At 39.0% G+C, this 62,692-nt stretch overlaps 1 protein-coding gene across 1 annotated transcript; it reads left to right on the top strand.

Moving 5' to 3' along the window:
* The first annotated feature begins 5,921 nt into the window (after positions 1 to 5,921).
* On the top strand, positions 5,922 to 59,498 carry AKAIN1 (A-kinase anchor inhibitor 1). Its single transcript, XM_017543869.2, has 2 exons — positions 5,922 to 6,094; positions 57,429 to 59,498. The coding sequence occupies exons 1-2, from the start codon at positions 6,079 to 6,081 to the stop codon at positions 57,620 to 57,622; spliced, it is 210 nt and encodes a 69-aa protein (XP_017399358.1). The 5' UTR covers positions 5,922 to 6,078; the 3' UTR covers positions 57,623 to 59,498.
* Positions 59,499 to 62,692: the final 3,194 nt, after the last annotated feature.

Here is a 62,692-nt window from a genome sequence, read left to right as displayed (position 1 = left end):
CTTTGGTCTTCCAAAGTGCTGGGATTACAGGCATGAGCCACCATGCCTGGCCTTCTCCTATTTTTTAAAATATTCTCTTCTGAGTATCTCAGTATATATCTTTTCTGTCTTTTCTATATTTCTCCCTTATGTATGCTCTTCCTTCTTTTTGTTTCCTGCCTCTTTTCATTCTCCTTTGCTTATTCCTTTTCCATCTTTAAACTTCTCTCTTCACTTCTTTTCTTTACATTATTCTCTTTTAATTTTTCCCATTGTTTCTTCTTAAATTGACTTAGTGTGGAAGCTATAAATAAACATAGATTTATAGATTCAGAGTTTATTGGATAAAGTTTTATAATGTCTATTCATAATTTTGAATGTGAGTTGAAAGTTAAGTTAGTTGAATGCTTTATGCTCCTTATAAACTAACCATATAGGTTTTATTTTAAATGTTGTCTTCAACTAATTTTCCATCTCCTGTCATATAGTAAAATAAGTAACATCATTTGGTGATTTGGGAAAAACCTTGCAACAAAAATGAGCACAGGTACATAGTTCTTTTGTAGTGAAAAAGGTCTTCAAAGGCATAGTTTTCAAGAAAATATTCATTTTTCATAAACATAATATAAAATATTAACTATTATACTGAAATTTTTTCAATAAGAAAGTTTTGCTGATGTTTTCCTTTCAGAAAATATAGCTCTTTTATATTCTCTCTTTAAAGCATCCAGCAGGACTCAAAAACTGCTTCATAAAATGCAAACCTACATTGTCCTATACTCTTCAAGCCTGCAATATGCATTAGCATTTTCTACTTTTTAATGTAGTAAGTTATTTTTATTTCCCATTCCTCTGTATCTTACCTTCTATCTTTGTTTTGATTTTCTGTTCATGCCATTTCTCTCTATATATGTATTTTTACCTCACTTTTTTAGGTCTTTATAGATTCAATAGCACAAAGATTAGTTTTTCTATGTCTTCTTCCTTATTTAGTTTTTCTATTTCTATCTCTCTCTATACCACATTCTGTCATTCCTGTTTTTATATTTATGTTTTACTTCACTTCTGTGTCCTCCTTAGGTCCAATTCAACATCTTTTAGCAGCTTTTAGAAAAGGAAAATAGTTATTTTCCATCATTTTATTTCTGTAATCATTGAAATCTATAAGCCAAGAAATTTTGGAAACAATTTTAGCTTAATGCCTTAAAATGAAAATGCCTTTTTTAAAACCAATTTCAACTGTCCTTAGAGATGCTAAAATTTATTTTTAAATGTAATGGATTAAATGATCTATTTAAAATAAGGACAGAGTGGAAAGAATCAGGGAATGGCTGGAGTCAAGGTATGCTACAAATAACTGGGGCAGTGGGAATGTTTCAGAATGGGTTTTCAATGTTTTTTATTTGCTTAAGCTCTAAAGAGAAAGTAGAATAAATGAATATTAGAGTAAATGGATAGAAATTTGGGGAAATCTGAGAGTTGTAGCTCTAATCTGCCTATGGTGATTTCTTTAGGGTCTCCAATTTAATGTTTATATATCATGTGAATTTTTCATTCTATCTTATAATGTATCCATGCTCACTTTTTAATTTAAAATATTCCCAAATCTCCTAGTAAAATCATTGGTTCTACAAGAGACTTTTTCCTCCTGTGCCTTCTTATTCATTCAGTACTCTGTTAAATATCTCAAGAAGTGGTGCCCCAGTTTGATAAGCTCAGCACTGTAGCAAAAAAGTTGGGGTATCTGGTGGAGCTTGTTTACTGTCTTGCTTCCTATCACTATTCCCAAAAGTGACTAGGTATGACAGTGCTAAAAGTTTGAATGGGGTAGATGGTGGTGGTAGCTGACTCTCTGATAAATGGCTGTCTTCAAATGCAATGGACTGTTTGAGTAGAGAGTGAGCATTCTGAGTGGAGGTGTTTAAACAGAAAGCAAAATATTATTGAGAACCTCATTGTGGGGTAAGACTGGATAAATGGTCTATCAAAAAGAATCTGGTTCTTATCCTAGTAGAGTAAAAAGGAGACTTTCATTTTGCTATCAGGCATTCTATTGTTAAATTGATCATTTATATTAAGATGCAAAGACATAAAAAATTCTAAGGTGGGGGCAGTGACTCATGCCTGTAACTTCAGCACTTTGGGAGACTGAGGCGGATGGATTGCTTGTTCAAGACCATCCTGGGCAACCTGGTGAAACCTCGTCTCTAAATAATGCAAAAATTAGCTGGGCATGGGGGTGTGCACCTGTAGACTCAGCTACTTTGGAGTCTGAGGTGGGAGGATCTCTTGAGCCCAGGAGGTGGAGGTTGCATTGAGCCAAGATGGCACCACTGCACTCCAGCCTGGGCAACAGAGTGAGACCCTGTAAAAAAAAATCCAGTGGCGTTATTGGGGTTCAATAAAACTAACAGAATAATAAACCAAGTAGTAGTAAACATTGGAGATAGTACTGTTGACTGTAAAATTTACTGGTGAAATAAATGAAACTGTAAAACAGAAAAACTGTTGACTAAAATTTACTGGTGAAATAAATGAAACTGTAAAACAGAAAAAAAACCTGTAAAACCTTGGTTTTATTGGAAATAAAACAAAGTTCTGACTAAAATATATGCACACAAAAACTGGATTGGAAATATATTGTCCTCTGGCTAGCGGTGTTGGGCAGAAAAAAGTGAAGAGATGATGGGAGGAGGAAGGGCAGAAAAGAGCTGAGGATGGGGCTGAGAAGAGTTTTTACAATTTTTATCTTTTTTTCTGTTTTTGACCTGTTGAGCTGGATTCTTACTACCTCCTATTGCTGCTGGAGACTAATCAAATAGCCCAAGGAGCCCCAGGACTATTTTCAGGCATTCTTTCTTTCTACTACCATCTTGGCTACTGTTTATCTAGGGTTTCTATGGGAATCCATCTGGGTTCTTTCATTGTTTATAACTCAAAAAGATAGGCCAGACACGGTGGTTCACGCCTGTAATCCCAGAACTTTGGGAGGCTGAGGCGGGCAGATCACGAGGTCAGGAAATCGAGATCATCCTAGCTAACACGGTGATATTCCGTCTCTATTAAAATACAAAAAATTAGTTGGGCGTGGTGGCGCGCCCCTGTAGTTCCAACTACTCAGGAGGCTGAAGCAGGAGAATCACTTGAACCTGGGAGGCGGAGGTTGCAGTGGGCCAAGATTGCGCAACTGCAGTCCAGCCTGGCGACAGAGTAAGGCTCCGTAAAAAAAAAAAAAAAAAAAAAAAAAAAAACGAAAAAAAAACCCCAAAACAAAATGAAACTCAAAAAGATTAGCTCTGAGGTTGGGAAAGATACAAGTAATTTCCTTCTTTTTAAAATGCTGATGCCTCTAATAGCTTGCTATCCAAGTTTACTCTGTAGACCAGCCGCATAGACAGAGCTTGTTGGAAATTCAGAATCTCAGTACCTAACTGCTTGTATTCGTTTTCACGCTGCTGACAAAGACATACCCAAAACTGGAAACAAAATAAGATTTAATTGGACTTACAGTTCTATATGGCTGAGAGGCCTCAGAATCAAGGCAGGAGGCAAAAGACTCTCCTCACGTGGCAGCAGGGGCAAGCGAAATGAGAGAGAAGCAAAAACCGCAATCCCTGATAAACGCATCAGACCTCTTGAGACTTATTTACTATCCCGAGACTAGCACGGGAAAGACCAGCCCCTCATGATTCAATTACCTCCCCGGGTCCCTCCCACAACACGTGGGAATTCTGGGAGAATTCAGGTTGAGATTTCGTGGGGACACAGCCAAACCATATCACTGCTGAATCATAACCTTTATTTTAACGAGATCCCCATGGGATTCTAATGCACGTTAATGTTTGAGAAACACTGATCTAACACATTTGGTTTACCTTCGCATAGGGCGTACTCTACTCCCAGGGTGCCAGTGATTTCCTGGAATGAGTAATTGAGGCTGTCCTCTCTCTTAATTAACCCATTAATCCATTTCACAGCTAATCCTTATAACAAACCTTCAAGATACCTTAATCCTTATATTGCAGACGAGACAGGACAGGTTAAGTAACTTATTTAAGGTCATGCATCTTATAAATGGTGAAGATGTTGTATCTGGGTCTCAGTCTGACGACTCTCAAGTATTTTGTTGTTGTTGTTCCTATACTATATTGCTTTTTGTTGAACTTAATCATGGGTAACTGTTTATGTATTGGGAGATGAAATCCCACTTAAACATAAGGGCTGTAAAAGAGAGCTCTTTTGAGTGTGTTAAAAGAAAAATGTCTTTCATTCAAAAATTATTTTAAATGCTGTTTTACTCTTTCCATGGGACGAAGCAAAAAAGACAGAGTGAAGCACCATTGGAGAAACCTGGCAAAATGGGAGAACTCCATCCTGTCATGCACACACTTCATCCTGCCCATCAGCTGACTTGCATCTTGCTGCTGCTGGGGCAGGCCCCGTATGTTCAAGCCTGTGTTGAACCAGGTGCTAAGAGCAGTACTGATTGTATTATGTTGAGGCTGTCCATATGCCTCCATGCAAACTGTAGTTCAAAAGCTGTAAAACTATTTGCATTTTCATTTTATCAGATGGCTTTGAACAAAACCAGTGCCAATAAGGCTATTTTGATGCTTTATATTTGCCAAGACTGTAGGGCTTATGGCCATCAACCAATTATTAAGAAATACTTAATTTTCAGAATAGTTATATTTTCCAGGGATAGTTGCAAGTGAAGAAACCCCATAAAACACTGGAGATGACCTTGATTATCTTTGTTCTTGGAAAACCGTATTTAGCTGGAAAAATTGGGGAGAGGCTGGAGGATTCTGGGTGGGTTTAGCTTTGGGTTTGTAGCCCACATGGACCTGTTTCAGGCTGGGTGACATCTAGTGTGGACTGTACACACTGCACAAATATTACTTAGGTAATAGATAACTAAAATGAGCAATGGATTAGGAGCATGAAGTGAGCATGAGGCAGTCCCAGTACCTTTAAGGTAGAACTGAGTGCCTGGTGGGGGAAGGGGATGCAGACAGTTTTCAGCTGGGTAAGGATAGGGGAAGAATTGATATTCCTTGATTGATGTCAGGGCTGTTCTCACACTTGCAGGGGCCTCTGTTGGCTCATCCTTGTAAAAGGTGTATGAGTTCTCTTTCCTCTGCCTTGGCCAGCTTTTTCTAAAGTGATGACCTTGAGAACCTTCAAGCTTAGGACCTTTCAGAGCCGGGTTTGCCACCTGGGAGTGGGGCCTGATAGTGGCGTCCTCCTCAGTGGCACATTCCTCGAGTTCTCCATAGTCACTCTGTCCTTCCCTACTGCTCTCTTCCTGACGTTATCAGAGGACTGGGACTCGCGAGAGAGGACTCACGGACCTCTAGGACCTATTAACTTGACAGCCCCGCTCCTCTGTTCAAGCCAGCCCAACTCGGAGAACTCACAGTTATCCTCGAGAGTAAAGAAAGCTCTTAAGAGTTTTTTTTTTTTTTTTTTTTTTGGGGGGGCTTTTTTTTTTTTTTTTTTTTTTTTTTTTTTTTTGTTTTTTTTGTTTTTTTTTTTTTTTTTTTTTTTAGAGTTTTTTAAGGCACCCCCTTTAAAGATTTTTTTTTTTTTTTTTTTTTTTTTTTTACAAACCTATTTTAAATGTCAGTCCAATATCCACGGGAGCGAGCGACAGCAGGTAATTAAAAGCAATTAGCTGTCCCCTGCCGGGAAGTTTGCCTTTCTCTGTCTTCCTCTTCCGTCCTTCCTCGTCGCGTGAAAGCGGTGGAAGTGCTTTGCTCCCTAAGCAGCGGTGTACGCCGACGAGCTGGCACAGGAATGAGGGATGGACTAAGTGGGGAGTAGCTCTCCTCCCATCGCCACGTTGGCCGCGGGCGCAGAGGTGCATTGTAGAGGCCGAGCGCGCCGCAGCGGCGGGAGCTGCGGCCCCAGCATCTCGCGGCGGGAGCTGTCCTGGGTGCTGACCGTCCCGTCCGCCGCCCGCCGCCCGCCGCCCGCCGCCCGCCGCCAGCCCTGCGCGCCCTCCTGCCCAGGACACCGCCAAGTCGGGCCTTTTCCCCATCCTCCGTCTGCCAGTCTTTCTCTTTTAATCTAGGGGCGTAGCTGCTGCAGGAAATCATGGTGTTCGCTCCAGGTACACCGCACCTTGCTTTTTCACCGGGTGTCCAGGAGGGGAGCAGGGTAGGGGACCGAGAGGAGAGGGAGAAAAGGCCTTTACCTTACGGCCCATCTGCGTGTTTCGGAGTTCCTGTCTGTGTTCGGGGGCGGGGGAGTGCCTTGGCGCGTCGCCTTCGCCCCTCTCCCCGGTCCCGCCCCAGCTGTCCTCTAACACCCTCCAGCCCTTCCTCGTACTCGTCCCGCTGCTCCTCTTCCCGCCTAGCTCCTCCACAGCCCCTCCGAGCTCAGGCGCCTTGAGAACTGGGACTTTGGCCAGCAGCACGGGCACCTACAGGGGCGAGAGAGAGGAGCGGTGGGGCAGAGTGTAGTGGGCTTCGGGCTACTTGCGTGGGAATCTCCTTCACTGCTACTTCCCCCTCCGCAGAATTGGCAAAGTGACCCGGGTCCTCCTGGCCTTCCGAGGAGAAGGAGGCGAAGTGGGCAAAGCCAAGGGGAGTAGGACGAAGGGCAGAGGAGCGACACTCCTTAAGGAATTAGCTCTGACACTCTGGCCAGAGGCTGCAGCACAGAGGCAGCTACTGCGGCGCGCTGGAGGTTGCAGTGTCTTTTTGGAGCAGGCAGTGAAGGACCTTGGTCCCTTTGCTGCTCTCCGTGGGTACAAGTTGGAGAAGAGTCAGATTTGTCTGCGGTTGACCGGCTTACCGGCGTGTGCATGCGTGGGCATTTGAGTCCGCCCTACCGGAGCAAGGGATGCGTATCAGGGAGGCCAGACTAGGCGAGGAAGGAGGGAAAAGCGTGGTCATTGTGAACCTCCGACGCTGCTCCTAGGAGTAGATCTAAAGTATTTTAGGGTCTGTTTTCGTTAAAGACTGCCGTGGAAAACAGGGAGTGGGGAAGGCTGGAGAGGCCTAGAACTCTCTAGCTTTGTTACGGGGGTCTTTAACTTGAAAGATTGGCATGCATTTGCTGCGGTCATGGACCTTAAATAGCTGAGGAAAAAAGACATAATGCGTTTTTTTAAAGGGAAGAATGGAGTCTGGGCTTCAAAAAATTCAATTAGCAAAACTTGAGAAGAGGAAGTCAGTCCCCTCCCCCTCCCTCTCAGGATGCCACCTGGGGAGGTAGGGATGAGTTTCTGTGGGCTCTGGCTTTACCGCAGGCAGTGGTTCTTAGGGGACCGCCTTAAAGGAATGCCCAGGAGCTCTTCCCATACCCATCCCAAATAACTCAAGGGAGGAAATTGTTCCATGTAGTGAAGGACATTCGATCAACACTGGAACAAGGAAGTTGGAAAATAGCTCTTTGCTGCATTTATACAGCACTTAACACTTTACAAAGCAGTTTCATGCTGCTATCTCATTTGATCTTCTAATTACCCTAGGAGTTAAGGAATATCATCCTACTTTACCATCCCCAGGGAGGCTGGTTCCAGATAATCTTGTCAGTCTCAAATGGAGTTTTCTGAACTCATATTCTGTCTTTTTCTCCCAGAACCTTTCTTCCTGACAAAATGTCTTGCCGGTTTCAGGGGTACATGCTTTGTGGTCCAAAGTCAGATGTAGCTAGAGACTCAGCATATCCTTTCCTTTCCAAGGAGGGGAGAAACATGGTGTTGTCCAAGAGTTATGGTTAACTAGGCATTTTCTAAGAGCAAGATTGTGAGTGATGGCTAGTGTGATGAACAATGGTGAATGTCTGGAGTGGACTGGCTTGGTTTAAAGAGCTCACAATTTGGATAGGACTTTACTTTTCCATTTTGCTTTCAAGTTTTGTATTAGTGTTTTGCTCTGTATGGAAAGTGAAAGTTATTCATAACTGTCAGAGATGGCATAAATTGACCTGAATAGGATAGATACAAAAACCTCTGGGGAAACATTTTTCTTTTGCATCACTTCTTCAATTTTGCGGTTCTCTTGAAAAATCATAAGCATTTGGGGACAAAAACAGGGTGCTAAAAATGTTATGTCAACTTACCTTCTCATCTATGGATCATTTGTTTTCTAATTCATATAGTTACATGTATTATTCTTTAAGAAAAGCAGAAAAATGAATTGCTTTTGAACTCTGCCAGATTTTCAGACTGCAACCTCATTTCTTGCCTATTGCTTTTCTAAATCTCTATAATAATCTGGGAATCCAGATGTTTTATAATAGTTAAAGGTAATACACTCCTATCCCTTTCCTCCAAGCTAACCTAACACTCAGAAAGGGAAGAAACAGGGTCATGTGCTAAGATCACTCCAAAATTATTAAAAGAGTGTTAGGTAAGCCAAGATGAATATAACAATAAATTAACAAGGAGCTATTCATAAAATTGGGTCAGTGGGTACTGTGGCCTTTAAAATATGTTGTAGCTTTTTTGGATTTTAGTGCAAGAGAGCAAGAACCCTGAGGTATTGTTCTGAACTTCCCTCAGATGACCGGACTGCCTTTGAATGATTCTCCTGGCTCTTTATCTTAAAGGCAAACATGAAAAGTGACAGATATTTGTAGAACAAGCTCTAGTTCAGAAGTACAATGAAATGAGGGAGAATTAGAGTGAGACTTTATTAACCCTAATTAGGATTCAGTCTTATCATATGGCATAACGTATCCTTACATTTTCTTGTTTCAGTTAGTCTATAGATTGTAAAGAAAACAGCTTAAATTGGACAGGGTATTTGGGTTGTTTTCAGTTTGCGTAGGGCAGACAGCAGTTCACGCCTATCTTTTCCTCTTTTTGAAATTATTAAGTCAACTATAATTTAGGAGAGTTTTAATTTTGTGCCTGCCAGTTTTCAAACCCCTTAAAGGTAAGGGGCATGACTACTAATTTTTAAGGACTTAATTACTTGAAGCCCATCACTTATTTATGCTTCCTTTTAAAGGAGCTATACAAAATTATTAATGGTTAAATGAGATATAAAGTATACATATATATTAATTTCTCTTTAAGTACCATATGTACCTAAATAGAAGATAAACTAAGCTAGGCTACATGACTTTGGCTAAAGATCAAAATGAGACCCCTTGCTTCCTTTTCCTAAATTGCTTTATTCCTCCTCCTCCCATCCCAATAAACTGAAGATAGAAAATTTCAAGAGCAATATGAGAAAGCTAAGAAGCCTACAACCAATAAGGAGAAATATATTTGTCCCCATGGTATGAAACTGATCCAGGTTATTTAGGCTGTGGATATGGCAATATCTTCCGTTCAGGAGGAAAAACAGTTCTGGGAGGAGTTCTGTACTTCTCATACAGTGCTCTTGGTATTGTGAGGAAAAATCAATGAATTACTACTAATTTATAGACAAAGTCAAAGTGGAACAAGAAGAAAGACCAGTGGCCATTGGTAGTAAGGGTGAACAAATACACAAGGGACTGTCAGGATATTTCTTGGCCTAATTCCAGGAAGAGAAAGAGGATATGTTCACAAGTCCAAATGTTTTTTCAGTGCCATGGTTCCACTCAAAGAATTCTAGACTCTGAACAATCAGATTCCTTTTCCTAAATTCTTTCTCCCTTGAGAAAGAGCTAATAAAAAAATAGCATGAGGTGGAAAGTGAGGGCAGAAGTTACCTTATCCCTGGGCCATTCCCCACTTGCTTTCATGATTAGTATATAATTCAGGGATTAGTGTACCTTTCTTGTGGATAAGCCTAATATATACTTGATTTGCCTTCAAGTCAGGTGAATTACCAACATAAAAATATTTCTTTTCTTGCATGAAAATTAGTCAAAGTATGATAACAAGGATTTCTTGGAGGAATAAAAATGGTGTAATTGTAAGCAAAAAGACAGCTAGTCTCTTGACATCTAAGTTTCATTGGAAGAACATTTAGTACCAGTATTTCTAGAAGGAGCTTCCAAAGATATATAAGAAAATATTCATTGCAAGGTATTTATATCTTGTCTTCATTTGTATAAACTGCTTAATAAATTCCTGAGACATTGATAAATAAATTATATATCTGTCTTAACTGTGAGGTTTACAATCTGCCAACACAATAAATTCTTTTCTGTTAGCCTAGTCTTTCTTTTTTAACTTCAATTTGTGTATAATTTAAAAAATTTATATACAGTAAAATTGGCTTTTTTTGGCATAGAGTTATATGAGTTTCAACGTATGTATATATTCATGTAGTGACCACAAAACAGTTTCATTGAATCTAGTTTTTCTCTTGTACTACCCCTTTGTAGTCAGATCGTTTCCCCTTCCCCCTCATCCTGCCAACCTCTGGTGACCACTGCTCTCTTTTCTAACCCCATAGATTTGCCTTTCCAGACTGTTGCACAAATGAAATAATGCCAATTTTTGGACCACTGGGGCTGTTTCAACCAAATCCCATAGATGGAGTGGCTTATAAATGACAGAAATTTATTTCTCACAGTTCTGGTGGCTGGAAGTCAAGTCCAAGATGCTGACATATTCAATGTGTGGAGTGGGCCCATTTTCTCATAGACAGCACCTTCTCACTCTACCCTAATGTGGCAGAAGGGCCAGGGGTCTTTCTCAGGCCTCTTTTATAAGGGCACAATCCTTTTCATGAATGTTCCACTTCTGTGATGAAATCACCTCCAAAAGACCCCACTTACTATCACCTTAAGGGGTTAGCATAAAATACGTAGCTTTTGGATCTTGGCTTGTTTCACTCTGCATAGTGTATTGTGTATATGGAAAGCTCATTGCTTTTGACTGTTAAGTAGTATTCCATTGTATGGATGTACCCAAAGCTGTTCATCCCTTCCTTCATCAAAAGGAATTTAGGTTGCATTCAATTTTTGGTGATTATGAGTGAAACAGTATTAAATATTGCTGTACATATGTGTAAACATAGATTTTCACTTATATAAATACCTAGGCTTGGGACTGCTGGGTCCTTTAGTAAGTACATGCTTAACTGTTCTCCAGAAGGAATGTACCATTTTGCATCACCACCAGCAATGCATAAGAATTTTACCTGTTCTTCATCTTTGCCATTCTAATAGGCACACAGTGGTCTTTATTGTGGTTTTAATTTGTATTTCCCTAATGACTAGAGGTTATATATCTTTTTATCAGTAGCTTATTTGCCATGTGTATATTTTCTTCAATATAGTATCTGTTCAAATATTTCACCCACTTTTTGAAGGAATGTTTGTTTTTGTAATGTTGAGTTTTGAGAAAGTCCTTTATATACTATGAAAATATTCTGTTGTCAGGTATGTGATTTACAAATATTTTCTCCATTTGTGGCTTGGCTTTTTATTCTCCTAACACTGTCTTTTTTAGAGCAAAAAGTTTTAATTTTACTGCAATCTAATTAGTTTTAAAAAATAGATTGTACTTGTGATGTGATATCTAAAAACTTTACCTAACCCAAAATCATGATGTTTTCTCATTTTGATTTGTTTTGTGTAAGTGTGAAGTATATCAAGATTCACTTTTTTGTATATGAATGTCTAATTGTTCTAATACCATTTGCTAGAAAGACAATATTTCTTCATTGAATTAACTTTACATCTTGTTAAAAAAATAACTGGGTCTGGTGTGGTAGCTCAAGCCTGTAACCCCAGCACTTTGGGAGGCCAAGGCAAGGGAATTGCTTGAGGCCAGGGGTTGAGAACAGCCTAGAAAATTTACAACATAGTGAGATCCTGTCTCTACCAGAAAAGAAAGAAAGAAGAAAGAAAGAAAAAGAAGAAATAAAGAAAGAAAGAAAGAAAGAAAGAGAAAGAAAGAAAAGAAAGGAAGAAAGAAAGAAATGAAGGAAGGAAGGAAGGAAGGAAGAAAGGGAGAAAGAAAGAGAGAAGAAAAATTAGCTGTGTGTGGTTGCAAATGCCTGTAGTTCCAGCTATTAGGGAGAATGGGGTGAGAAAATCCTTTTTGAGCTATGACTGAGCCACTGCACTCCAGACTGGGAGACAGAACAAGACCCTGTTTCTAAAAACAAACAACAAACCCTAACTGACTATATTTATGTGCATCGATTTTTAAAACTTTTAGTCTGTTTCATTCATCTATATGTGTGTCCTTTCATTAAAACCACACTGTCCTTATCAATGTAGTTTTACACAGGTGGAGCCTCCCTAATCCAAAACTCTGAAATCCAAAATACTCCAAAATCTGAAGCATTTTGAGCACTGACATGATGCCACAAATAGAAAATTCCACACATACTTACAAGCTTTGTTTCATGCACAAAATTATCTAAAATATTGCATAAAGTTACCTTCTATGTGTATAAGATGTATATGAAATATATGTGTATCAGCCATGTGCATAAGATATATGTGAAATATGAATGAATTTTGTATTTAGACTTGACCCATTCACAAGATATCTCATTATGTATACGCAAATATTCCAAAATCTGAAGAATATCCCAAATCCAAAACACTTCTTGTCCTGAGCAGTTTGGATAAGGGATACTCAACCTGCAGGAAGTCTTAAAACCGAATAGAGTAAATCCTCCACTTTATTTTTTTTTTCAACATTGTTTTGGCTACTGTAGTTCCTTTACCTTTCTATCTAAATTTCAGAGTTAGCTTGCCTATATCTACATAAAATTCTCCCTAAATTTTTATGGAATTTCCTGAAATCTATGGATTCATTCTCTATGTGGAGAATGAATTTCTTAACTATGTTGAGCCCCAATTCATAAACAGATATGTCTCTTAATTTATTTAGCTATTCTTTATTTCATGAGAATTTTGTAATTTTCAGCATATTGATCTTACATACTTTGCTATATTATACTTAAGTGTATCTTTTGAGAGGAGCTATTGTACATGTAATTTGAAAGCAATTTGACTTCTGAACATTCATTGCTAGTATAAAGGTATGGTTCAGTTTCACATGTTGACCCTGTTTTCTACGTTCTTGATTCACTGTCTTATTAGTTGTAAGAGCTAAGTTGCAGATTCCTTAGGATTTTTTTTAATGTAGGCAGGTACTTTGTTTGAAAAATGTTTTATTTCTTCTTTACTAATTTTATGCCTTTTTGTGCAGACTAGCGCTCCTACTTCAATATTAAATAGGAGTAGTAAGAAGACATTCTTGCCTTGTTTACAATCTTAGGGGAAAGCATTCAGTCTTTTACCTTTAAGTATGATATTAGCTATAGTTTAGTTGTAGATACTTTTTATCAGGTTAGAGAAGTTTCTTTTCACTCATAGTTTGTTGAGAGATTTTATCATCAATAGATATTGAATATTTTCAAATATTCCCTCATTACCAATTTACATATTGAAACCCTAACCTCCAGTGGGATGGTATTTGCAGTAGGGCCTTTGGAAGATAATTAGAGTTAGATGAGGTCATGGGGGTGGAGCTCTTACAAATGGGACTAGTACCTTTATAGGAAGAGACATAAGAGATATTATCTCTTTCTCAGCCATGTGGGAATACAGGAAGAAGGCATTCATATGCAAGTTAGAAAGAGAGCCACACACCAGAAACTGAATTGGCTGGCACCTTGATCTTGGACTTCCCAGCCTCTAGAACTGTGTAAAATAAATGTCTAAAGTTTAAGCTACCCAGCCTAAGGTATTTTTGTTATAGTAGCACAAACAGATTGGAATATTTCAATTTTTTTCTGCTTGTATAAGATAGATTGTATAATTTCTTCTTTAAATGTTTCCTTCTCCAGTAAAACATCTGGTTATAGAGTTTTGTTCATTGGGACATTATTAACCACAAATTCACTTTCTTTAATAGATAAAGGACTATTTTCTTTATCTTGAGTGAATTTCAGTAGCTTTTTAATAAATTGGCCTATTTCACTTATTTTTTGAATTTTCATGAATACAGTTGTTTTAGTAATTTCTTATTTTGTATTTAATGTATATGAGTTCTGTATTAATAGCCCCCTCTAGCATTTGCAGGTCTCCTCCAAAACTCATGTTGAAATTTAATTGCCACATAGCAATATTAAGAAGCGGACCTTTAAGAGATGATTAGGTCATGAAGATTCTCCCCTCATGAGTGGATTACTGTTGCAAGAGTGAGTAATTAGTTATTGCAGAAGTGAGCTGTTGATAAAAGGATACTTTCAGCCCCGTTAGTCTCTCTGTCTCACATGCTTGCTTTTGTCTTCCACCACGGGGTGACCCTTGCCAAATGTGAGCACCGTGCTCTTGGACTTCCAGGCATCCAGAATTGTGAGCCAAATAAATTTCTTTTCTGTATAAATCACTAAGTCTGTTGTATGTTGTTACAGCAACACAAGATGAACTAAGACAGAAAATTGATACTCGGAAGTTGGCCTGTTGCTATAACAAATACCTGAAAATATGGAAGCAGCCTTGGAACTGAGTAATGAGTAGGAGCTGGAAGAATCTGGAGGAGCAGACCAGAAAAGTCTGTATTGCTGTAAACAGAGCATTAAAAGTGAATAGAACACTAAAAGAGGGCTGTAGGAAAAGTCTGAAATTTCTCAGAGACTATTTAAGTGGCTGTGACCAAAATGTTGGTAGAAATATGGGTGATAAAGGATAAGGCCTCAGAAGAAAATGAAGAACAAGGTGCTGAAAATTGGAGTAAAAATCATCCTTGCCATAAAGTAGCAAGGACCTTGACTGAATTGTGGCCATGCCTGAGGGCTTTACAGAATGCAGAATTTAAGAGTGATGAATTAGGATATCTGGCATGGTTACTTTTAACAGCATTCAGTGAGACATAAGATGAAAGGAATGACTTAAAGACAGAATTTATAATTAAAAGGGAAGCAGAGCAGAATAAATGGAAAAAATTAAGAGCCTGGCCATATAAAGAGTGAAAAAGTGTGTTTATTAGAGAATACAGAGGTCAGAATGCTGTGGCCAAGTCATCATTTCCTAAGGAGATTACAATGGATAGAGGAAGCCAGGTGCTATCCATAAAGGCAACAGGAGAAAGATTACACAGGCATTTCAAAGATCTTCGAGGTTGCCCCTCTTAACCCAGGTTCAGAGCTCTAAGAGGACAGAATGGTTTTGGGGGATAGGCATGGGGTGCCCTCTACAGTCTTGCTTCCCAGAGTTGTCTTGGGTCTCTAGTCCCTACATTTCAGCATAGCTCTCCTTGGCTGCTCCAGCCATGGCTCAAGTGGGCTCATGTGTAGCTCTACCTGCTGCTCCAAAAGTACGAGCTGTAAGCCTTGGTGGCATCTACATGATGCCAATTCTGTGAGTGCAAGAATACAAAGCTGTGAAGGCATGGCTTTTTCCACCTAGATTTCAAAGAAAGTCATAATCAGCATTGGTGCCCAGGAAGACACTTGCCTCATGGGTGGAGCTGCCACAGACTTCCTCACTAGTCAATGCCAAGTGGATCCGTGGAAGTGAGGCCACACTTGAGACCACAGAACTGTAGAGTTACCTGCATACAATGCCAGCTTGGGAGAGATGCAGGCAAAATACTTCAACCTAAGAGAGCTGAAACATGAACTGAGCCCAACAAAGCCATGAGGGAAAGGTTGTCCAAAGTCTTGAAGCCCAACTCCTGTCCCAGGGTACCTAGGATTCAGGACATTGAGTCAAAGGACATTATTCTTCAGCTTTAAGATTCAATGTTGTTTTCTGCTGGGTTTTGGACTTACATGGGGGTCAGCTACCCCTTTTTTCTGGCCTATTTCTCCCTTTTGAAATGGAAATGCCTATCCTATGCATGTCCTACCATTGTATTTTAGAAGTAGATAACTTATTTTGATTTCACAGGTTCACAGCTAAGAGGAATTTGCCTCAGAATGAATCACGCCTTGAATCTCAGCCATCTTTGATTTAGATGAGACTCTGGACTTTGAACTTTTGAATTAATGCTGGAATAAGTTAAAACTTTTGGGATTATCGGGATGAAATGAATATACGTTGCATTGTGAGAAGAACATGTGTTTTGAGGGGCTAGGAGTAGAATCCTATAGTTTGGATGTCCCTCCCAAACTCATGTTTAAATTTAATTGTCATTGTAACAACAATATTAAGAGGCGGGATCTTTTGGAGGTAACTAAGTTGTGAAATTTCTGTCCTGATGAATGGATTAATGTCATTATTATAGGAGTGGTTTCATTATTGCAGGAGTGGGCTTCTGACAAATTGACAAGTTTGGCTTCATTTCTCTTCTGTCTCATATGCCTTCCACCTTTCCACCATGGGATGACCCTCACCAGATGCCAGTGTCATGCTCTTGGACTTCCCAGCATTTAGAACCATAAGCCAAATAAAATTACGTTTTTTGTAAATTACCAAATCTGTAGGTATTATGTTGTAGCAGCAATGGACAAAGATATTTCTCTTTCATTCTGGATATTAGTAATTTGTATCTTTTATCTGGTTTTGTCTGTTTGGCTACAGGTTTATTAGTTTTAAAATCTTTTCAAAGATACATCTTTTAGTTTCATTGATTTCTTTATTGGCTTTCCTGTTTTCAATTTTGTTGATTCCTGTTCTTTGTTATTTCTGTTTTTCTTCTTGTTTTGACTTTATTTTGCTTTTTTTCCCTTGACTTAAGAGAAAACTTATATTGTTTATAAGAGATAATTCTGTTTTCTAAAATAAGCATATAATGCAACAATTTCCAGCTAAGCATTGCTTTAGAGTTTTCTAAAAATTTTGATGTATTTTCATTTTCATTCATTTCAAAATATTTTCTAATTTCCCTTGAAACCTCCTTGTTATTCCATGGATTATTTAGAAGTGTGTTGTTTAGTCTCCAATTATTTGGGAATTCTCTAGATATATTTTTGTTATTGATTTCTATTTTCATTCTACTATGATCAGATGATAAACTTGCAATTGTTTCAATTGTTTTAAATTTAGTAAGGGATGTTTATAGGCCAGAGTGTGATCTATATTGGTGAATGTTTTACATGCACTTTAAAACAATGTATATTTTGCTCTTATAGAGCATTGTGGAATGCTCTATAAATGTCATTTTGATACAGCTAGTTGAAGGTGTTGTTCATTTCTTTTATATCCTTCCTGATATTCAGCCTACTTGACCTATTGATTACTAGGAGAGGAGTACTAAAGCCTCCAGAAAAAAAATTGAGGATTTTTCCATTTCTCATTATGGTTTACCACTTTTAGCTTTATATATTTTGAAGGTCTCTCCTTAGATGCATGTATACTTGAGATTGTTCCTGTCTTCTTGGTGAATTGACCATTTTATTGTTAGAGAGTGTCCCTCTTTATTTCTAGTAACCTCACTCTGAAGGCTACTTTGACTGATAATAAATCTGGAGCTTTTTAGTTTTATTTTAGGTTCAGGTTTGTTACATTAACTGCATGTCACAGGGGTTTGGTGTACAGATTATTTTGCCATCCAGGGAATAATCATAGTACTTGATAGGCAGTTTTTGATAGTTTCTCCTCACACCCCCTACCCTTAAGTAGGCCTGGTGTCTGTTGTTCCCTTTTTTGTGTCAATGTATACTTAATGTTTAACTCCTGCTTATAAATGAGAACATGCAATATTTGGTTTTCTGTTCTTGTGTTAGTTTGCTTATGATAATGGCCTCCAGCTCCATCCATGCATCTACGGAGCTCTAGCCCCTACAGTTCCAGCTGCATCCATGTTGCTGCAAATGACATGATCACATTCTTTTTATGACTGTGTAGTATTCTATGGTGCCTACATACCATATTTTGTTTATCCAGTCTACTGTTGATGGGCATTTAGGTTGATTCCATGTCTTTGCTACTGTGAATAGTGCTGTGATAAACATACACCTGGATGTGTCTTTATGGTAGAATGATTTACATTTCTTTGGGCATATATCCATTAATAGGATTGTTGGGTCAAATAGTAATTCTGTTTTAAGTTCCTTGAGAAATCACCAAACTACTTTCCATGATGGCTGAACGAATTTACACTCCCACTAGGAGTGGATGAGCATTCCCTTTTCTCTGAAACATCACCAGCATCTGCTATTTTTTGGCTTTTTAAGAATAGTCACTCTGATTGCTGTGAAATGGTATGTCATTGTGGTTGTGATTTGCATTTCTCTAACAATTAGTGATGTTGAGCCTTTTAAAAATATGTTTGTTAGCCACGTGCATGTCTTCTTCTGAAAGTGTCTGTTAATGTCCTTTGCCCACTTTTTATCGAGGTTGTTTATTTTTTGCTTGTGAATTTGTTTAAGTTCCTTATAGATTCTTGATATTAGACCTTTGTTGGATGCATAGTTCATAAATATTTCTCTCCCATTGTCGGTTTACTATATTGATAGAATCTTTTGCTGTGCAGAAGCTCTTTAATTTAACTAGGTCGTATTTGTCAATTTATGGTTTTGTTGCAATTGCTTTTGGATTCTTGTTCATGAAATCTTTCCCAGGGCCTATGTCCTGAATGGTATTTCCTAAGTTATTTTCCAGGGTTTTTATAGTTTTACATTTAAGTCATTAATCCATTTTGAGTTGATTTTTTATATGGCATAAGGAAAGGGTCTGGGCCAGGCACGGTGGCTCAAGCCTGTAATCCCAGCACTTTGGGAGGCCGAGGCGGGTGGATCACGAGGTCAAGAGATCGAGACTATCCTGGTCAACATGGTGAAACCCCGTCTCTACTAAAAATACAAAAAATTAGCTGGGCATGGTGGCACGTGCCTGTAATCCCAGCTACTCAGGAGGCTGAGGCAGGAGAATTGCCTGAACCCAGGAGGCGGAGGTTGCGGTGAGCCGAGATGGCGCCATTGCACTCCAGCCTGGGTAACAAGAGCGAAACTCCGGCTCAAAAAAAAAAAAGGAAAGGGTCTAGTTTCAGTCTTCCACATATGGCTAGCCAACTATCCCAGCACCATTTATTGAATAGAAAGTCCTTTCCTCATTGCTTGTTTTTGTCAACTTTGTTGAAGATCAGATGGTGGTAGGTGTGCAGTAATATTTCTAGGCTCTCTATTCTGTTCCATTGGTCTATGTGTCTGTTTTTGTACCAGTATCATGCTGCTTTGGTTAATGCAGCCTTGTAGTATAGTTTGAAGTTGAGTAATGTGATGCCTCCTGCTTTGTTCTTTTTGCTGAGGATTGCCTTGGCTATTCAGGATGTTTTTTTCTTGTTTGTTTCATATGAGTTTTAAAATAGTTTTTTTTTTTTTTTCTAATTCCAAGAAGAATGTCATTGGTAGTTTGATAGGAATAGCACTGAATCTGTAAATCGCTTTGGGCAATATGGCCATTTTAACAGTATTGGTTCTTCGTATTCTTGAGCATGAAATTTTTTCCATTTGTTTGTATCATCCCTGATTTATTTGAGCAGTGTTTTATAATTCTTATTATAGGGATCTTTTACCTCCCTGGTTAGCTGTATTCCTAAGTATTTTATTCTTTTTTGTATCTATTGTGAATGGGATTGCATTCTCAATTTGGCTGTCAGCTTTGAGGTTATTGGTGTATAGAGATGCTACTGGTTTTCGTACATTAATTTTGTATCCTGAACTTATCTGGCGTTGTTTATCAGAACTAGAAGCATTTGGGCAGAGAGTACGGGATGTTCTAGGAATAGAATCATATCATCGGCAAACAGAGAGAGTTTGGCTTACTTTCCTCCTGTTTGATGTCTTTTATTTCTTTCTCTTGCCTGATTGCTCTGGCTAGGACTTCCAGTGCTATGTTGACTAGGACTAACTTTCATTTGATTAGTGTTTGAATGATATGGTGGATCCTCATTATTTGTGAATATCATATTTGTAAATTTGCCCACTCCCTAAAATTTATTTGTAACCCCCAAATCATTGCAGCACTTTTGCTGTCATTGTGGGGCATGTGCAGAGTAGCAGAAAATTTGAGCCACCTAACACGTTTCTAGCTAAGGTTGAACAGTCTCTTTGTTCCAGCTCGATACTATAAACAAATGTTCTTTCTGTGCTCTATTAGTGCCATGTGCTTTGTATTTTTGCTGATTTCACTGTTTAAAATGACCCTTGAATGTAGTGCTAAAGTGCTCTATAGTGTTTCCAAGCACAAGAAGGCTGTGATGTGCCTTATGGAGAATATACATGTGTTAGGTCAGCTTGATTCAGCCATGAGTTATAGTACTATTGTTTGTGAAATCGATGTTAGTGAATCAACAGCATATGTTAAGTAAGGCATCTTTAAACAGAAACACACATTAAACAAGGTTGTGTATTTATTGCTCAATTGTAAAAAATGTTGTGAAAGAGGGTCATAGGAAACTAACCCTGTATTTTTCCTAAGATCAATGATTTCAATATGATCTAATTAAGTGTTTGCAGTAACTTTACAGAAAATAACTACTGTGAATAACAAGAATAAACTTTGTATCATTTTCCATTGTTTTACTTTTAAACTACATTTTACATTAAATTCAACATGGTTTTTTCTTTTTTTAAATCTTGCTTTTTAATCAACTGCAAAGAGTTTTAAAGGTGGTTTAAGTTGGCTACTGACTGCCTACATGTCTTTCTTTTCTAACTATATTTTCTGATTTCCCATTATCATTTAAAGCTGAATTGTATTTCAACATTTGAAAATTTTCATTATTATAGTTTTGGAAATTTTAGAACGCATAACTAACCAAATGAAAACATAAAATCACTCACAGTATCATTCAACTAGTCATTACCGATGCATTGAATGTATGAATATATCTTTTTCTTTTTGTAACAAAAATTTTATCCTGACATGCAAATTATTTTTTGATGTGTCTGTTTACACAGAGAACTCTTATTTTTTTTATGTCATTCAGTTGTCTTTTTAGATATCATTTTTAAAAAAGATGGCAAAAGGTGCCATTATTTATATTTTTCCTTTCAGATGATAAAAGTGAGGCTCTAAATACCTGACCTATTTTAGGTTGCAGAACCAGGATTTGAAAGTTTGGCCATTTTTTTCTTCTGTATACAATACAGTTATTAAGTAGAAGTTAACAAACAATTTGCATAATAGGCTTAGGGACAAAAAAATATGTGCACTAAAAACTAGTCTCTTAGAAAGAATCTTCTGTATGTCCAATACCTTTTCTTCAAAGTTAGAGGATATAAGATGCTCTTCTCTCCTGCAGAGAAGTGGACTCTGTGTCTGTACAATTCCTAGATTCTTCATGTATTCCTGGATGCTGCTGTCAGGGATGGAGAGAAAAGAATAGACAGCCAGGATTGCCAAAACTTGTCTAGACAAATAAGAAGACCTAATAAATTCACACTGTGCTTTGTAGTTTTCAAAGCATTTATATTAACTATGTGCCACAGGCATGAGCTTTCCTGAGGTGAAAATCAATGGAATTGGCTAAGTATAGTCTCTCCTTCTCTATAAAACTGATAAGAATATTTCAGTTATTCCATAGCAGTTCAAGTATGAGGCAAAGTTGGTTGTTGCAGAAGCTTGGCTTTGCAGACAGATAGGGCAGGGTTCAAACAACTAATTTCTTCCATTTTCACATTTAGTGACATTGTGTAAGTTATCCAATTTTGCGTATATGCTTATTTGAAAAACGAAGATCATAATATCTGTTTTCCAGAGTGGTAGTGAAAATAAGATGAAATGCCTAGCCCACGGTAAGCTAAATAGAAGCTATTACTGATGTCATTCTTGTTTTAAAGAGGGATGACTAATAATGTACCTTTCATATACATTTGCATGTGGATGATCTCAACATTGAATCATCAGTGGGGAGCTAAACAGTTGATTCTTTCTATGGAAAAAGACCAACTTACTGAATCACTATGTTACCTGTGCAGATAGTAAGAAACTTTAAAGCAAAATGCTACAATAAGCTAAGTTGATGATAAAGCAGATGTCTGAGTGCATCCTGAGATGAATAAGTTATGAATCATGGAAAGTTGCTGTTTAAAGGCTAGCAGCTGCATGCTTGAAAGCAGATGGCCATCTTGCTCATCTGAATAATTCTGATCTCTTCCAAATTTAAAAGTTGAATACATTTAGGTATGAAGATGAACGTGTCAAAACACCTGGTGTCCCTGAATGATGATTTTCTGGTGAAGGTATAGTGCATTATGTTTTTAATACTTAACTACTTAGGTAGGGTCAATTTGTATTGTGGGGTATTTAGATCTACATTACCATCCTGTCGTCTTATGTCATAGCTAGACACATATATTCTTGGATACTCTTCTTTGACCATTATCTTTGGTCTTGAATGATCTTAGGAAGAAAGCCACAAACCTTGTTGGTGAAACAACCTTGCAATCATTAGGTAGGGATTAGGAGAGGGTTGGAGTTTTCTTCAAAAGCACTGACTTGCTATATGACTTTGCGTAAATTAATATAACTTCTGTGCCTCTTTTAAAATCTTGATTTTGTTCCACATCGTCATCCCCAGAATCCTTGGAGGTTTAGCTTCTTAGCTCTCACTAATGATCTTTACTGGGGAGAGGGAGATGAATGTAAGAAAAGGCAAGGGAGCTTACATTTGTAGAAGGCCTACTCTGTGCCATATGTATCACTTGCACTTTTCAGCAAGGAATAACTTTATTTAAGTAAATGCCAAAGTAGAACTGTCTTTCTTTAACCTGTGGCTAAAATGCTGTTACATATCCCAAATAGTCCCAGCTGATCAGTTTGCTATAATGAGCAGACAAAAGTAAAATGCCTTCTCCTAATTCTTTTAAAAAATTATATCTTTTATTCTCTTTTTGAGGTGGGGATTTACTCTGTCACCCAGGCTGGAGTGTAATGGTACAATCACAGCTCACTGCAGCCTCAACCTTCTGATCTTAATCAGTCCTCTTACCTCAGCCTCCCGAGCAGCAGGGACTACAGACACATGCCACCATGCCTGGCTAATTTTACTTTTTTTTTTTTTTTTTTTTTTGGGCCGGAGTTTCACTCATGTTACCCAGGCTGGAGTGCAATGGCGCAATCTCGACTCACCGCAACCTCTGCCTCCTGGGTTCAGGCAATTCTCCTGCCTCAGCCTCCTGAGTAGCTGGGATTACAGGCACGCGCCACCATGCCCAGCTAATTTTTTGTATTTTTAGTAGAGACGGGGTTTCACCATGTTGACCAGGATGGTCTCGATCTCTTGACCTCGTGATCCACCCGCCTCGGCCTCCCAAAGTGCTGGGATTACAGGCTTGAGCCACCGTGCCCAGCCACATTTTTTTTTTTTTTTTAAGAGATGAGGTTTCACTCAGTGCTCAGGCTGGTCTTGAACTCCTTGGCTCAAGGGATCCTCCCACTTCAGCTTCCCAAATTGTCAGTATTATAGGTATGAGCCGCCTTACCTGGGCTATATTTTTTTTCAAACTAAGACAAGTGTTGCTATGGCTCTCAAGAAATACAATGAAATTGTGAATGTAATATCTATATTCAGGACAAGTATGATGAGTTTGTTTGGTATTTAGACAGGAGGGCTCTATGGAATCCACATCTTGTGTTGCCTGACAGAAGTTGTTAATTTTTATCTCCATGGAATTTATTTCTAACATTCTTGTGCACTTATTTCTTCCTTTCCATATTATTTTTGCATTTTGGGGGAAATAAAAAATGAAATTATGTGTTTATTGCCATACCATAGATGAGATTTTAATCACTCTCCAACCAGGAAATTTAGAATGAAGTTCCCTACAGCCTTAATTGCAATCCGACTCATGCTTCAGAGTAGATTATTTCCCCATCTGATTAGGTCATGCTATACGAGTTAATAATTAATAGTTATTTTACTCTAAAAATAACTTATGTCAGGAAGGACAACTTGTAAAGCGTCTCTTATCTTGCCATTCTTTGTTGTGCCTACAGGACAGTGCTAGTTGAGTAGAGCTGTTGGCCATCAGTAGAAGGACCAATATGAGCACCCCTCCTGTGCCGGCCTTAGACAGGAGCAGGTCTGTACCCACGAATCTCTCAGTCACATGCACCCGGCCTTGGAAAAGAGAAAACAACTGACTTGGTGGGAATGGAGCTGAGGATATCAGTTAAGGCCATAAATATGTGGGCAGTATGGAGGATAAACACTTCATATAATTTGATTCCTTTATTTCAGAAACATTCACTGTCTATCTTCTATGAACTATGCACTCTGCTAGGTAGTGAGCAGAACTTTAATATAAGGAAGGACACTAAAGTGTCAGAGTGCTGTGATTGAAAGGCAGAGAGCAAACAGGTTGGAGAGGAAGATGCGTCAATTGTTTTGGGGAGAAAGTGACTGCCTTGCTCTAGGTCTGAGTGCCCCTGGGAAGCCTACACTAAAACTGTGTTCCAATAAAGAAACCCTCTTCCACCGACAGTCCCTTAGCACCACCAGGCCAGGCATGGGACTCCATTTGTGAGCGCTGGAATGTGGGATGGGGAAAGAGAAGCTACTGAGGGTGAAAGAGGGTCCTTTTTGTTATGTCCTTTTAGGTACATAAGTGTACCTTATAAAGAAATGGCGTTTAGTACCTTTAAACAGCAATAAAGATGTCCTTGAGGAAGGAGCATATTAAAGAACTGAAAAGAGACCTTCTAAGGAGAGCAGATGTATTTGATATGGGTCCTAACTCAGGCCCATGAAGTTTATCTTCTACTTGAAGTTATCTCCTTTGAATGAGCACTGCCACCGCTAGGACAGCATGAAGGTGTGCCAGGCTCCCGACTTCTCAAAAGACTAAAACTAGAACTACCATTAGATCCAGCAATCCCACTACTGGGTATCTACCTAAAGGAAAAGAAATCCTTATATCAAAAAGATACCTGCATTCATATGTTTATTGCAGCACTATTCACAAGAGCAAAGATATGGAATCAACCTAAGTATTCATCAACAGATGGTTATATAAAGAAAATATGGTATACGTATATATACGTGCATATACTCAGCTGTAAAAATGAATGCAACCATGTCTTTTGTGGCAACATGAATGGAACTAGAGGCCATTATCAAGTTAAACCACTCAGAAACAGAAAGTCAAATACCACATGTTCTCACAAATGGGAGCTAAATAATGTGTATGCATGGACACAAGGAGTGAGGTAACAGACTTTGGAGACTCACAAGGTGGGAAGGTAGGAAGTGGGTGCGGGATAAGAAATTACTTAATGGGTGCAATGTACTATTCAGGTGATGGCTACACTAAAAGTCCAGACTTCACCACTAATTAATACATTCATATAACAAAATTGCACTCTTATCCCCTTAAATGATGCTTTGAGCATGGTTAGACATGTTTTTTCCTTAGTTTCTCTAAGCATAGCTGAGGCTGACTTTTATTAAACACGAAGAGAAAACCCAAAGAAAATTGGCATACCAATACCTTTAAAGGGTGAGGATTTTTATCTGATTGCAAATATTTTAATTCTTAGTTCCTGTTCCAGTTTACCTCATTACTTCTGTGCTTTGGCTCAGGGATTATCAGTGCTGAGTATACCTGGGAAGCTCAGGGAACCACCCAGGCTGGTAAAATAAAAATTTCTAGGGGAGTGTCCTAAGCATAATTTTTTTTTTTTTTGAGATGGAGTTTCGCTCTTGTTACCCAGGCTGGAGTGCAATGGCACGATCTCGGCTCACTGCAACCTCTGCCTCCTGGGCTCAGGCAATTCTCCTGCCTCAGCCTCCTGAGTAGCTGGGACTACAGGGATGCGCCACCATACCCAGCTAACTTTTTGTAGTTTTAGTAGAGACGGGGTTTCACCATGTTGACCAGGATGGTCTCGATCTCTTGACCTCGTGATCCACCCGCCTCGGCCTCGCAAAGTGCTGGGATTACAGGCGTGAGCCACTGCGCCCGGCCAGCATAATTTTTTTAAAAAAGCTCTCCAGGCAATTGATTGTGTGGTTGGGTTGAGAAGTTCAGATCTAACTTTTTAAGGGCAGGCACAACAGGCAGGTGGCTTACCTGATTCTTTATTCTCCTGCTCCTTGTGCATCTCCTTTTGGCACATACAAATGCTCTGTACATGTTGTATAAATGAATGAACAAATTACTATCTTTCTTTCTATCTCACAGTTTTCCCATTAAGTATAAATCAAGAGAAAATTCTAACTCTGCTGCTCACATGGGGGCCTTTCCCCTCAAGCCTAGCCCTGGTTTGAAGAACACACCTTTCTGGTCACTGGCAGCTCTGCAGGATTGTCACTTTTTAGATACTGAGAGTAATCTTGTCCCACTTCCTTTTTTTTTTTTTTTGAGGTGGGGTCTTGCTCTGTTGCCCAAGCTGGTATTGAACTCTTGGGCTCAAGCAATCCTGCTGCCTCAGCCTCCAGAGTAGCTGGGATTACAGGCTCCAGCCACCATCCATGCTTGGCTTGTTCCACTTCTTCATGGTGAAATCTCAATCATTCAATTACCATAGCATGAACAAAACCATGTATATCAATAAACAGGAGGGTCTGTCTGTCCTTAGGCAGATGAGTCCTACCATTATTAGGCTAGGGGATGAAGCACAGCCCTCCAGTACAGGAGGCAGAAAGCAGGAACATGCAGCCACCCAGAGCAACATCAACCTGGATGTGCAGTGAGGACCTTAGGGACAAGTCTTTCTTGCCTGGCTGTTTGCTTACAGACATGACTCAGGTGGATAAAGAGTCACAGTTGAGGAAGGAACAGAACCCACAACATTTGTGCTCAGGAATTCCTCAGGCAGTGTTGACATCATGTCTTCTCCAATGACGTTCTAAGCAGCTTTTGATGTTCCTTCAGACAATCATCTGGGTCAAATGGAGAAATAGGGGCAGTGTTCTTAGTACCACATTTCAGAAGCGCATGGCACTGAAAATTTCAAACAGAAGAAATAATCGAGTATATTATCAAAGTCTAAGTTTTCTCTTAGGCTCGAGGCTTCTATTTTTGTTATATGACTTAACTTAGAAGCAATTTATATATGAAAAATAAAAACAGCATATTTATTATTTATAGAGTATTTACACAGTGCATGAGTCTGAAAATAAATATTTAATGCTATTTAATGTGCTAAGTATTTCAATTTGTTTTGAGAATTCTGGGATTGAATTGCCTAAATGTTTGTCAAACTTCCACAAAAGGTGATTATAGCTATAGATATCTATGTATATGAAAAATAGAAAATACACATGTAAAATGTCATCTCTTTTAAAAAAAATAAACTCAAAGTCAATATGCAGGAATCATGGCATAGGAAAACACTGCTGGGCTTGAAATCAGAAAATTGGTCTTAATACAAGGTTTTTCCACTAACCTGCTATTTGACTTGAGGATAGTTAGTCTTTCTGAATCTACGTTTACCTAATTATAGAATAGTAATAATAATTTCTTTCTTTCTTATCATATAGGGTTATAACAATGATTTAAATAGAAACATTACAAAATCTGCTTAGTAAACTATACATCATATATAAATTTGAGTTATAATTTGCATTTAAGATTTTTAACTTTAATTGAAGGCTCACCTTGCATAAATCGATAAGAAAGAGAACTCCCTGATATCCTTAGGCATTTTTATGAGCACTCTTACTGAGCTTACTGCTGCCACTGAGCTAGCTGAAGTTGTGATTCCATTGGATGCTGGCCTTTGGGAACCACAGAATTTCATTGCATCCCAAGACCAACACACCCTGAAGCTACAGTAAGTGTCTGAGTTGAACTATGTGTACCCTTGGAAGTACATGAAGACTTTCCAAGCTGTATATAGGTGCAGGGAGAATTGAAGTGAATTAGATTTTCTGTTGTTATTTTATGTGTTTTTTCTTAAAGTTGCTTGAGAAACACCTGCAGTTTTTATTATCTAGCCATTACTTTTCATAATCTCTCTTTTCTCTTTTTATGAAAGAAAGAGACGTGTCTCATCCTTTTCTAATCTTACATTGTCCTGACAGAAAAACACCAAACATTGGGAGGTGCTACACATTCAAAAAAGGATCTTAAGTTTAGACATCTTATCATAGAACTTGGATCTTACAGTGTCTACAGGATTTTAAACACTTGGCTTTCATAACACTTTTTCATTTGAAGTTGTGTCAGTCTTTGTTTACCAGTTTTGGGGTTGTTTTTTTTTTTTGAGACCGGATTCTACTCTGTCACCCAGATTGGAGTGCAGTGGCACGATCTCAGCTCACCACAATCTTCACCTCCCAGGCTCAAGCGATTCTCTTGCTTCAGCCTCCTGAGTAGCTGGGATTACAGGCACGTGCCACGACTGCCCTGTTAATTTTTGTTTTTTTTTTAGTAGAGATAGGGTTTCACACTGTTGGCCAGACTGGTCTCAAACTCCTGACCTCAAATGATTCACCCGCCTCGGCCTCCTGAAGTTCTGGGATTATAGGCATGAGCCCCGCCCGGCCTATTTACCAGTCTTTATTTGTCAGTTTGGTAAATAAAGACTGTCTAGGGCAGCAGTTCTTAACCAGAACCAGAGGTGATTTTATTCCTCTCTTCCTTCTCCAGGTGACATCTGGCAATATCTGGAGACATGTTCACTTGTCATGACTGAGGAGTACTACTGGCAGGGCCAACTACATAATTTGCAGGGTCCAGTGCAAAACGTAAATGTGGGGCTGTTGTTCAAAAAGCAGGACAAAATGTCACCACATGCATTAAAATATAAAGCGTTTTTCTTCTATAATCTCTCTCTCTCTCCTCTTATCATTGTGTTTTGAATTTGCCATTTCGTGTTTTACTAAGAAAAAAGAAAAAAAAGCTATAATTTAGTTATGAGCATGAATTTCATTATTCATTTTAATACCGTACAATATTAGTTTCAAATACAAATTAAACTAATATGCTGAATCAATAAAATTGTACAAGCTGAGTTTCATAGCTTGTACATGCATATGTATTTCTTACCGGAACAATGGAAATGCTGCATAAACGTACTGAACTGTTTTTATTTCACTTCCTGACATGCACATGTTCTACCAACATGGTCTACCTTTGGCTTACTGATGAGTTAGGAAGGACTGAGAGGAAAAGGATCTCAGGGCTTCTCTGTCTTTCTCTTGCCTCTATGTCATCATTTTCAGTGTAGATTGTTGGCCAATACAGGGAAAAAACAAGAGCAAGAAAGGATGTAATAGGATCCCTTGGTTGTTTATGTTTCCTAGGATGCCATGATGTTTTGTGTGTGTGTTCTAAGCAAGCTATAGTTCTAACAGAAAGCATGGCCTTCCACCTACCCACAACTCAGCTGTCAATGTCCCATGCTTACCTTCTACTCACTTTGAGGCTTTAAGTCTCATTGAACTCACACGCATCACATGCCACTGTAATTCTGTGCTTGTGGGGCATTGCTAAGGCTTTATGCGTTTACAAATGGGGTGACAAGGAATGACAAATTGCACACATCTCCTCTCTGCAGGTGAGGTTCCATTGTTCTATTGAATTTCACTTACAAAATGCAAGTCTTATGAAGATAAGATCACTAAGAATTTTGAGACAGCAACAGCAGAGCTTTAAACCAAGCACAGAGTGCTTCGGAGTGTGGGGCCCTGTGTGGTTATATTGGTTACTTACCCATGAAGCTGACCCTAGCTACTAGTATCTAGTCAATGGAGGTTAGGGATGCTGCTAACCCTCCTACAGTGCACAGGACAGTCCCTCAAATCAAAGACCACCCTGGAAATATTAGTATTCTGTCTCTGCAGGGCATCTGGGGCCTGCACATGAGGCCAGTTTCCTCCTATTCAGTAGAGTTGTTCCCATGATGGAGTCTGCTCTGTTCTACAATGTCAAGGTCACTACATCTGAGACGATTGCTTTCTGCCTTTTTTTTCTTTTAAAAAATACAGAATCTCCCTTTGTTGCTCAGGCTGGAGTGGAGTAGCACAGTCTCAGCTCACCGCAAACTTCACCTCCAGGCTTCAAGCAATTCTTGTGCCTCAGCCTCCCGAGTAGCTAGGACTATAAGCATGCACCACCATGCTTGGCTAATTTTTGTATTTTTAGTAGCGATGGGATTTTGCCATATTGGTGTCCAACTCCTGGCCTCAAGTGATCCACCTACCTCGGCCTCCCAAAGTTCTGGGATTACAAGGCTTCCTGCTCTTTGAGAGGCTGTTTATTCTGCAAAGTCAGGCCCCCTCAGTGCTTTATACAGTGGGCAATTTTGCTTATCACTCTTTGCTATCAATTTGCTGGTAAGACCAGACAAGGTGGCTTAGCTTTCTAAGGTGGAACTTGGCTGCTCCTAGCTGGGGTAAGTGGTCCTCACAGTCCCTATAGGCAGTGTTCCCTTGAAAGGGAATTCTATTAGCACTGCCTCTTCCACAGCACAGGACATAGGGAGATTCAGCCCTCAAGAGCTTGGACCTTCCTAGGCACTCAGGATGGTTCTCACCAGCCTGGATCATCTCCAATATCAGAATCCACAGCGTGATTTCATCTTCCCTGCACGTTTGAAAGTCTTAAAAAAGGATGTTCACGGGAGAAAAGCTGACATAGGTGACCAGGAAACCCAGAGCAGAGAGCAAAGAGCAGACATAAAATGAATACAGGGGATGGCTCTGAGCAAAGGCTCAGAGCATCTTCCTTAGATTTTTGTTGTCACAATCCAGAAAGAGCGCTGGGGTGGGCAAGCAAAATCCCAGTCAGCCCAGAGTTAATTTTCCACCCCCTTTTTGGGGCTGCCATTCCATTTCTCAGTCTTTAATTGCACACAGCAGATGGCCAAAGGGTATCATGCCAAAGATGGCCCAGAGACAAGCACTTCCATAGCACTTAATGCTACAGGCACTATCAGTGCAACAGAGTGTTTAGGGATCACCAGCCCCACTGCACTTCTGCACTCCTAGAGGTCAAGATGATTCTTTGAACCTCATCTTCAAATTCTCAGCAACTGAAACAGCTTGGTCATATTGACTATTTGTTAGGCAACCATTATGTGCCACACTTAGGCTAGTGCTAAACAGACAGGACCCCTGCCCTAATGGGTGCTGAGTGTATTAAGGCACAGAACCAAGAAAAATGACACCCCGCCAGTTGTCTTGACTGTGTTTTTTCCTCCAAAACACAGCACATTATTTTATTCCAACTAGAATATAACAAAACTCAACCCCTGATTTCTGTTTTGGCTCCCAATAGAGCTGCCAGCTGTCTCTGTTGGGCTTTCAAATCACTGATGGCTATTCTTCTTTTTGGACATGGAGAAAATGTCAGTTTCTTGAATCAGTGATTTGGAAGAAAATTACAGAAATTTGGAAAGCTATATGATGTAACACAATACACACACAAAACACCAGTAATGGACCATGATTTGATATTTTTAAAGTTTTATTTAATTCTGCAAATAGCTTTCAGCAATTGTATTCAGTTAGTCCCAAGGAAATTTGCATGCAGCCGTGTGATGGTCAGTAAAAGCAAATTATCTCCTGGGAAAGGATCTGAGCATTTTCATGGCCATTAGTAATTAGTACAGTTTATTAAGCTGCTTAATTTTCACATTACAATATCAACTTGTGGGGTTTTAATGATTCAATAATTTTTAACCAATTGTGAAATGAAATATTTCCCATCCATTGTAACTCAAACAATGTTTAAATAAGATTTTTAACCAAATCATTTATCTTGCTTCAAATTATCTAGTTATGCTGCAAACTTTAAAACAAAAGGTGTGTAATTTAGATACCACACCTATTGTCTTCCATAGTAACTCTTTCCTTCATTGGCAGAACTTTAATTTTCATATTCAGTCTTAAAATGTTCCTTAGGAGGGGTTTTATAGATATAGTATAAATTAATTGAGTCAGGCTTCTTAGAAATTGCTTCTTCCAGCAGTAAAATTTTAATTTTTTATATATTTTTAATAAACATAAATAGAATAGATCAAGAAACAAACTATTTTCTGATATAGGATATTTTTCCCTCCCTAAATATGTTATTAGCAATCATTTAACCTTTGGTAACATAATATCTTAGAGACAAATACACATAGTTACATAAAAGTGATGTAAAAATATATTTTAAGTAATTAGGTTAGCTAAGATGCACATTGCAATGTCACAGGAAATCAATATGACTAATTATCAAAGCCTATTCTTTAACATTTTTTTTAAACTTTAAATTTTTGTGGGTACATAGTAGGTGCATATATTTATGTGGTACATGAGATATTTTGATACCAGCATACAATGCATAATAATCACATCATGGTAAATGATATATCCATCCCTTAAACATTTATCCTTTGTGTTAAAAAATTCCCAAGTATACTCTTATTTTAAAACGTACAATTAAATTATTGTTGATTAAAGTCACCATGTTTTACTTTTTGTACCCATTAACTGTCCCCACTTTGTCCTCACTCCCCACTACCCTTTCTAGCCTCTGGTAATGATCATTCTACTCTCTATCTCCAAGAGTTCAATTGTTTTAATTTTTAGCTTTCCCAAATAAGTGAAAATATGCAATGTTTGTCTTTCTGCATCTGGCTTATTTCACTTGACACAATGTCCTCCAGTTCTATCCATGTTGTTGCAATTGACAGGATCTCATTGTTTTTTATGACTGAATAGCCCTCCATTATGCATGTCTACCACATTTTCTTTAGCCATTCACCTGTTGATGGACACTTAGGTTGCTTCCAAATCTTGGCTTTTGTGAATAGTGCTGTAATAAACATGGTAGTGCAGATATCTCTTTGATATACTGATTTTCTTTCTTTTAGGTATATACTCAGCAGTGGGATTGCCAAGTCTTGTGGTAGCTCTGTTTTTAGCTTTTTTGAGGAAACTCCAAACTATTCTCCATAGTGATTGTTCTAATTTACAATCCCACCAAATATGTACAAAGGTTCCCTTCTCTCCACATCCTCGCTAGCATTTGTTATTGCTTGTCTTTTGGATATAAACTATTTCAGCTGCAGTGAGGTAATATTTCTCTGTAGTTTTGATTTGCATTTCTCTGATGATCAATAATATTGAGTACATTTTCATATGCCTGTTTGCCATTTGTATCTCTTCTTTTAAGAATTGTTGCCGGGCGCGGTGGCTCAAGCCTGTAATCCCAGCACTTTGGGAGGCCGAGGCGGGTGGATCACGAGGTCAAGAGATCGAGACCATCCTGGTCAACATGGTGAAACCCTGTCTCTACTAAAAATACAAAAAAATTAGCTGGGCATGGTGGCACGTGCCTGTAATCCTAGCTACTCAGGAGGCTGAGGCAGGAGAATTGCCTGAACCCAGGAGGCGGAGGTTGCGGTGAGCCGAGATCGCGCCATTGCACTCCAGCCTGGGTAACAAGAGCGAAACTCCGCTCAAAAAAAAAAAAAAAAAAAAAAAGAATTGTCTATTCAGATCTGTTGCCCAGTTTTTATTGGATTATTAGATTTTTTCCCCAATAATGTTGTTTGATCTCCTTATATATTCTGGTATTAATCCATTGTCGGATAGGAAGTTCGCAAAACTCCCATTCTGTGGGTTTTCTCTTCACTTCGTTGATTGTCTCCTTTGCTATGCAGAAGCTTCTTAACTTGATGTAATCCCATTTGTACATTTTTGCTTTGGTTGTCTGTGTATGTTGCATATTACTCAAGAAATCCTTGCCCAGAATAACGAATCATTCTTTCAATAATCACTTATTAAATGGAAGTATAGCATATTGTTTAAGAGTTCAGCCTGTGGACTTTCTTTGTCTCAGTTTCCTCATGTGTAAAATGAAGAGAAAATACTACCAGCCTTATTCTGTTACTGTATAACAGCTCACCACCAAATTTTGTGGCTTAACAACATGACTCCATTCATTTTGGGTCATTAATCTTCCATTTGGAGGGCAGGGCTGGGCAGGGATAGCTTGGACCTGCTTCACTTGGCATCAGTTGGGAAGACTTGAATGCTGGGGTCTGGAATCATCTTGTTCGCTGCCATGACTGGTGGTTGATGCTGTTCATCAGGCAAGATCTTAGCAGGATTTTGATGATTGGAACATCCGCATGTGGCATCTCCATGTGGCCTAGGTCTCCTTGCATCATGTTTTCTGGGTTCTAGGGTAAGCATCCCAAGGGAGACAAAGCCAGGTATTCCTTTTTATGATGGATCCTTGTCATTTTCCTTCTACCATATTCTATTGATTGAGGCAGTCGCAAGTGCCCACACAAGTTCAAGGGGAGGAGAGACACTCCATTCCTTGTAGAAGAATGGCAAGGTTCTGAAGAAAATGAGGAAACAGATATATTGCTTTGGTCATTTTGAAAAACAGTCTGCATACTATGGTTTTTGTGAGAATTAAATGAGTCAACACACACATAAAATATAAGTGTGTGATTGTTATTAATGACGATATACAATGTGGTAGGGGACAGCACAATACCTTTGCTTAGAAGAGACTCAAAATTCTAGGGTTGCCTCTTAATTTAAACATTTAAAGGAAATTGGAACCCAGTGTTTACCTTGCTCAGTTATTCAGTAAAACAACTGGGGCCATGAAATCAAAGTTGCAAGTGCTTATTATAGGTCAGATTATGGAATAAGGAAACACAGAGTTAGCAATCACATGAGTAGACCTCGAAATATTTAATTAAGACACAGAATGAATGCCCTGTCTATAGAGCTCCTTGGAACCTTATTCAAGGATAGATGTAAATATAAAAGGATGGGTCTTTCCTCTTACTTGGAGTATATTTGTGTTCCATTGCAAAGTTGATTTTTTGCCTTTATTTTGTGATTGATAGGATCAAATGAATTTCTGCCAAAATTTCTAGTGCCACATATTTTGCCACATCACACACGATAGACAGTATTTTTGTTAAAAATCAGAATATTTTTGAATACCCCAAATTTGTGAATTAGTAATATAGAAGGCATTCCAGTCTTACTGACAAGTATAATTGTACCCAGTGTAAAATTTCAAATGGTTATAATTATTAAAATTTTAGGCCAGTATAGGCCTGAAAGGCTGCAGGTGAAGAGTAACTGTAATCTGCCAGGTATTAGCTAGAATGTTAAGTAGTTTACATAAACAGGTTTTAATGAGATAAGCATCATTTTGTTCCTAGACAATTATGCACGTAGATTATTATGAAGTTTTATCTTTTTGCTCGGAAATATGTTAATTGGGACAAAATGCTTTTCTTGCTTTTAATTTATTTGGATTTCCTAAAATCCATGTAAACTGGAAAACAGTAGTATTTTTTAAAAATCCAGATAAACTAAGAGAGACCTCAGAGGAGACTGGGGCTGCCACATTAGTTGCTGGCCTCATCAAACATGATCTGTGGTAATGGTACTGGACTATGAGGTCCAGACTATGGATGACTGGTAGATTTTTATTCATATTCTAATTTTGCTTGGATTTTTGGAGCTGCACTGTGTAGAACTCACTGGAGATGAGGGCCTTAGCTGATGAATGATGTCTGTCATGGTCTCAGGCAGAGAGGGTGGATACATGCACATGTAGTATTGCTGTACAGTATTTGCTGTCCTTGCTGTGAATTTCACCTAACCTTCCTGTGATTGTTAATTTTACATCAACTTGGCTAGGCTGTGGTATCCAGTTGATTGATCAAACACCTGTCTAGATGTTGCAGTAGGATATTTTTAAAGATATAATTAACATTTAAATCATTAGATCTTGAGTAAAGTATGTGACTCTCCGTAATGTGGGTGGTGTCATCTAACCAGTTGAAGGCTTTAAGAGCAAAGACCAAGGTTTCCCAATAAAGTAGATTCTCTTCAAGATTGCAACATAGAAACTCGCCTGATTTTCCAACATGTTGCCCTGTGGAATGCAGACTCAAGACTGCAACATTAACTCTTCCCTGGGTATCCAGACTGCCAGCCTGCCTTGCAGATTTTAGACTTGCCATCTTCCACAAACACATGAGCCACTTCTTAAAACAAATATTTCTCTCTCTCTGCATTGATTCTGCTTTCCTGGTGAATCGTGACTAAAACACCTCCTTCGGGTCCCTGATGTAGCTCCCCTATCCCTTGTTTGTTGTTATTGTTTGTTTGCTTATTTTTCAAGTAGTTGCCTCATATGAGGAGACAAGCACCTGTTTGTTACGCATGTCATCCAAATGCCCCTGTTTATTATTATATTATGACCACTGTTGGGTAATGGTTTATGAGTCTGCCCTGTAAAATATCACCTCTGTTATAACCTTAATTATTTTAAGCTCTTGAGGGGATGATATTACCTGGTACATCTGCAAATTTAACATTTGTGAGTCAAGATTTGGTGGCAGGATCCATAAGAACAGTTCATATTAAGACAAAGATACAAAAAATTTGTAATAGGTTTCAAGATAAAGTAACAGTGTAAGATATAGAAATATGAAGACAGTGTGGTGCTGAGGAGGAATGGGCATGAGCTTTGGATCTGAACTGTGATACGCAACTTAACTGGATACGTGGCCTTTGGAAAGGTGTTAGCTTTTCTGAGCTCAAGCTTTCCTCCTCTAAAAAGCAGTGGAAATAATATCGAAATTCTTTACAGGTAGTAGACAATGTAGATGTTCAAGCAATGGTAGCGACTTTGGCTGTCCTGGTTATTAAGTAAGGGTACATTCAAGCCATGGCAAAATAACGAAGTGGTTATGCTTTTCTTTATCGCTTCCTTCTGCTCTGCTATAACTAGGTTTCCTTCAAGTTAGCCTTCTCTCTTTACTTCACTCAATGCGGCTCGGAGACTATCCATTCACATTGAGATTTGTGACAAATAGAGCACACATTGTTACCTCTTTGGTAACAGGGCTTAAGAATCAGCAAAAGTAGCGAAATTCTGGTAATAGCCAGAGTGCAAAGGAAGTTATGTTCAGATGGGGTGTGGGTACAGGGAAAGGAAATGGCGGTTTCTTCCACAGCCAGCCCGTGCACGTGTCTCATTCTACCGCCTGCAGTAGAAACAATGCTATTTCCCCCTACATTACTTCATAAGGGGAAACAGCATTATTCCATAAGCCTATTAAGAGAAACAGATGAGATAATTCATGAAAAAGTGTTAACCTGTCAGGAACATAGCAAGTGTTCAATAAAGGTTACTACGAAACATGAGCTATTACAGCAACAGAAAGGGCAGCATGAATTTTAGTGCAAAGATTGGCATAGAGCACTGGAGCGGGTTGAAAGTGTGGACAAGGGCTAGATGAGAAAATAAACATGGTGTGTGTACTGGCATCAACTAGCCTGTAGAAAAAAGTTTTCACTGGGGACTAGTGAAATATAAAACATTTAAGATAGGGCCAGGACAGTATCCTAAAACTCAAAGCATTGTTATATAGTTATTATTACCACTGTTTGGTAATGGCTTATGAGAGTCTGCCCTGTTAAACATCACCTCTGTTATAAACTCAATTGTTTATAAGAGCTCTTGATGGGATGATACTACCTGGTATTTCTGCAAAGTTAACCACATTGATGTGGCAGACATTAATGCTTGTTTAAACAACAGTAATTCCTCTTTCATTCATGTAGAAGAGTCCTGATTTTGTTCTCATATCTACCTTTTGCCCATGTGACTCAGGCAAATGCTCAGAAGTCTAGGTTATAATGAGGTTCCATTTCCATGGCCAGTGATTGGTTCAAGGGCGGCCATCTGACAGAAGAGATATGAAAGGAAGCCTGCTGGTTGGGATGTGTATGTATAGGGGGCATTTCACATTTCACCATTCCCTGCTTCCTATCTGGAGTTAGAGATTTCACAATTTTAAAAAATCTATCTGACTCTTTCAGTACATTGCTCACTTAAACTGCTGTATTTACCATACATCAAGTATCAGGCTTTTAAACCTGATCCACTTATCCGTCTGTGTCTGTTTGGGTGCTATCATCACACTGCTTTAATTATCTTATAGTTTTTTTTAACACGTTTTAGTATGAGGAGTGAAAAGTCACTAGTAATATCCTTCATGTATCATTTACTACTCTTAGAGAAGGGAGACCATTCTTTAACAACGTGTGTTAGCATAACGGATTGCTAGTCACTGTCACCTAAGCCAACTATGTGCAATATTTTGCAGGTGGTGAAATGTTATGGCAGATGTGACTTTAGGAGCAGAAACATGTTTAAAAGAAGTGTCTACAACTGACTCAAAAGGAAACAGATGCTCACATGTTTTTGTGAACTCTGGTTTGGAGTTACTCAAGATACTTACTGTGATTAACATTCTTGCAACCTTAAATCATGCTCTGTCAACTTCTAAGGAAACAGTTTCAAATGCCTTATTGAGTAATGGTGGAATAACAAGAACTAAATCAGGTTCTGACCTTCTTTTCCTGCATGTTGAGTAAACTGTTGTATATGAAATGGACATATTTATCATTTTTTCTGCATATTTACCATTGAGATGTTCTTTAAATATGGTTCTTATTTCATGAGGTATATAGAAGTATGATGGCTCTGAGAATTGGATCTTCTGCTTTTGGACACAAAATGGGGCCTTGTTCTGTGAAACAGCACTGGGTGGTGGTCCATGTGTCTGTGTGGGAGAGGGAAAACAAGGGAGAGAAAGCATAGCAATGACATTTTCTATGCCTCCGAAGGCAAAATGAGAGGGGAAATGTTGGTAACTCACTAGTGCCTGAGGAGTCAAATTTATTCAGAAAATAGAAACCCAAACATTTTGTTGTGACAAAACAGCAAAAAAATACGTTGCTCTGACTTGAACCTCTTAATTCCTGCCAATAATTAGTAATATAATAATGAATTAGAAGAAGGATTGTATATAGATGATGATAATATGATACTTTAAGTAATTTGATATGTAATTTGGGGAACCTTCACACTAATAGATGCTTATATCCTTTCTATATACATTGTAATTAATTTGGTAGAAATCAGGTAGTTTGAAAGTCATGAAAATAATAGCTTTTTACAATTGTTGCATAGCACATTCTAGAAATTTAAATATTTGAGGGATTTTTCCTTTGTAGAAAAGAAAGCTTGAATCCAGACATGAATATTGAAGTCACTTAGTAGGTTAGTGTTGAGACTGGCTGCAAATCTATAGTATGTGGCTTCCATCATACTAGGTCCCATAAAATGCTTTTCACTGTGATCAATGGGCAAAGGCTGTTTAGAGAACTATGTAAAGTATCCTGACACAAGTTCTCACCTTAGAAAGAGGAGTGGTGATACATGAGGCCTACACCTGCTATACTGATATCATGCCTTCCTTTTGAGACATCAGTTTGTACCTATTCTTAGCACATCTGTTAAGGATTCCTTTTAGGCCATATTTGACATCTGAGTGAAGCTCCCTATTACTGTACCTGATTTTAGGATCAAAAATGAAAATTGAACAAGTTTTCATATTAGAACCCTGAGTATCTTGCTTTGAAAACTCCCATGTGCACTCTGAAAACTGAGTGTGGTACAAGAGTGTCATTATTCTCTTACTGCGTTTATGGGTTTGAGTTCATATTATAATTACAAGGAGGAGATGGGTATGGCGAGGAGATGCTGCTGTTGCTGTTCTTTCTTACACCTTACTTACCGCCTCCTACCATCTTTGGAGTTTTGACAGGCAGACCTTGCCACTCTCCAATTACAGGTTAATCATGGGATAGAGTCAGTAGCTGACAGACAATTTTATCTTCTTTTATTAGTTACTAATTAAAGTCTTGGGTGATATCTCCCCTTGATAAGCAGAAGATACAGATTGCAACAACATTCCAATAGAATGTTATTCTGGGTTCATCTATCTCTTTTAATGGGCCCTTGTATCAACCCATATTTCCTCTGTTAGTTTTTATGTTCTGCTACCTACCTGGCTGGCAGATTGGCATAAACATAAGAGAGATAACAATTGTACACAGCAGGGAATGAAATAGAATTGAAAATTATTGGCTGGGCGCAATGGCTCACACCTGTAATCCCAGCACTTTGGGAGGCCAAGGCGGGCAGATCATGAGGTCAAGAGATCAAGACCATTCTGGCCAACGTGGTGAAACCCCGTCTCTACTAAAAATACAAAAATTAGCTGGGTGTGGTGGTGTGTGCCTATAGTCCCAGCGACTTTGGAGGCTGAGGCAGGAGAATTGCTCGAACCTGGGAGGTGGAGGTTGCAGTGAGCCCAGATCACGACACTGCACTCCAGCCTGGTGCCTGGTGCCTGGCGACAGAGCAAGATTCTGTCTCAAAAAAAAAAAAAAAAAAAAAAAAGAAAGAAAGAAAAAGAAAATTATTTAATTAATGGCCTAGGAAGGTAGCAATAAATTCAAATCATAGAGGAAAATGTTACTTATACATTCAGTTACCTTTAGACATAATTGAATATACATTAGTGGCTTGTATACCCAACTCTTTAATATAGATTTTAAAAGACCAGTGATGTGACAATTTTCCTTACCTATCATTACCAGAAATGCATTTTCTATACCAATTTATTTTTATGACATATGAGGGTGATATAATTGTTATGAGCTGCCTTTGTATAGAGAATGACACTAGCATAGTATGTATTACTTGTAAGGCAAGTATTGTAAATATTTTCAAATGTCATGATAAAATTTTGTTAATCTACTCAATCAACTTCGACCATCCCTTCTCCCATGACCACAGGGGATACACTGAGGACAGCTTGTGTGACTGAGGGATGTTATCTGTATCCCTGGAAGGGACTCAGATTTCTGGCTCATTCTAGATTGTAGTAATGACCTTGACATTCTTAGCCCTATAAAAACAGATGAGTTCATTGGTTAGAGATAATGAAGTAGAAATTACAACACATTTTTAATTTATTTTTCTAGAAGTAAATTAATTTTTCAGTGAATTAAACATTCTATTGGTAGAATAAATACAGAACTGTGATATATCTTCAATCTACCTGTTGTGCTAAGTTGTTTTAACCTTACCCCAAGTCACAAGAAATGAATTGCTTACTTTTCTATCTTGCTGAATTCTGGCCTGTTAAGGCAAAAGAACTTTGTAATAAGTGAAGGTACTAATCTATGTATTTTCCATCATTTTTCATCTTTCTTTGAATTAATTTATCTATTCCCCTGGGGTAACATGATTTTATATAAAATCATTTCTACATGCATTTTAAATTCAAATATGACTCTGGTTTTTCACTATACTTTTTTCATCTTGCTCTAAATTTTTTGCACATGGTAGAGAATATTTTCCACATACAGGTGTAATAGCTACCTATAATACATATTCTAAAGGGTATTGGTCATTCCTGTTAATTTGATAGTTTGAAGTACAACCTTCCCCTAGTTTTCTACAAAGGCATAATAGTTGTATTATTGGATTTTAAAAATAAACTGCCCAGTACATGATGTGATTCACGTAAGTATACCAGATGGATTCAAAAGATACTGAGTCATATTGTTCAGCCTTCTGAACACACATATCAACAATATTATTTCTTTTTTTTATCATTTGTGAATGTTCTATATCTATTCACCTGTTAATGCTTTATGAGGTTTGGAAGTGTATCTTCTGATTTTCATACTTCATGGAAAGCATTTCAGTTCAGTCCTATTAACTCCAATGAAGTATTGAAATATATTGCTTGGGGGCTGCCAAGAAGACAACATGACTTTAACATACAAATAATTTAAAGCATATAGGGGAGGAAATGTTTCCATGGGTAAGAGCTTCTAATTTGACATTGTTTCTGACCAATATTTTTTTGGATTCATGGTAAAGTAGAAATTTGAATAATTTCTACTTGGTTTATTTCTATTTCTCAACAAGCCAAAAATGATCAGAATAGCAGTTCCATTTCCCTTTAATAAAAAGTTGTTTTTTATATTGCACACGGACCTGAGTGCTTTGACACATTTAATATAATAAAAGAGGAAACCCTGGAAATGATATTTATCTTCATAATCCTGGTTTGAGGCCTGGAGAGGGGATAGACAAGTAACAGCCAGAATTTTGAAATTAATGTTTAAAACCTTGTTGAGCATTAATGGTTGACTCTTGTTTCTCTAAATGCAGTGCAGATTTGACAATCAGCTGATCAAGTGAGTGGAAAAGGCAGAACTTGTGCTTTGGGGCTTGAATCATCTGCTTGGTTGTGCCCATTAATTAAATAAGCTGTAAAATAGTCACTTAGCTACCAAATTTCCTCATGGTCTGTGAGTACAGACTGAAGTTGAGCATTGAAAAACAGGGTGGCTGCCTGAAACCTGCACCACCAGAATTACCTGTAGTCACGGCTAAATACGTACATTCCTGAGCTTCATCCCAAACCTACTGAATTGGAATCTGTGTGTGGAACGAGAATCTTCAGTCCTAGGTGATTCTTATGTATACTGTACTGGATTTTGAGAGTCACAAGCCAACAAAAAGCTCCATGACCTGCTTGAGGCTGTCACTTAGACCTGACCTTTTCCGTAACTGGTCACCCTCTTTATCACTTTTCCCTTTGTTCTCTGCTTTTTAATGCCTCTACCAGGGCTGGGTGAGCCTTTTCCTTTTCACATCTCTGGCATTGCTTATTTTTATTTATTTATTTATTTTTTGTAAAAAGAAATATGCAAAATGAGAATTTGTAACTCACAGTAGCTTTTGAAATCAGCCCAGCAGCTACACACACACACACACACACACACACACACACACACACACACACACACACATTGAACTCTTCATAGAATTGGAATATTTACTACAAATGTTTATCCTTATATTCATCCTAGGCATTTCTATTGTGAATGAAAGATGAGTTAAACTAGGCTAGAAAGTTGAAACTTGCTCATAGTACCCAGATATTCTGTGCCTTTGGTGAACATTTTGAGGACCAGGAAATGTAGATTTTCTCAGTATCCCCAATGCCTAACATGTTTCCTGGCCTGTAGTAGATGCTGAATAAATGTTGGAATGACTCCAGGTATTATTTACCTCTCTGGCAGATCCAACCCTCCAGGACATGGGCCAAGAGAGCGGTCAGAGGAGCGGGGTACCTGGGTTGCTCAGAATCCTTACCTAGGGGACCAGAAGAGTGAGATCCACCTTTCCCAGCTCTGGCTATCTGATTTCTGGAGTTTTCTTTCTAAGAGAAGATTCTAGTAAATAGGCCAGGTGAGACAATGTGGCCAGGCAACTGCATCATTTGTTATTTTCACTGATTTTGATCTAAGTCTCTATAATCTCTTTAACAGTGTATAGACTCATTAGGCCTTTTTCACATAAATCCTTCTCATCTCAGTATCCATTACCGTATCAATTGTTTTTGATCTGTGGTACATATCCCTCTCAGATCTCCCAAAAACCTTGAAGAGCTCCATCTTTTATTACTGTTTCCTTCATTTGCATGTGGCATTAGCAAACACAGCCAGCAATCTATGAAAAGAGTAATAGATCACACTTGAGAGAGTTTATCCAAAGAATTAAAGATTGGTTAGCGTTAGAAAATTGGCCAGTGTGCTTTGCAATATTAATAAATTCAATGAGATTAAATAATTTATTTATCTCAATGAATGTGGGAAAACATTTGACAAAATTTTATAGGCATTCCTCATTAAAAAATAATTCTTAGGTAATAAGAAATAAAAGAAAATTCTTACACTGACAAATGGGACCTACCAGAAGCTCCAGAAAATAGCACACTTAATATTGGGATAGGAAAATCTTTTCCCTTGAGATTAAGAACAACATAGGAATCACCACTTTTATTCAGTCTTTTACTAGAGGCTCCAGCCAGCATAGAAAGGTGAATAAGTAGGTAAATAAATAAATAGAAGGTATTGAAATTGAAAGGACAGCAAGTTATCATCATTGGAAGATGAAATCATTGTATATGGAAGATTCAACAGATTATTAGAATTAAGAGAAGTTGGTGAATTTTCTGAATTTAAAAACAATAATTAACATAAAACATTTATTTCTAAACATTAACACAAAGACTTAGAAAATACAATTTAAGAAAAAATATAACTTACTATGATGTGAAGTGCCTTGGAATAAATTTAAATAAAGATGTACAATATCTTTGCAAACATAATGTTTTTTATTTAAAGGAGACCTAAAAAAATAGAGAGATACACTATGGACCATGGAATAGAAGAACAAAATATGGAAAGATCTAATTTTCCTAAGTGAAGCTAGCCAAGCTCCATGGAAATATGGTTTCCCAACCAAAATCCCAACAGGCTTTTAAAGTTTTTAAACCTGATATTTTGATTGCCAGATTTACATAGGAATTCAAAGGGACAAGATTAGTTAAGATATTTTTAACAAAAACAGTAAGATGGAGAGATAAGACAGAGAAATGGGTACAAGTCAAGCAGTTCAATGGAAAAGAATGAATAATTTAAAAACAGCCCCCCACATATATGGATACCTGGTTTATAATGAAGGAGCCATGGCAGGTTAGTGGGGAAAGACCAAATGTATCAAAACATAGTTCTACGGCAATTCACTATCCGGCGAAAACATAGGACATCAGGTCCTTACCTCACAACATACACAGAAATCAATTCCAACTGGATTAAAGTCCCAAATGTAAAAGCAAAATTGTAAAGTTTTCAGAAGACAATGGAGGAGAACAACTTCATGAGCTCAGGTTAGAGAGCTCAAGACCACAACAAATAATTAACCAGAAATGAGTTTAAAAAGACAGATTTGATTACATTAAAATAAACTTCTGTTCATTAAGAGAACCACAGAAGTTTTTTTTTTTTAGCCTCAAAAAGGGCCACAGAAGTATCTGTTGCACATATAATTGCCAGGGAATATATACATAATAGTAAGAAAAAGGTAAGTAAGAAAACAACTCAGTAGAAAATGGACAAATTATCAGGTACTTCATAAAAAGAGGAATCATCATCATAATCAATCTCTGAATAGATGCTCAACCTCATTAATTGTCTGAGAAATGCAAATAAAATCCACGAAATATAATTGTATGCTTATCAGGTTGAAAATTTTAAAATGATGACACATACTAGGTATTGGTTAGGATTTTGAACAATGAAAGGGTTCCTTGCTGAAGAGAGTGCAAATGTGCAGACCTCCTTTGGATAAGAGGTTGGCAATACTTGATGAATTTGAACATGCTTATTATTCTCTACAATGCAGAAGACTATTCCTACTTCTAGATTCTGGAAGCTCCTGCACACATGTAGACAAGGCCAAGAATGTTAGAATCATTCATAATAGCTAAAAAATGGCAATCAAGCCAAATTCTACTACTGGCGGAATGGAAACATTTTGGTCTATTCATTAAATGGGACACTGTATAGCGGTGAAAATGATCCAACTACAGATACAGACAGCAATATAAATTTGTGACAAAATATTGATTGTGAGAAAATTCAGGAGATTATTTATCTTTAACAGGATTAAGGGGACACAATTGGAGAGCAGCACTCAGGTGGCTTCCAGGATCCAGCCAATGCCTAGTTCTTAGATTGAGTGGTGTCTAAACAGCAAACCAACTAACAAATTACTTTAAGAGTTTGCGGCTGGAGAACTTAATATTTCATAAAAAAATAAGATGAACTTAAAAAATGCAAATGTTATTTTTACTAAATAAGGCAAAAAGGACAACACAATGACCATGTTGTCATTGTAAGCTCTTTTTGTGTTTTTTGTGTTTGAGATGGAGTATGGCTCTGTAGCCCAGGCTGGAGTGCAGTGGCGCAATCTCAGCTCACAGCAATCTCCGTCTTCCAGATCAAGCAATTTTCCTACCCCAGCCTCCCAAGTAACTGGGATTACAGGCAAGAGCCACCACACCCAGCTAATTTTTGTATTTTTTAGTAGAGATGGGGTTTCATCATGTTGGCCAGTCTGGTCTTGAACTCTTGACCTCTTGACCTCATGATCTGCCCGCCTTGGCCTCCCAAAGTGCTGGGATTACAGGCGTGAGCCACTGCGCCCAGCCCATTGTAAGCTCCTGCATCTTAAACTAGTCAGTTAGTATATCTTCTGTAATTAATTTCTATTTACCGTAGTTTGCTTGCTAGAAACTTTTAAGCCACTATCTACAATTTTAGTTAGATAATATGTAATTTAATTTCACTAGAGGGTAGATAATTTGCATCCTCCCATATACTATGTCACTATTCCTCCCTTCCTCTAGCTCTTCTTACCTCCCTCCTTCTCGTCTCCATTTCTAGTTCTCAGACTAAAAGCTCAATACATTTGACTTGGAGTTTTTGAATGTGGCAGCCAAGGCTCCCCGAGACACAGGGTGAAACACGTGACATTAATTTCCTGTCACACAGTTCTAACAAATACTTCTGAAGTCTGGGTTTATTTTTCTTCAGCCTCTTTTTTCCTTCTGAAATATCACTGGGAAAAAAAAAGACATAAAACATCTGATCTTGTTCTTCACTTCCTTTTCTATTTCCAGCCACCTGTTCTCTTTCTAATTAACCCCGACGTAGTAAAAAGAGCCAAGATTCTCATTCTAATGGTTATAGAAAAAAAAAGTTGTCATAAAAGAAAAGCCACATTTACTAGGATAAAGGAAACTCATGGCTGGAGCAAGATTTTTGCATTTCACTAACGTATTTGTAGGTGAAGCAATGGTGACTCAGATTCTCATTTATCTGCTTCAAAAATTAATTAGAAATTTTCACCTGTATTTTGTAGTTTAGGTGTGAGAAAGCCAAGGCTTGTTCAGGTGAGCTCAGAGAGGTCCTGAAATGGGGGATTCAAACCCAGTGCCTCTAAAACAGGGGCTTTCTCAGCACAGGCTTGTAACTACAGAGCCTCAGAGTGTTGGCAGGACCTGATTCATTACAGTCCGATGTGTGCAGGGTTCAGGATGTTTATAAGTTTAAGGAGAATGTTGTCATGGCAAATAGTTGACCAACAGGAGCAAAATCACCTGGGAACATCAATGGGCCCAACTGAAAAGAGCTTATTTTCACACTTCCTTGTTTTCTAGTGTTTGAAACCAAATGGAGTGAAGAACTGACCTCCTCAGAAGACTCACAGGCATGCAAAGGGAAGAGGAGGAGAGAGAAAACAGGAAGTTAGGTGATGGCAGAGATGAACTGGGTCTAAGATTTTAAAACTGCTAATTGGCCTAGCCATACGCTGCCTGGAAATTGGAGCAGCGTTTCTAATATTCACACTCTAGTGTGTTTTCTGCACCGTCTCTCATGCAGAGGGGCTAAGCTGACACCAAATGAATGTCCCCTCAGCTGCTCCCCACTGTGCCGTAACTCTCACTGCAGCAAATCAGCACAACATAGTAAAGGAGGCCAAGAGCAGAAAATGAATGGGAACAGAGAAAGCAGGGAAGAACAGACTGGAAAACAGTGACTTCCACAGTCACTCATTGAACCATACTTACTGAGTGTGCACTGGGCACATGGGGGACAATGGTGAGTGAGAACAAAGGGGGTCATCCCTTTGAGAGCAGTTGCTGTAGGGGACACAGGCTGCAACAACCTTGTGAGGTTGTGCCATTATTGTGCCCATTTAGAGGCTAAAAAGCTGACTTGTTCAAGGTCCCACAGTAAGTAGTAACAGGTCTGGGCGTGGCACCTCACACCTGTAATCCCAGTGCTTTGGGAGGTGGAAGCAGGAGGATCACTTGAGGCCAGGAGTTTGAGACCAGCTGGGACAACATAGTGAGACCCCATCTCAACAAAAAAAGTAAAAAATTAAAAAATTAGCTGGTGGTAGTAGGATGCATCTGCAGCCCTAGCTACTCAGGAGGCTGAGGTGGGAGTTGAAGGCTACAGTGAGCCATGATCATGTCACTGCACTCCACCTTGGGGGACAGAGTGAGGCACCGTCTTCGAAAAAATTTTAATCATTTAAAAAAATGTTTCTAAGTCACAATTTTTTTTTTTTTTTTTTTTTTTTTTTTTGAGAAGGAGCTTTGCTCTTGTTACCCAGGCTGGAGTGCAATGGCGCAATCTCGGCTCACTGCAACCTCCACCTCCTGGGTTCAGGCAATTCTCCTGCCTCAGCCTCCTGAGTAGCTGGGATTACAGGCACGTGCCACCATGCCCAGCTAATCTTTTGTATTTTTAGTAAAGACGGGGTTTCACCATGTTGACCAGGATGGTCTCGATCTCTTGACCTCATGATCCACCCGCCTCGGCCTCCCAAAGTGCTGGGATTACAGGCGTAACCCACCGCGCCCAGCATCTAAGTCACAATTTTTTAAGAAAATTATGTAAGTGGTAATGAGTCATACATACATGCATGACTAGATTTTCTCTTTGATGAACTGAGTACAGAGTCATAAGAAAGTCCACGTCTGATAAATGAGAGGCGGGGTGAGGGAGTGAGTTTGCACGAGAGGCAGAGGCTGGTCACACAGGGCCCTGAGGCCCATGGTGAGAGGTTTGAACTTTCTTTCCAAATGCAATGGGAGACCAAGGAAGAGTTTTGCGCAGTTGCATGACAGACTGGTTTTACATTTTTAAAGTTACTCCAGCTGCTGTCTGAGACAGTGGAGTGAATGGAAGCACAAACAGAAGTGAGGGATATGTTCATGCATGTCCCATTTTGTGCAGAGAAGGAAATAATCTTTGGACTTGTGTCTGGACACAAGCTCCTTGCTTTCCTTCCTTATCCTGAAGACCAAATCTTCAGCAAGAAGGTGTCATGGAAGGGACTCTGGCCCAGGGTGTGGAGCACACAGATCTGAACCGGTGTGTGACTTCAAACAATATTCTGAGCCTCCAGTTTTCCTCTTGAAAAAGTATAGAATTGATACTTCATCTTGGTTAATCATTTCACATCTTAAAATCTTTCATGATACTTAAAAATTGTGAAAAATCTTAGTTATCCCATTGTTCCTGAAGGTGAAAACTCAGCCTGCCATATGCAAGTCTGGTGACGTTGGACATTTAATTAATGTTTCTGAGTGACTATTTAGGAGAGGCCAGAAATTGAGGATAGCTGGCAGAAGGCTTCCAGTTTCACACCATGCCCTGTACCCCACCCCCATCACAGCCTTGAAAATTCGTCATTAGGAATTAGTTTACAACATCTGTCTGCTTTTTATTGCTCCTTCTAATACCTCCAGCCTGGTGTGAGAGCAAGAAAGACCCTGAGGGCCATGGAGCTGTTTTAAAGCACAACTATGCCTTACCTGCCCCTCAAAGTTTCTGCAGTTGGAATACGCTCTCTCACATCACTCCTGCAATTTTTCAAATGTACTGGATATAGAGACTGTTGTGATTAATAGTATTCAAATTCATCTAAAAGCATTACTAAATTCATAGCCTCTTCCTGTCATTGTGTCATGAAGGGATATGGGAAATATTTCAACATTACAAAGGAATCCTCTTCAAAAGCTTGGGAGCTGTTCTTTCAAGGAGAGTACAAAGGATTTTACTTTATGGCAGAGGATAGTCTTCCTTTGGTTCGCCTCCTGAGATTCCCACTCTATATTCACTTCCTCCAGGGACTAAAAATTACTTTTGAGACATTATTTAGTTAAATTCCAGACTTGCACTTTGTGATGACTTGTTACATCTGGGAATTTGATTCCTTCTTTGGCAGAAAAAATGGTGACTGTGAAGATCGTGCTGTTTATTTTAGGGAGGACAGTGGCATAGGGTGGGGGTGCTTTTTTGTTTGTTTTTGAGGATTCCTTTAAAATCACTCATAGTGCTCATATTGGTTCCCTCCCCCCTTCTTCCCGGGAAGGGAGAGTATGTGGCTCATTTTGCTTGGGAACTCGGAATCTTTTGTTAAATATTTAAGAGATCTGCTAATATGGTCCAGTAATTCTTATCTGAATAAGGACAGGAAACTTCTGGACTCCATTTCCAGCTGCCTCAGAGCTCTTGGGAGGACAAATCTATAAATGGCCTAGTAAGCATTTTTGTTGTCAGAAAGTGCTGTGGATGTGCTAGTTACTCTAAGTATGTTTGAGAAAATAAAACCAGCCCTCGTCTCATGAGTCAAGGATATTCCCTATCTTCTTACCTCCAATGATCTCTTTCTCTTCCTCCCTCCTCCCTTCTTTTTCCTCCCCTTCGCTTCCTCCCTCACCCCCTTCACACACACACACACACACACACACACACACACACACAAACACATACTCCAGGAACCAAGAGCCAATCAATGTCTTCATCCCCAGGAGGCCACCACCAGGACACAGCAGAGGCTATGGAAGGTTCTGCAGTGGGGAAGAAGGTATGCGAGCCTCTGGCTTCCAAAGTTTGCCTTGCCTTCTATTAGGGCCTTGGTGCTGTGACTTCCTCTAGCACATGAGATCACACAGTGTCTACTTTTGCTGTCCCCTATAAATACCAGACTCCTACATCTGAGAGTTCAGGCCAGCCTGGTGGTTGGGTGGCTCTGGATTGCCTTTCCTGAACTTTCTGTTTGTCAGCTGAAGAATGAGTCGGTTCATACATTTGGAAAGGAGGGCTTGTTTCTCATAGAGGGCTGCAGCTTCCCGGGCAGCCATTCTGACCAGCTGGGCAGTGTAGCCAGGGATGAGGCCGGAAACACACACTTCCAGGGAGGGGCACAAGGAACAGGAATTCTGGCTGAGCAGGCCAGATATCCATATTCAATAAGCTACAGGAGGAGTCATGAATATTTATGAAAAGAGAAACCTATGCATGCAAAATTGAGATTCATACCTCTCCCTGGTTCCCGAGTTCAAAACACAGCCGAGTTAGCATGAGCCCAGGATGGAGTTTTCAGCACTCTGACATCAAAAGGTGTAGCAGAAGATGCAAAACCCTCACTGCACAGCCTGCATAGACTTGTGGGAACCACTCTATAGTCGGTGGTCTCTTATCCCAAAGGAAGCCTCCCTTTGGGAGGTTGAGGAGGATGGATTGCTTGAGCCCAGGAGTTCGAGACCAGCCTGAGCAATCACGGGATAGAAAGTGAGACAGGCCTTGTTATACCTCCTCCCTCGCCAACCCCGTTAGCCTTTCTTTCCTAAGGCTTAAACAGAAACCAGCCGTGTGGTGTGGCAAGACGCAGTCTACAAAAAATATAAAAAATTAGCTGCGCATGGTGGTGGGAGCCTGTAGTTCCAGCTAGTTGGGAGGCGGAGGCAGGAGAATCACTTGAGTCTGGGAGGTTGAGGCTACAGTGAGCTGAGCTCGTGCCACTGAACTCTGGCTTAGGTGACAGGAGGAATGCTGGTTGGTTGTTTTGTTGAAACATAAAAGGAAGGGACAGCATCAGGTAACTGGTTGACGTTAGGTTGGAGTCTCATGAAAGGGCCAGTTTCTGTTTAACCCTTAGGGAATAAAGCCTAAAGGCGTTGGCGAGGGAGGAGATAGAATAAGGCATGTCCCACCTCCCATCTCATTAGAGCCCAGAACTCAGTTTCCCAGGTTACCCCGGGGTCCCCTTGGCCAAGAAGGGGTCTGTTGAGTCGGTTGGAGGGGTTTAGGAGTTCATTCTTATTTCTCATTTCATAGATTTTTCTAGAGTTCCTACTGACTGCAGGAAGGGAGAAACTCTTGGGAGGAGTTTGATTTCTGAGTCTCTTGGGAGTGAAAGGAGGAAAACCTAAATTTCTGCTGAATTTTGCAGAAATTTATGTGGTGGTCAGAACAGCCTTTTAAGTCTCTCTGAACTCATAACACCGTCTTGACTGTTACCTAAGTGCTCAGGAAAAGGAAATATTTAAAGAGTCCAAGACGGTATTTTTACAAGCATTCTCTGTGCCTCCACCTCCAGTGAAAAGTCTTTTTTCAAATGTGTGTTTCCCTGGTCAAAACCACTTATTTTAATCTATCCCAATTTGTCCAAATTTTTCTTTATGGTTGTGCTTTTTGTGTCCCATTTAAGAAATCTTTGTCCACTCTCAGGTCACAAAGATATTTTTCTAAAAGCTGGATTGCTTTTTGTTATAAATTTATTTTTTTTATTTTTATAGAGATGGGGGGGGTCTCACAATGTTACTTAGGCTGATCTCGAACTCCCAGCCTCAAGTCATCCCCCTGCCCCAGCCTCCCAAAGTGCTAGGCTTACAGTTGTGAAGCAGTTTTAAGTTCACAGCCAAACTAAGCAGAAGGTACAGAGATTTCTTATATGACCCCCTCCCCCACACTCGCACAGCCTCCCCCTTTCTATGTCCCTCACAGAGTGGTGCATTTGTTACAGTTGGTGAGCCTACAATGACACATCACAGTCACCCAAACTCCATAGTTCATATTAACATTCACTCTTGGTGGTGGTGTACATTCTATGGGTTAGGACAAATGTGCAAAGACGTGTACATCATTATGGTTAGTATCCATCATACAGAATTGTTTCACTGTTCGAAAAATCCTCTGTGCTCCAAATTATTTTACTTTTCAAAAATAGATATGAAATCCATTTGGAAATTTTTTGTGTGTAGTGCGAAGTAGTCACTTTGATTATTTTTCTATATGAATAACTACTTGGCCCAGCCCTAAAGATGGAAAATGCTGTCCTTTTCCTACTGGACAACAGTGTCGTGTTTCCTGTAAATCGGGTGTTCCATATATGTGCGTGGTTGTTTCTGCACTCTTTAATGTATTGGTCAAGTTTTGTATCGCTGTATTATTATCACACTTTCTTAATTGACATGGCTTTGTAACTGGTATTAATACCTGGTGAATTAGGTCCTTCCTATTTCTTGCTTTGTTATTTTTTTTTCCTTCAAAATTACTTTTGCTTTTTCTTGGCCAAAATAACTCAGTAAGCATTTGGATTCCTAGAGTAAAATTGTCTTTTCCTTTTCAAGTTTTACTGGCACCATTTTTACGGCTTCCCTAAGGAATTACAATCCAGTAACACTGTATCATTTAAATTATGTTCTAAAATAATTCAGCAGCCCTGCAAGTAAAAGCTTTCCATGACCCTGTTCATCAGTCACTTGTCTGCCCTGCCCTTCAAGGCCAGGGAAAAAATTTGCTTCCTTTTCCCCTTGGCCTTTCCAAAGTCCGTCTGTGTTTTGAGGCCTTCCCCAAATCTTGCATATTCTTGCCTTAATTATGTAACTCTCCTCAGACTTCTGTAGCTATGCTGAGTGGCACAGATATGAGGATACTCTCAGAAAAAGGCCCCAATACTTCCCCAGGACCCGGGCTGCTCAGGCTGGACTCCTTTCTCATTGCTTGTCTCCCTTCCTGGTAGGCACCAGCCACTCAGACTGCCTTAAGCTCCTCTCTGGCCCTGTTCTTGTTACACAGATCAGGGATTCACCATTCAGGGGTGGATCTTTTTGCCTGGCGCGTTCTTCCCTTCCTGCTCCCAGCACCTTCCTTTTATCAGTTAATGTTCATTAATCCTTAAGTCCCTGTCTGGCATCTTTCTCTAACCCCTAAACTAGATCAGTTTCCTTTGTGGTATTGTAATCATAACAGGTTGATTTCCTGATGCACACGTCAAGTCAATACATGGAGACACTGGGTTGCAACAGAGAAACAGGTTTAATCCTAGAGTTGCCAATGAGGAGATGGGAGGAAGCCTCCAATCCGGTTTGGGGCTATGGATTTTAAGGGTTTGGAGTGGACTGAAGTGTGTGGAGATAGTTGACTGGTCCAAGAGTGCAGGGTGAAGTCACGGGACAGGAGGATAAAGATGTTGCATTCTCATACTGATCCTGTTCCTCTATGGGAGTTGGCATCAGCTGTTTTGCTAGAATTTGGATTCTGTAAAAGTTCTTAAGTGATCCTTAAACAAAAACCTCATGTTTGTAATGTCAGCTATCCTGTCTATAGGAACAATGGGGATACACTGGCAGTATCTAGTGTTAAGTGACTTTCAGCAACAAGGAAGTGGGCCAGAGGGCAGCCTGACTGATGCTTAATTACAACTATATTTCTGTCCAGCGCCCGGCATTCAATTCCTGTCAACTCCGTGGGGATGGTTTCAGTATGCTCCCCATGCTCCCTTCATAGCACATGTCCTAGTTCCCAGTTATAAACCTATTTGATTAGCTGGTTAACATCTGACCCTTCTAGATTGTAAGCTTACATAGGGCAGGGGCTATAACTGTTCTGCTCAACGTTTTAGTCTCCAATACCTACCCTAGTGTTGGTCATGTAGTAAATGCTCCATAATTCTTTTATGAATGAATGCATGTATGAACAAAACATTGGCCTAGTGGCCTATGTTACTTTCCATAGTATCATGCATGTAGGTCCTCCATAAATATCTTTCTGATTTATCTCATCTTGTTGTCTAGGACATTTTAATAAAGAACTCCATATAATTTCTAAGAGTAGATGTCTACATTCTGAAATAATGTGGCTGGCCATTAGAGGTAGAGTCAGGGGTGATTCTTAATTCCCTGTATCTGATTTGATAAGGGTGGTGGTGGTAATAGGCAGTACCATTCAAATATGATTTAGAAGTGTCCTATGCCTTCTTATAGGTGTCCTGCTTTCTTCATCTCAAACCTAACTAAAATACTTCTGATTTGGTTGTGGTGTGTAGTGGAAGAGCATGCTCAGTGGGGCTAGCAGCAAGCTGGAATCTCAGGGGCTGTGACTTTTCACTGCCGGAAACTCATGTGACTTTAGCTTGCTTGGTAGCAAAGCAGGGCTCCTGGGTTTGCTTTATTTGCAGTTGGTGTAGATGAGTGAGATTTAACATCTGGTCCTTTATGGAAAATTCCTGTAGTTCCAGAGCTGGAAGAAAAAACTATCATTCTATTATTAAAGGGCCCAGAATTAGTTCTTGTTCTCTGTGTTCCATATGCTCGTCACTGATAAATGATCATTCTGTCTTTGCAGTCTCAAGCAGTCAGAAGGGGAGATAAAATATCTGCTCCCTGGTTACCAGCAACAGCCCTGTGTATTAGAGTGTGTTCAGGGAGTGGTGCTGGAGTCCTGTCTTGCCCTGATAGGGACTTCCGTAATTTGTATATTTAGTGAGTCTTCTGGGAGAGATGAGAGAGATGCCAGCTTGATACAACCTCTGCTGCCCTGCCTGTGCATTCTAGAAAAAAAATTGCTAACCAGATTCTGTCTCAAAATGGAACACTGACCTTTTCCAAAACCTGCCTCACTGGAATATAACAGAGCTAATGTAATAGAAGGAAATGACACTTAGGTTCTGGAAGGAAAATTGATGTAAGTTTTTATCAGGAGGGTCATCCAATGAGATGTTGGTTAACCATCTTCACTCAGGGAAATGAGGGCAATATTGTAAGAAAGTCAGAGCAGTAAGATGTAAGGAAGTTAGAGTCCGTAGGGAATCTGTGCGGCGGACCTATCTACACACTGGAGTACCTCTGAACTGTTAAACGAGAGAGCAATGAATGTCTCTGTGTGAGCTGTCCTATTTTTGTTTCTCTGTTAAACAGCTTAGTCTATTCCCTGACTAACACATGGTGGTGGACACTTACAAATGCTTCCTATGTGTTAGGGACCACACTGAGTGCTGAATATGCTTTATGTCAGTTAATTCTCCACCAACCATCCTAAATTAATGCCACTTGCCCATTTTACAGATGTGCAAACAAGCTTACAAAGGTGAAGTATCTTGCCCAAGATTGCATGAATGCGAGTGGCAGAAATGACTTGAAAGCTCCGAAGTGATCCAAAACACGTGTTCTTCATAGCTGTGCCCTCGTGACTCTTCATGTAGAAAATTTCTATTCTTCTTGGCCACTTCAAAGTTTCAGTCTACTGCAAGTGATGCTTCCAGACTCCTCTGCTCAGTTTGGTGTAGATTGATCGTTTTATCCTGTTTTTTAAAATATTGTTTTTTGAATAGGTTTATCTTGCCTCATTCACTAAATTGTAAATCCCTCAAGGGATGGATAAAAATGCTCAATAAATGATGATTATATGTCTAAATAGATAAGAACTGTCTGGTGTTCCAGAATTACTCAGTATTATCTTTTGCCGTATTTCCTCATATGTGTGTAGATTCTGTTGTTAATTAATCAAACCCAGTGAATGTCTTCCCTCCAATTTTAAATACATCTTCATGGTAGTGAGCATATTTGTGTTGAGGAAATATCCAAAAAGATGATTTTGAATAAGAAACCATGCCCATTTTGTTTACCAGTATAAATATAAATAGGTGGGATTTTGGGTTTTCCAGATTGCACTTTAACCAAATGTTAGATTCATGATCATTCTACCATGAATGAGTTAGTATTATGTCTGCTGCACAATTAAAAAAAAATACAAAATAGCAGTTGCCTTAAACAAGCTATGTATTTTTTTCTAACATAAAAACAGGCCTGGAGGTGAGCATCTGGGAACTGATATGGTGGCTTCTTGGTCATTGGATCCCAAGCTCTTTCTTTTTCTTCTGAAATCCCTGAAAACGGTTTCTATTCTAATGGTTCTAATGGCTCTGGCCCTTGTAATAACTATCAGGCCAGAATTGCAGGCAATAGGATGGGGAGAGGGCAAAAGGCCTTTATCTGACTTTACCCTTCTAAGTCCCTTTTCCAGAATTTTTACTAAATGAACTTCCACTTCCAGCACGGAACTTAGCTATACCTAGTTACATAAGTACTCAAATAAAATTAAGACTTTGTTTTTAACTAAGAAAGAAAGTAAAGAATCAGTGTTGGGTAGACTGCCTTGCCTTCTAATTAGAAAATTCCCACTATTCCAGATTGGGGGTTGACAAACTGGCCCACGGGCCAAATCTGGCCTGTGGCCTGTTTTTTTGTGAATAAAGTTTTATTGGAAGAAAGCCATATGCACTCATCTGTTGCTGATTTCGTGCTACAACAGCAGAGTTGAGTAGTTGTTCCAGAATATGGCCCATGAGCCTAGACTCTCTTCTAGCTGGCTCTTTAAAAATAAAGTTTCTCAGCCCCTGCTCTAGATCGCAGGAAGCAGGTTCTGATAAAAAGGTTTGCCAAGCCCTGCTCTAGATCACAGGGGGCAGATTCTAATAGCTTCACTAGTTGTGATGCTATTATAGAAGCACAGTTGACCTCAATATGGATTCAGTGATCATCTATTCTCCAGCCCCAGTGAGGTTATGTATACTAGGCATGTATTTGGCTGCAAGTAACATAAAACCTGAATAAATTTGGATTAAACAGAAAGGATTTAATTACATGAAAGCTCAGAAGTCATGGCCCAGGGCTGGTGCAGATGCTCAGTGTTGCCCTCAAAACTGGGCTGCTTCTTTCTCCCCAGCCATACCTAGAATGTTGGCTTTCATCTTCATGCTTACTGGAAGATGAACGCAGTACTTGAAGGTGTTATATCTGCATTTCCTGAAGGAAGCGGTGAAGGTGCAAAAGGTCAAGGGTCTGTTCTTTTCTAGAAACTTTCCCAGAGGCCCTCATTGGCCAAAGTTGTCCCTCTAGAAGCTGAGGATCCTAGGATTCAGATAACTGTGGATGGAAAATATTGGGGAAAAAAACCCAAGAAAAGAAATAGCAGTACAGCAGTAAAAAATAATACAATCTTAAAAATACAGTATAACAACTATTTACATTACATTTATTTTATATTAGGTATTAAAAGTAACTACAGATGACTTAAATGACTTATGGGAGAATGTGTGTAGATTATACGCAAACACTAGGTCATTTTATATCAAGGACTTTCGTATCCACAGGGTATCCTGAAACCAACCCTCCAGCTGTATGTGCTCTAGTGGGCTTCTCATAGTGAACCAGCCCACTCCAGACTGTAAGTGAGACTTACAGTCTCACTCTTCCCTCCTATCTTTTTCCCCTACCCTTCCCTCTCACATTCCTGAAATTAATTTCTCTCCTTTTCCCCTCCTTTTCATGTTTTTGGCTAGGTGAGAAACCTGGAAATGAGCCTGAAGAGGTGCAGCTGCAGAATGCCAGCAAACAGATTGTGCAGAATGCAATCCTGCAAGCCGTGCGGCAAGTCTCCCAGGAGAGTCAGCACAGGGAGGAGAGAATCAGCGATAGCCGGAACCACATCCAGCTGGGTGTTGGGGAGTTAACCAAGAAGCACGAAAAGAAGTAACATGGTGCATGTGCTCTTGACATGTGCTCGGTTTCTAGCCTTCCTCTTAGTACAGGACGCATCACCAAAATGTTGCCAATAAAGTAAACCGAAGTGTCATCAGCACCTAGATGTAGAATGAATTCGCACTAGCCCCTGGCTGAAAAGCACTGTTTTGAAAAAGTGCATTAGATGATTCTGTTCTATTTATGCAGTGCCTCTGAAACATAGTGGGGCCAAATATGACACTGTAATTGCAAAAGTAGTTTTGCAGGCCAATGGATTTTTAAAGTTCTTTTATTTGAAAGAAAGAATTCTATATCTCATTTATTTGCTTTTGCCTTTTATGTGTTCCTTCTGTGAATTTAAAAGGCTGTCTTTTTGCTGAAATACTGAGTTCATTACTGAGTTCTTTATATTAAAAAGGCATGCCGGAAAGGTGAGGGAATGGAGTTTTAGTTACCTTCGAATGTGAAATTGAAGGCTTTTATAAAGTGGATTCAGGTCTAAGATCAAGTCAAGCAAAGGCAAATTCTAAGATTGAGTCCCTTGGGATCATGCCAAGGCATATATTAATATTTATGTTATTTTAAGAAAGGGAGGAATTTAGGCTTTTCAATAGCTCAGTCTTTTAGTCTCAATTCTCTGAATAATTTAATAATTGGTGTTTATGCTCTGTGTAGAAATCTTTTGGGAATATGGATTTCTTTTCTCATCTTAAGATTCAGTAAAATAAGTGAGTCTACATGTGTGAGTTGCCAATAACTCAATTCCTTAGAAGCTTCATGGAGAATGGCTAGAATTGTGTATTTCTTTAACAGCTGCCTATCTTTGAGAGACTTATACTTGGGACTGACTATGGAATGCAGCATCCTTGGAAGGGATTCTGAGGCCTTACAAATGCTGTTTTGCCACCAGACTATGTATCTGCATTAGGACCTTACTAACTTTTCCCATCCACAAATTAAAATTATTTTTTTGAGATTATGAAAATCATTCAGGTCAGGAATACATGAGAATACAGTGGGCACAGTAAAGCGGCAGTGTTGTGAATGCAGTGACAGAGATCTGTGTGTACATTTGTAATAAAGGCATCTGTGCAGCAACAGGGTCAATCCCTGCTCCACTTCTGTGAGGAGAATGCGCATATTTCTGGAATATCTAGAGTCCCATTTCCTGGGCTTCACAAAAGTTATTGAATTGGTACTCTTGGGGACAGAGAAAGAATTTGACCGTGGTTAAAAACCCTCTGGTTTCAGAGTATCAATATCTACATTTGATTTCTTTTTAAAGCAAAGTATTAGGGCATAAAGTATGACATATTAAAATATACTTCTAAAATTCCAAAACACTACAGTTTCAAGAATAAATATTTGGATAATTGATAATGAATGAAAAAAATATCTTATCAGCTTTGTTATGCTATCTCCCAAAGAGCACAGTTGAAATAAATTCACAGGGAACATGGATGGAGAATGAAGCAGAAGAGCTTACAACTTAAAGATTGTTTACTCATAAGTATTTCTTTTAGCAGAATTCATGCCAAGTGAAGAATGAGTTTAAGTTGACCAAAAGTCATGCAACTGATGTGATATAATTGCACAGCATAGTGAGAATGAAGGTATTCAGGGAAATTATTCAGGAGTGCCACACACAAAAAAAATAAATAAATCTAATGCGTGTAGTTTGCAAGTGATCTAGTACTATGTCTACTCAGATGTCTGGGTATAACCAGCCCTTGTTTTTGCTGTCGTGGTGACAGAAAAATATAAACATGCTATTTTTCCTCTCTGGTGTGTCTGTGCTAAAAAATTGGTAATTTCTGGAACATCTTAATTGACTTCTGTATCTAAATGTTATTTATAAATAAAACATATACAGCTTTGAAATATTTTAAGCAAAGTTTTCTAGACTCTGCTGTTTGGCTCATTTTGAACATGAATCTTACCATTATTTGGCACCATGGTATTTCCAAGGCTGTTTTCAAACCCCTAGATACCATGACCAGGGGAAGTGTTTCTTTAATGGGCCCTTCTCTGTTATTGCCTGAGGACAGCCATAGGATGCTGGGTCCTGAGGCTTGAATGGAAAGGGATGTAAGCTAAGAAGTGGTCTTTTGATCTCGAGAATTAAAGGTAAGTGGCTGCCATGTTCTTTGAGATGGAAAATAAACAGCAAGGAGAAGAGATATGGCTGAGTTGTTGGAAGGACAAAAGGAAGTTCAGCAACCCCTGTTCTCAATAGGTAGGTGCCATGTTGGCAAAATTCTAGGAACGCTCAGTCAAAAAAATAAATGAATTAAAGATCTATAAACTCTTATAGATCTTTGAGTATGAAGAAAAGGTTACTAGATTTTACAAGGGGACTACAGAACTTTGTTTGACACAGGATTAAGGTGGATTTCCACTTGCTTATTATCATAAACCAGATCACAGCTTTTAGTTTCCAAAATGAGTGGGAACGTTTACTTAGTATCTTTTATTTTTCTGATTTACTACATACACAGGATTCCCATCTCTGTGTGTTCAGCTGTCATCTTTTGCGTTGCCTGCCCCTAGGGTGGAACTAAAGAGAGAAATCCTTTCATGTTACTTTACTTTGCTGTAATCATCTGTTCAGTGCAAACAGTGTTGTAAATGGATGCAAAATGATTAACTGGTTCCCTTCATTTCTTTTTTAGCTAGTTAGGTTTCCTAGCTAAAAAATGGTGGGCTTTCAGGTTACAAAGAAATGAATCTATCATTTAAAAATAGTCATTGAATTTATGCCATTCGGAGATGAGTTATTGGCCATTTTCAAAACTGTTTTAAGGTTTCTGTGATAAAACGATGCAAAGAGAAGGACCTTTAATTTATCCACTGTAATAGCTTAGTCTAGTAAAATACAACAAAAAAATAAAATCTGTGAAAAATATGAAACTAATTTAGCTTCTATAATACCAAAACAGATGTAGAGACAGGAAAGTGGAAATTATAGTATCTTTCTTGAGTATGTGAAAGTTTGCAAAAGATATTAGTGTACATTCCCTCATTTATCTCATTGCCACAACCTCCAAATAAGGTGTAGCCTGAAAAGATCTTGATATCTTTCAGTGTGTCCCATCCAAAAATCTCACCTTGAATTCAGTCCCCATAATCCCTACGTGACAAAGTGGGACCAGATGAAGGTAATCAGGTCATGGGGACAGTTTCACCTATACTGTTCGCATGAATGTGAATGAGTCTCCTGAGATCTGATGGTTTTATAAATGTCTGGCATTTCCATTGCTTGTACTCGCTCCATCTTGCTGCTCTGTGAAGAAGGTGACTACTTCTTCTTTGCTTTCCACCATGACTGTAGGTTTCCTGAGGCATCCCCAGCAATGCGGAACCATGAGTCAATTAAACCTCTTTCCATTATAAATTATCCAGTCTCTGGAAGTTCTTTATAGCAGTGTGAGAATGGACTAATACAAACCTTATTCTCTTTTGCAGATAAAGTCACACTGAGACTAAGGGAGGATCTTTGCAGATAAAGTCACACTGAGACTAAGGGAGGATAAATATAACCTAGATGGAGAAAGTGAGCACTATTGTTCACAAAAACACATGAATTCAGTCATCTTAAACTCTGTGAGCATCTGAACACAAAATTTAATAATATAAATTCTAGGGATTTTAAGAATATACATTCTAGAGATATCAATGTTAAGATGTTAAGAATGCAACCGCTTTAGAGAAAACATTTCTGAGTAAGAAATTTAACAAAAGTAGTAAAGAGTCAGTTAAAATATTTAATAGAAAAAATTCAATGCCATTCAACTAAAACTAAGGAAAGAAATAAGAAATTTCCGAGGGAAGAAAGTAAAAGACCACAGTAGGGTATGAGAAGTCTACCAATCTTTCCTCCATTCCTCAGAAACTGTATTAGTAAGTGCACAAAATCTTGAGCTAGGTGTGAAAAAAATGAAGTGGGTGACTTTGTACTTTGTCTTCTGGCTACAGGGTAGTGGAAATGGCTGTTGGGAAGAAACAGGTGAGACAGGAGATGAGATTCCTCTCAGATGAAAGTGGCAACTTTGACTGGGCGCGGTGGCTCACACTTGTTATCCCAGCACTTTGGGAGGCTGAGGCGTGCGAATCACCTGAGGTTGGAAGTTGGAGACCAGCCTGACCAACATGGAGAAACCCCATCTCTACTAAAAATACAAAATTAGCCAGGCGTGGTGGTGCATGCCTGTAAATCCCAGCTTCTTGGGAGGCTGAGGCAGGAAAATCTCTTGAACTAGGGAGGCAGAGGTTGCAGTGAGCCAAGATAGCATCATTGCACTCCAGCCTGGGCAACAAGAGTGAAACCCCATCTCGAAGATAAAAAAAATAAAATAAAAATAAAGGGGCAATTTTGCCTTACAGAAATTAAGAAAATGGAAGAAAAGGAGGAAGGAAGGAAGGAAGGAAGGAAGGAAGGAAGGAAGGAAGGAAGGAAGGAAGGAAGGAGGGAGGGAGGGAGGGAGGGAGGGAGGGAGGGAGGGAGGGAAGGAAGGAAAGAAAGAAAATAAATACCCACATCATATTCTAGGAAAATAGATACAAAATGCTCAACAGCAATACTTCCAGAATAAAAGAAAACTAATTAAGTTCTGGACTGAGAGCAAGTCTTTTACAAAGGCAAATTTTCATGCTGGCATCAGATTACTTCATAGCAACATTCAATACTGTAACATAAGGGAGATAAAGCTATATAGGAGCACTGAAGAAAGGAAAGTATGAGGGAGGGTTATTATTCCCAGCCAAGATGTCACCTAAGAATAAAGGCAAACATTAAAAGAACCAATAAACAAAAAAAAAAACTTAAGCATTACTAGTACTCAAGATCTCTCTGTGAAAAATCTGCCTGACCATGAATTTCAGCCAACTAAAAAATGAATATAAATAAAAACTTTAGGAATGGAGAGGCTGAAACAAAAGGACTAGTGAAGAACAGTGTCTTCACCTAAATATTAAGGTGAATAATATATGATTGTGAAAATTATGGCCAAAAAGAAGTATGTAAATTGTTATATTGTGAGAGCATAAAATATAACTAACAAAAATCAGGAGGTAGGTAAGGAAA

Source organism: Cebus imitator, unplaced genomic scaffold (assembly GCF_001604975.1).
Source record: "Cebus imitator isolate Cc_AM_T3 unplaced genomic scaffold, Cebus_imitator-1.0 Scaffold162, whole genome shotgun sequence".
Taxonomy (NCBI): Eukaryota; Metazoa; Chordata; class Mammalia; order Primates; family Cebidae; genus Cebus; species Cebus imitator.
This window is presented reverse-complemented; position numbering and strand designations above follow the sequence as displayed.